Source organism: Glycine soja, chromosome 16 (genome assembly GCF_004193775.1).
Source record: "Glycine soja cultivar W05 chromosome 16, ASM419377v2, whole genome shotgun sequence".
In the NCBI taxonomy this organism is placed as follows: domain Eukaryota; kingdom Viridiplantae; phylum Streptophyta; class Magnoliopsida; order Fabales; family Fabaceae; genus Glycine; species Glycine soja.
In genome coordinates this window covers 33,006,445-33,077,701 of record NC_041017.1, presented here as the reverse complement: position 1 = coordinate 33,077,701, position 71,257 = coordinate 33,006,445, and the positions used below count along the sequence as shown (strand labels likewise).

The 71,257-nt window shown below is 31.2% G+C and overlaps 8 protein-coding genes and 1 pseudogene across 14 annotated transcripts in view; 3 read left to right on the top strand and 6 right to left on the bottom strand.

Moving 5' to 3' along the window:
* Nucleotides 1-11,283, bottom strand: part of LOC114391258 (receptor-like protein 36) — a 14,339-nt gene extending 3,056 nt beyond the window's left edge. For 2 of the 5 annotated variants that reach the window (XM_028352322.1, XM_028352321.1), the window contains exon 1: nt 1-790. This exon is cut by the window's left edge. In XM_028352322.1, the coding sequence (XP_028208123.1) occupies nt 1-467 (467 nt within the window). In that variant the 5' untranslated portion in view covers nt 468-790. Of the gene's footprint in view, nt 791-4,392; nt 4,617-7,992; nt 10,713-10,734 lie in introns of those variants that run through there. The other 3 variants (XM_028352319.1, XM_028352320.1, XM_028352323.1) reach the window with 3 other exon arrangements.
* Nucleotides 11,284-15,067: 3,784 nt separating this feature from the next.
* On the bottom strand, nt 15,068-18,315 carry LOC114389170 (abscisic acid 8'-hydroxylase 3-like). The gene is made up of 9 exons (XM_028349788.1): nt 18,051-18,315; nt 17,192-17,510; nt 16,950-17,102; nt 16,581-16,844; nt 16,411-16,497; nt 16,253-16,331; nt 16,037-16,143; nt 15,836-15,954; nt 15,068-15,347 (listed from the first exon to the last, which is right to left on the bottom strand). Exons 1-9 carry the CDS (start codon nt 18,257-18,259, stop codon nt 15,257-15,259), a joined length of 1,428 nt encoding a protein of 475 aa, XP_028205589.1. The 5' UTR covers nt 18,260-18,315; the 3' UTR covers nt 15,068-15,256.
* Nucleotides 18,316-20,527: 2,212 nt separating this feature from the next.
* Nucleotides 20,528-24,710, bottom strand: LOC114389098 (transcription factor VIP1-like). Its single transcript, XM_028349695.1, has 4 exons — nt 24,611-24,710; nt 22,423-22,556; nt 21,195-21,279; nt 20,528-20,844 (listed from the first exon to the last, which is right to left on the bottom strand). The coding sequence occupies exons 2-4, from the start codon at nt 22,510-22,512 to the stop codon at nt 20,765-20,767; spliced, it is 255 nt and encodes an 84-aa protein (XP_028205496.1). The 5' UTR covers nt 22,513-22,556; nt 24,611-24,710; the 3' UTR covers nt 20,528-20,764.
* A 905-nt stretch (nt 24,711-25,615) lies between these two features.
* LOC114389983 lies at nt 25,616-27,437 on the top strand (annotated as a pseudogene).
* Nucleotides 27,438-28,418: 981 nt separating this feature from the next.
* Nucleotides 28,419-32,890, bottom strand: LOC114389139 (transcription factor VIP1-like). Its single transcript, XM_028349747.1, has 4 exons — nt 32,070-32,890; nt 31,196-31,328; nt 29,378-29,462; nt 28,419-29,034 (listed from the first exon to the last, which is right to left on the bottom strand). Exons 1-4 carry the CDS (start codon nt 32,588-32,590, stop codon nt 28,784-28,786), a joined length of 990 nt encoding a protein of 329 aa, XP_028205548.1. The 5' UTR covers nt 32,591-32,890; the 3' UTR covers nt 28,419-28,783.
* A 7,230-nt stretch (nt 32,891-40,120) lies between these two features.
* On the top strand, nt 40,121-46,182 carry LOC114391150 (zinc finger protein 830-like). Of its 3 annotated transcripts, none has more exons than XM_028352152.1 (9): nt 40,121-40,348; nt 40,966-41,045; nt 41,570-41,662; nt 42,153-42,252; nt 43,156-43,372; nt 44,453-44,723; nt 45,485-45,560; nt 45,673-45,719; nt 45,831-46,182. In XM_028352152.1, the coding sequence occupies exons 2-9, from the start codon at nt 41,038-41,040 to the stop codon at nt 46,009-46,011; spliced, it is 993 nt and encodes a 330-aa protein (XP_028207953.1). In that variant the 5' UTR covers nt 40,121-40,348; nt 40,966-41,037; the 3' UTR covers nt 46,012-46,182. The 3 variants fall into 3 exon arrangements, with proteins under 3 accessions (XP_028207953.1, XP_028207954.1, XP_028207955.1); XM_028352153.1 differs by lacking the exon at nt 40,966-41,045 and adding an exon at nt 40,557-40,602 and having other exon boundaries at nt 40,122-40,348; nt 41,550-41,662; XM_028352154.1 differs by lacking the exon at nt 40,966-41,045 and having other exon boundaries at nt 40,122-40,348.
* A 10,251-nt stretch (nt 46,183-56,433) lies between these two features.
* On the top strand, nt 56,434-57,498 carry LOC114389207 (vacuolar iron transporter homolog 2-like). The gene has a single exon (XM_028349838.1). The coding sequence runs from the start codon at nt 56,567-56,569 to the stop codon at nt 57,266-57,268; it is 702 nt and encodes a 233-aa protein (XP_028205639.1). The 5' UTR covers nt 56,434-56,566; the 3' UTR covers nt 57,269-57,498.
* Nucleotides 57,499-65,493: 7,995 nt separating this feature from the next.
* LOC114389165 (receptor-like protein EIX2) lies at nt 65,494-67,057 on the bottom strand. Its single transcript, XM_028349784.1, has 2 exons — nt 66,162-67,057; nt 65,494-65,803 (listed from the first exon to the last, which is right to left on the bottom strand). The coding sequence occupies exon 1, from the start codon at nt 66,909-66,911 to the stop codon at nt 66,165-66,167; it is 747 nt and encodes a 248-aa protein (XP_028205585.1). The 5' UTR covers nt 66,912-67,057; the 3' UTR covers nt 65,494-65,803; nt 66,162-66,164.
* LOC114389982 (receptor-like protein EIX1) overlaps nt 66,955-71,257 on the bottom strand; it is a 5,296-nt gene continuing 993 nt past the window's right edge. The window contains exons 2-4 of the mRNA XM_028350674.1: nt 68,632-69,439; nt 67,116-68,310; nt 66,955-67,014 (exon numbers count right to left, since the gene is read on the bottom strand). Of these exons, the coding sequence (XP_028206475.1) occupies nt 66,955-67,014; nt 67,116-68,310; nt 68,632-69,439 (2,063 nt within the window). The remainder of the gene's footprint in view (nt 67,015-67,115; nt 68,311-68,631; nt 69,440-71,257) is intronic.

Sequence of the window (71,257 nt, the reverse complement as noted above, 5' to 3'; positions counted from 1 at the left end):
TTGGAAAGGTGAGAGATTTGGGAAGAAATATCCCCTTCAAATTCAGAATGAGACAAGTTGAGATGCGTGAGGCTCACGAACCCACCAAAGAGAGATGACAATTGAGATTCTGTAAAATAATTGAAAGCAAGATTAAGTGAATGAAGATGAGAAAGATGAAAAAGCGTACTGTTTGGATGGATTTTGCCGTAAAGGCGACTGCAGCTGAGGTCGAGCTCAGTGACGTGACCTGAGATGGGATGGCAGGTGACACCAGTCCAAGAACAACAATCTGTCCCATTTTCCCATGTTGCCATCTTTGAATAACCATGATGACAATCATAATAATTATAAGGATAAATAGTGAAGGAGTTTTTGAAGTGGAGCAAGACAGAGGTGTCATGGGGGTGGCATAAGGAATGAGAGGGCGAAAAATAAAGGATGAGCAAATGGGAACAGAGAAGGAAACACCACATCCATGATTCCATTTTCTACTCAAATACTCTTTACTATAAGGGAAGGAAAATATACATGAAATACTGAGCAACCAAACATTAATATTTATAGCAAAATTGAAAAGTCGATATGCAAAATTTGTGGCTAAATTAAGCTTCAAGACTTCAACATGCAGCCCATCCCTCACTCAAATTGACACATAAATTTTATGATCCTTTTACACGCTATCAAAGTCGTCCCAGCAATTGCAATTTAAATTGACTTGACTTGGAACTCATTTTTTCTGCAAACATGATTTATTTTATTTTTCTACTTCATATCTTTATTCAACCATTTTCCCACTTTAAAATACTAGAAATGAAATAACACGACGGAGCGAATTTTGTAAACCTTTGGTGAATGGATGAGGGTGGTTTTTGCAAAATAACCAAAATATTAAATAAAAATAAAAACATTAATTGATTAAATAACCAAAATAAAAATTATTTATAATTTTAAAAAATACATTAGGTGCAAAATAAATTAAAGTCATAAAATAATTTACGAATTCAATAGTTAAATAGTTAGAAAATTAATTTTCTAACTATTTCTACCGCAGAAAGCATGCTACATATCATTAAGAAAACAAAACAAGTATAAACCAATTTAGTTAAACCAAACAACTGTTTTCCGAGTCTTCCAACCTTTAAAATATGGGTTAGAAAATTAGACACTCTAATCACATCAAAAAGGAAAATTGAACACTACTTGTTTTCTGGATATGTTCATGTTAATTAATCCCTATTAAATATTTTAATCCCCAACATATGAACACGGAAGATTCCAGCCAAAAGATATAATTAACACAGAGAATACCACCTTTTTTTTGTCAGCAGAATACATTAGTTTGTGGAAAAATTAAAGGAAACTCACGCTGATACATTACCGTATTCTTTTTCCATACTAGGGTCCGTTGACTGATACATCAGCTTAAGCGATGCAGGGTTGAGGCTTAAGCGAGTTTTGGCTGAGCTTAGGTGATGAGTGGGTATAGGAATTAGTTCGTTGATCTAAGTAAGTCCAACTTTGCTTCTCGTTGGATATATCTTACATCTTAGTTTTATTCTTTCGGAATAGGTATATTCCATTAAAGATGATTTATTTGAGTCAATAGAATTATTATGAATGATAAAATTTGTTCTTTAAGTATTTAACTGCATATCCTGGATTTTATTTGGAAACAATTCAAATTTGTATTCTCAAATATATAATATATTGTTTTTTTAAAAAAAATATATTATCTTATTTTTAGGATGTTGTTAAAATTAAATATATTATTAATAAATTAGGTATTTATTTTTCCATTTAAGATTAAGATGTTATGTTTATATATAAAATAAGATGTATGAGATGACAATAATGCTCAGCCTAGATTAACGCCCAACACCCTTAGAGAGGTTGAGTCATGTCAAGGGAAGGTTTGCACATTTGTTTAACTTGTCATAAAAATTTATATAGAGGTTGTGGATGTAGGAATTAATGATGGTCTAATCAATGAATAACAAATCTATAGGATATTGTTTAGATTTTAAAAAAAGATATTATCTTATTTGTAGGATATTGTTTAGGATTAAAGATATTATTTGTAAATTAGAGATTTGATTTTATTTAAGATTAGAATGTAAGGTCTATAAATAGGGATTTTTTTAGATGAAATGAATCACCGCATCCGGTGTAAAGAAAATTTCACTACCCTAACAAAGAGAGGGGCATCGTTAGGACTTAGGAGGGAATGTTTGTAAGTTTGCCTAGGTTGTCCTTAAAATGTATGAGATTGTCAATGCAAGGATGAACGTCTAACCACATTAAACAAATATATTATCTTTTATAGTTTTGTATGATGTATTCTTCTCATTCTAAGACAATACTTTTTACCCAAGAGTCTCTATCTCAACAACCCACATTAGTTGATCCACATAGTTGGTAGTAATAATTGGGTGTGTTTGGTTTGCATTTTCATTTTCTGTTTTCATTTTCTGAAAACTGTTTTCATTTTCAAAAGATTTGAATTCTGAAAACATGTTTGGTTTGATTTCTTGTTTTCTATTTTTTTGAAATAAAAATATTGAAAATTTATGATATATTGACTTCTTGTCTTTTTGTATTTTTAGATTTGTTTAAAACTATATTCATTGTCACCGTAATTTCATTTTAACCGAAATGATGTTTCTGTTTTCAACTGAAAACACTGAAAATGAAAAGTTGTTTCATGTTTTCATTTTCACTGAAAATGTTTTCAGAAATCAAACCAAACACATTTTCATCACCGTTTTCTATTTTTAGTGAAATTGAAAACAGAAAACAACCAAACCAAACACCCCTATGTGTTTGATTTGCATTTTCATTTTCTGTTTTCATCTTTCGGTTTGACTTCTTGTTTTCTATTTTCAGAAAATAAAAACACTGAAAAATTTATTATATATTGTCTTCTTGTCTTTTTGTATTTTTATATTTGCTTAAAATTATATTCTTTGTTATTGCATTTTCATTTTACCCAAAATGAGGTTCCTATTTTAAACTAAAAACACTGAAAACGAGACTTTATTGTTTTTATTTTCTGGTTGTTCTCTGTTTTCATTTTTGCTGAAAATGTTTTCAAAAATCCAACCAAACACATTTTTATCATCATTTTTTATTTCCAGTGAAAATAAAAACAGAAAATAGTCAAACCAAACACCCCCTAAGTTTCTCACACTCTTATCGATTTTACCTAATATTTACTTAGCATAATTTAGATTAAGCTCCTACTATTTTACTATTGCTTTTCACTAAAATAATTTAAGAGACATTATAGTATATTTTAACAAGTGTAAATATTTATATGTTGTGAACCAATTGAAGATAAGTTTTAATTATAATTTTGATTTCTAATAAGTATTTAATTTTTATATTTAATTTTTAATAAATTTTTACTTTGTGTCGAGTTGTAAATAAAAAATCAATTTATTTTGGTCCTTGATACTTTTCTTAGTCTATGATAAATTCACAAATTTTTTATTCCTTGATAAGTTTTTTCATTTGTTATTAGTCGGAACTAAAACAAAATTCGTTAATTTAAGAGGGAGTAAACAAAAATGTGCTAATTTATTAGGGATTACAACAAAATATCTAGGAAAAAAACAAAATTATTATTTTATAAGGTACTTAAAATAAAACCAAAATTTATTGGGAAACAAACAAAAAATCAACTATTTATTAAAAATAAAAATATATTTAATCATTAAGGTAATTATTATAAAAGCTACTAATGCTTATTTTATTTTGAATAACAGTTTTAATTTTTCTTTTGAATGATAAAAGTCAATTATTGTACAACACACTGGTTTATTTAATGACAATGTTGATTTTTTTGAAAAATACTTTCATTATATTATATATTTTTTAATATTTGCTAAACTTTATAAAAATTACAAAATTTTACGCTTAATTAAAAATTATAGATACGATTTTTCATATTTTATGATAATAATATAAACTTTCTATAGTTGTAATAAAAATTAATAAAGCAAATTAATGACAATGTAAATTTTACATTATAAAAATAATTTTTGGGTGCTTACATTATAAGTAGATGTAATATTTACAGCACGTACCACTACCAATTTATCGTAATAGTAATTGAAAAAGAAAAAGTTTAGATTTAATTATAACTGATTTTAGTACTGCTACTTTTATTTCAAATTTTGAAAAATTTTCATCAGACAATTAAGCTCCTTGAATTAAGATACAAAATATTTTAGCATTGGCCAATACATAGTATTTTTAAAAATATACAACATCTATTATTATACAACCAATTAATGCTACAGTTATACGTATTAAATAGATCAAAACAGCAAGCTCAATGCAAATGAAGTACATCGCACTCTTCTACACATAACAAACAAAAAAAGAACACACAAAAAGCAAAAGTATATATAACACATTCATATTACATCAAAACTTTGAACCAGATCTCCCATGCAATGCAGTGTGATAAAGTTCTTGCCCTTAAGTTTTGTTTTCAAAGATGGCAGGTATGTAACAAGACATTCTCCAGTCATGCCATATATCAACTAATTCATTCTGCTACCATTTTCATTAGATCTCATCCTTGTCTTCCTTTTCACCTTTTTATTGAGTTGACCTCCAACCATTCTCACCTTTTTGGAGCAATCTCTTCCAAGTTCCACCTTAACAAATCATTACCAGAGAGATCAAGCAAGACTAATTTGGAAAGGTGAGAGATTTGGGAAGAAATATTCCCTTCAAAGTACGAATTAGACAAGTAGAGATGCGTGAGGCTCACAAACCCACCAAAGAGAGATGACAAATGAGATGGATAAAAATAATTGAAAGCAAGGTTGAGTGAGTGAAGATGAGAAAGATGGAAAAGCGTACTGTTTGGATCGATATTGCCGAGAAGGCAACTGCAGCTGAGGTCGAGCTCAGTGACGTGACCTGAGATGGGGTGGCAGCTGACTCCAGCCCAAGGGCAACAATCTCTCCCATGTCGTCTTTGAATAACCATGATTACAAAAATAATAATAAGGAAATTGAATAGTGATGAGGATGAGGATGATGAGTTTTAGCAATTAGTTGGGTGGAATGAAATATTGAATGAGTTAACTCCAATAAGTAACGAATAACACATACAAATAAAATGACAAATATTAACCGGTGCCCACTTAAATTTAGGTATTTTCTATGTAGTAGAAATATGTAATACATTTTAATTTTTTATTTAAAATTAAGTATTTTCTATTATTTTTTTAATTTAAAAAACAAATAATAATTCTTAATATTAGTAAAAATTATTAACAAATATTAAATTAAATAAAATAAAAAAATCCAAAAATAGTAAATAAAATCATGTACAAATATTAAATAAAACTAATAAACATTAATTTATCAAATAACCAAAATAAACAATTATTTATTATTTAAATAATACATTAGGTGCAAAATAAATTGAATTCATAAAATAATTTATGATTTCAATAAAAAAAATTATGACTTTAAATTCTATAAAAAAAATTTATGACTTTAAAATTGTATTTAAAAAAATAAAAATGAAGGCCATAAAATTGCTTATGACTTTAATATAAAAAATAAAAAAAGTCATAACAAATGTTATTACTTTTAAACATATAAATTTCTTATGACTTTAAAGTTATATAATAAATTTCACTGTTAATTTAATTTTATAATAAAACATACAAACATAAATTATATCAGTTCAAAATCAATTACATTTAAAATTAATTTTTTAATACCCAAGCTAGCATACACTTCAACAATCAATCCCTCTCGCAAGCTAACATTCATTTTCTAACCCTTTCATTACTGGAGGTCGTACCCAGTATTTTCATTTGAATTAATTTGGAACACTTTGCAAACACGATTTATTTGATTTTTCTACTTCATAAGTCTATATTGTCGTTTTAATTTTTCTTTTTAAAATGTATTTTGTAGTTTGTAAACCTTCAGACTTCAGTGAAGGCGGATAATCAGTTTTAGCAAGTAGTTGACTGAAATTAAATAGCACTGGATAAATTAATTTGAATAAATAAAATTAATAAACTAAACCATTTCTCAATTAAAAAAGAATGCATCTTTATTATAGTAATAGAGTTATATAGTTTCTATCTTTTAGAACTTACATATATAATTGGTATTTGTATTCCAAAATGTTTAGAAATCATAATCGCATAAATTAGCCAAAGAAATCCTGCAAATGAGGTTGTTAATGGATTACTAAAAAAGTTAGTTTGTTAATGGGGTGATTATAATTTGCTTATTTATTAGTAAAAGACAGCAAATATAATTTATGGAGAGAATGAGAGGGATAGAAAGTGTGTTATGGGTGAGTAGAGGTTTCTTTAGCAAAAAAGTTGACACGGTTTCCAATTTTCTACCCCATGCAACTTGCTATAGTGTCTTTTGTTTTGCATTGACTTGGAAGTCAATTTATGCAAGAGAAGGAACGCAGATATGTCAAAGAAATTATTAAGGTTGTTACAACATTGCCATCGAAATTGATTTGGAGGTCATTATTAGATAATGTGTTATTGCCAAATTTGAAATTTGGTACCCCATATTTAATTTTTAATAAATTTTTACTCTGTGTCGAATTTCAAATAAAAAAAATTATTTTATTTTAGTCATTGATACTTTTTTAGTCCACAATAAATTTATAAATTGTGTGCTTATTTTTTGATAATTTTTTATTTATTATTAGTCGGACAAAGAAAAATTCGTTAATTTAAAAGGAAGTAAACAAAAATTTGTTAATTTATGAGGGATTACAACAAAATATCTAGGAAAAAAACAAAATTATTATTTAATAAGATACGAAAAAAAAATATTTATTAAGGACCAAAAAAAAATAAACTATTTATTAAAGATAAAAATATATTTAATCATTAAGATAATTATTATAATAGTCACTAATGCTTATTTTATTTTGAATAACAGATTTTATTTTTCTTTTCAATGATAAAAGTGAATTATTGTACTGCGCGCACACTGATTTATTTAATGATAATGCTGATTTTTTTTGAAAAATACTATCATTATATTATATATTTTTTAATATTTACTAAAATTAAAAAAATTTGCGCTTAATTAAAAGTTATAGATACGGATTTTATGATAATAATATAAATTTTAAATAATTATAATAAAAATTAATAAAGCAAATTAATGACAATGTAAATTTTACAATATAAAAATAATTTTTGGGTGCTGACATTATAAGTAGATGTAATATTTACAGCACGTACCACTGCCAATCTATCGTAATAGTAATTGAAAAAGAAAAAGTTTAGATTTAATTATAACTGATTTTAGTACTGCTACTTTTATTTCAAATTATTCTAATTTGGGAAAAATTACTTAATAAAAAATGAATGTGATATCCTACGGATCATGAGGCCTAGGCTATACCCATAGCCTTTCCTTTAGTATGCATTGTTTGTGCTCTTATACTTACGCCCCTGGACGACCTCAGCTTCTAAAGCCATGTCACGGTGCTTAAATAGTTAGAAAATTAATTAAATAGACTACAATGGAAGCTAAAACCGTGAATTCAGCTCCTTGAATTAAGATACAAAATATTTTAGCATTGGCCAATACATAGCATTTTTAAAAATATACAACATCTATTATTATACAACTCAATACATCGCACTCTTCTACACATATTAAATAAATGCCACAGTTATACGTATTAAATAAATCAAAACTGCAACTCAATACATCGCACTCTTCTACACATAAAAAACAAAAAAGAACACACAAAAAAGCAAAAGTACAACACATTCATATTACAGCAAAACTTTGAACCAGATCTCCCATGCAATGCAGTGTGATAAAGTTCTTGCCCTTAAGTTTTGTTTTCAAAGATGGCAGGTATGTAACAAGACATTCTCCAGTCATGCCATATATCAACTAATTCATTCTGCTACCATTTTCATTAGATCTCATTCTTGTCTTCCTTTTCACCTTTTTATTGAGTTGACCTCCAACCATTCTCACAAGCCATTGAGGCTTTCCTATTAACAATACACAACATCCCATTCCCACTCCAAAGACCATTCCACATCCATATCCTATAGCCACTGGTTTCCAACCAAATCCAAATCCTGCTTCTCTCCTCAAGGTAGTTGAAGGTGGAGAATGTTGTTCAGGGTCCTTGCTGCATTTGATTGTCAGTGGGAGTCCACATAACCCAGAGTTTCCCTCATAGGAATCATTGGAAAAAGTACCAAACTGTTGTGCTCGAGGTATTTCTCCCGCAAGATGGTTATTGGAAAGATTTAGGACTTCAAGAAAGTTCAAATTGGTTAATTCTGTAGGTATACCACCAGTGAGCATATTTGAGGAGAGATCCAATGATTCTAAGTTTGTCAAATTTCCCATGGATTGGGGAATAGGACCAATAAGTCTGTTATGGGAAAGGTTCATCCCTTTGAGGGCATGAAGCTCTCCAATGGCATTTGGAATCTCTCCTTGAAATCCGTTTTCTGATAAATCAATGCTTACAAAGCCTTTTGGAATTTTGTCCATTGTCATAGTAATTGCTTTTGTTGTTATAATCACAGAATCACTGTACTTCTTTCTACCATAAGAAATAGAAATTTCCATGTACTGCAGATCGGTATCTATAACAACGTTCTTCATCGCTTCAAATTTTTGTATGTAGGCTTTTGGTATTGGGCCGCTGAAGTTGTTGGAAGAGACATCAAAGATGACTAAACTGGGGAATCCATGCTTGATCTTTAAACCGGCAATGGGACCGTACAACTTGTTGGCTCGCAAAACCAATACTTTCAATTCTGGTAGAGTTTGAAGCCAATGGGGAAACACATCCTTTATTTGATTGTTTCCAAGATCTAAAACCTCCAGATCAATGCAATTGGATATAGATTCTGGCAAAAGACCTTCTAATAATTGGTTGCCATTGAGATCCAGAGTTCTGAGCCGACAGTCCTTTGAAAAGATACTTGGCAAAGTGCCATGAAGCTTGTTCAGTTGTAGATCCAAAACTAGAAGGGATGATGAGTTTGCAAGGCATTGTGGAATGGTTCCTGTCAACTTGTTGTGAGACAAGTTGAGAATCTCAATTGCACTTGCATTGCAAATTGAGGAAGAGAAGTCACCAGTGATTGAGTTAAAACTAAGATCAAGGGAACCGAGTTGTTGGTTCCACGAGAATTGGTGCAATGATTGTGTCAATAGGTTATGAGAGAGGTCCAATTCAGATAACGATATTTCATGCAACCAATGTGGCACTCTACCTTTAAGTTTGTTATTGGACAAATAGAGTGATTTTAAAATTGGGACTTTTCCCGAAAATTTTGGAAATTCAGTTAAAACCATAGAAGATAAGTTCAACAACCTTAAATTAGAGAAATTATAATTGACATTGGATTCGAAATTTAGTGATAACTGATCATTCCATGAAAGGTGAAGTTCTTCCAAATATTGAAGCTTGGAGAAACGATGAAATTTGACAGATCCACTTAGATTGTTTGATGATAGACCTAAGTAATAAAGGTTTAGAAGGCTAAAAATTGATTCTGGAATATTGCCTTGTAACTTGTTGTGGGATAAAGACAATGTCTCCAAGGAATATGATGAGATTGCACTAATATGCCCAGAGAGTTGGTTTCCTGATAGATCTAACTGCTTCAAAGATGGCAAAGATAAACACCAAGAAGGAATTGTCCCATTCAGTAAGTTTCCACGTAACCATAACCATGTTAGGTTTGAAAACCCTGTTATATTGTTAGGCAGAGGGCCCTCCAATTTATTATATGAAAGATCCAAGTGAATGAGATGTTGAAGATTTGAAAGTGTTGAAGGCAGCTCACCCTCTATTTTGTTATCACTCAAATGCAATTCGTGAAAGCTGTTTGACTGAGGAAACGCATCTGGGATTTGACCACTGAGTTGATTATCGTATAGATACAGAAAGTTTAGCCGTGGAAGGGTCAAGAGTGAGGATGGGATTGAACCGTTGAGGTTGTTACCTTTGAGATCCAAGGAAGTAAGATGTGTGAGGTTAGAGAAAGAGGGAGGGATTGAACCGTTGAGGTTGTTAAATGAGAGATCCAGGGAAGTGAGATGTATGAGGTTGGAGAAAGAGGGAGGGATTGAACCGTTGAGGTTGTTAAATGAGAGATCCAGGGAAGTGAGATGTGTGAGGTTAAAGAAAGAGGGAGGGATTGAACCGAGATTGTTACCTGAAAGGTCCAGGGAAGTGAGATGTATGAGGTTGGAGAAAGAGGGAGGGATTGAACCGTTGAGGTTGAGGTTGTTATCTGAGAGATCCAAGGAAGTAAGATGTGTGAGGTTAAAGAAAGAGGGAGGGATTGAACCGTTGAGGTTGTTATCTGAAAGGTCCAGGGAAGTGAGATGTATGAGGTTGGAGAAAGAGGGAGGGATTGACCCTTGGAAATCAGAACCTGAAAGATCTAAGAAATCAAGAGAAGTTGTTCTGCAACTCACTTCTGGAAGCTGACCTTTAAGGGCCCGATTATATGAAAGATCCAAGTGCTGAAGATTTGGTAAACAGAGACTGCCATCTGTCAAGTTTCCTCTTAGCCCATTCTCTCGAAGACTAAGAGTAACCAAAGAGGAAGACATATTGAGTGTCCTGATTGAAATGGAAGACATATGTGTTTTATCCAAGACAAGCACCCTTAAAACTGTTGCATTTTGGAGCAATATCTTCCAAGTGTCTTCCTTCCACTCTAAAAAATCATTATCAGAGAGATCAAGTGAGACTAATTTGGAAAGGTGAGAGATTTGGGAAGGAATATCCCCTTCAAAGTACGAATTAGACAAGTTGAGATGAGTGAGGCTCACAAACCCACCAAAGAGAGATGACAAATGAGATTCATAAAAATGATTGAAAGCAAGGTTGAGTGAGTGAAGATGAGAAAGATGGAAAAGCGTACTGTTTGGATCGATATTGCCGAGAAGACCACTGCAGCTGAGGTCGAGGTCAGTGACGTGACCTGAGATGGGGTGGCAGGTGACTCCAGCCCAAGAGCAACAATCTGTCCCATTTTCCCATGTTCTCGTCTTTGAATAACCATTCTTTGAATAACCATTACCACATCGAGGATCTTCATAAACAGTGAAGGAGTTTTTGAAGTGGAGCAAGGCAGAGGTGTCATGGGGGTGGCATAAGGAATGAGAGGGTGAAAAATAAAGGATGAGCAAATGGGAACAGAGAAGGAAACACCACATCCATGATTCCATATTATTCTACTCAATACTCTTTACTATAAGGGAAGGAAAATATACATGAAATTAATACTGAGCAACCAAACATTAATATTTATAGCCAAATTAAAAAGATGATATGCAAAATGTGTGGCTAAATTAAGCTTCAAGTCTTCAACAGCCCAAACCTCACGCAAATTGACCATAAATCTTATGATCCTTTTACACGCTATCAAAGTTGTCCCAGCAATTGCAATTTAAATTGACTTGACTTGGAACTCATTTTTTCTGCAAACATGATTTATTTTATTTTTCTACTTCATATCTTTGTTTAAATTACACATAGAAATGAAATAACATTACACATGCATGTATTGTCTTGAAACCTTCACGGCAAATCCTTCTTTTTAATGCATTTTTTCAACTGTCAAGGTAAAACACTATCTTAGTGTATGGACTGAGTTGCTCTCTGAAATTTAATTTAAAAATGTTACATCTTATAATTTTAATATCCACAAGTCAAGAAGTACTAGACGGAAATTATAAGTCTTGTTCAAAGAGAATTGCATAATGGTTGATTTTTCATGTTCTTTTATGTTATAAACGATTTAAATATGTTTTTAGTTCATCATAAATCATTATTTTTTTTATTCCTAATAAATTTTTGTTAACTTTTCGGTTTGTAATAATTTTTTCTTTTGTTTTTTTCCTAAATAACTATCAAAATAATTTTATTCCATTTTCTAAAGCCCTATCTAAATAAATCCAAAGTCAAAAAATAAAATACAAAAATTATTTATTTGGGAGCAAAAATTTAACAATAATTTAAAAGGGAAAAAACCAAAATTAAAAAATTTACCTATTTAAATCTAAACGATTTAAACAAAAAAAATGTTTTAAGGAATAGATAGGGTGTGCTTGACAGAACTAGCTTGTGAACTAGCTCAATGAATTGAATTTTTTTTCATATTATTTGTTTATAAAAAATATTTTTAGTTTTGGTTATAATTATATATATATATATATATATATATATATATATATATTTGAATTTGTTCTTAATAATTTATTATCTTTTTACAGAAACAATTTGTCATCTTAAAAATAGGAAAATAATTTAAATTTGATACTATAAAAGAATGATAGAGATTTTGAAAAATTTGTTTAACCCTATTCAGGTATATGGATTTATGATTTTTCAAAACAATGGAGGTTTGTAGTTTTATTTTTATTTTGTTTAGTTTTTTATGACTTGTTTCCTTCACTCTCCAAAATAAAATATATTTTAATTTAATTAAATAAATTTATTTTATTTCAAAAATGGTTATCCTTTGTTATGCATTTTTTTTTAATTGTCAAGCTAAAACCTTTGCCTTACTTTATGCAATTTCTCCCCAAAATTTATTTTGAAATAACGCTAGAAATAATTTTTATGAAATATATAATTTGGAGAAAAATATTTAAATATAAATATTACCTTAAACTATAAAAATTTAAATTATAAAATATTTATTGAAATTATACATAAGAAATATATTTGTCAAAATTGTATCATTTATAGAATTATTTGTAAATTAGTAATTGTATATGATATAATTTCAAGGTGTTAGAAATATTTAAAAATAAATATTATATTAAATTAAAAAGAATACATAATTATAAAATATTTGTTGAAAGCATATGTATAAAATTAACATACTTTTCAAAATTATATTATTTAAACAAAATATTTTTAAATTAATATTTGTAAAAAATTTAATTTACAAATTAAAATATTTATAAGTCAGAAAACTTATATTTGTCACAATTTAGGAGTTGGACATTGTAAGTGTTATTAATGTGGCTGTTTAACATTTAGAATAAAATTAAATGTTAGAATTAATTTTTATATGAAAAATTGATTATAAGTTATGTTTGAAAAAAAAAGATTAAGATAATAATTAATTAATGTGGAATATAAGTTGTAAACAACATTTTTTTAAAGGAAGTTGTAAACAACATGAAGTTTGTTAATTGGTGTAGATGTCTTTATATTTACGAAGAAGGAAATATAAATTAAAATTAGAAAATGGTAAACATGATAGATGAAATAATTATGTGAATGATGTATAAAGTTTAAAAAGAAATGCTTATCTTTTCATCCGTTAATATCGTTTCCAATAGGATTAGATATTCATGTTTTGTGGCTAAATTAAGCTCCTTTTAGGCTTCAACAGCCCATCCATCACGCAAAACGAAATTAATTGACCTGGAAGTCTCTTTTTAGGCAAACAAGAGTGACTTGCTGCACACACGTTTCATAACATGAGAATAAAATTAAATGTTTTAGAATTAAATTTTATAAGAAAATATGATTATAAATTTTGTTTGAAAAAAAAGAGTATGATAATAATTAACGTGAAAAATAAGTCGTAAACAACATTTTTTTTGAAAGAAAGATGTAAACAACATAAACTTTGTTAATTGGTGTACATGTCTTTATATTATAGAAGAAGATAATATAATTAAAAATTAGGAAATTTTAAACATGATACATGAAATAATTATTTGAATGATGTATAAAGTTTAAAAAGAAATGTTTATCTTTTCATTCATTAATATCGTTTCCAATAATATTAGATATTCATGCTGTGTTATAAAAATATTTTATATAGTTGAATTACTCGAACTTTGAAAAACCAATTTCACAATTGCATTGGTGTTGTGGTCCTAGAGAAATGGATATTCCATTTTAATTTGTTGGATTCTTTTGTAAAAAACGGAGAAGATAGAGTACAATTCATGCGTGCATAACAAATACATTCATTATTTATTTTAAGGACTTTCTTTTCTGGGCAATAATATAATAACAAAAACTTGATGAATTATGGATATAAAAGAATCGAAATTCAATACAAGTATTTAAAGAATATTACATTTCAGAATAATTTTTTTCCGTAACTAACCCCTTCAATTTAAATTGTTCATTATAAATTTAACGAAATTATATATTTACATTATTCACTATAAATTTCAGATAACTTATATGTTTAAAATTATTTATTTATTTATTAACGTAAAATACTCACAAGTAAAAATTTTGGATTTGTCATCGTCAATATCGACAACTAAAACTCACCTTCTTCATTTTCTATCCCATCCAAAACGTTGTCATAATGCTACTTAATTCACTTGGAAGTCAGTACTCTATGCAAAGATAAGACATACAGAGGTGAATGTAATGGTTAAAAAAAGAGAAATACTTATATAATTTCATGAAACCTAAGGAGGTATTGCAATTCGCTCTTTTAATTATTATGTCAAAATAAGCATTCATTTTGTACCATAACGTTATTGAGGTGTTTCCCAACACTGCTATTGGAATTGACTTTAGGTCAATACTCTAAAAAATGAGACTTAGGTTTTATTTTGGCTTAATTCCATTTCCATTTATGGTTAATCTAGTATGATGAACACCTCTAAACAAATCTGTAAATTTTGAACTTCAATAGTGTCAAGTTAATCAAATTTTGTGTGCATGAATCTAATCTTCTTACTTTTTTATGAGCTTCAATAACAAACTACAGACATTAAAAGTTTCAATATCAATTATCTAACAATGTAGGACTTAACTTTTCAAATAGCTAAACAATATTCAACAAGACAACAGAATCCTTGATGTTGCAGTCGCAAGAAAAAGTGTATTTTATGTCTAAATGAAGATTGTCTATAAAACTTTCAGTTTCATATACCAATTTTTTAAAGAATTCTTATGCTTTTACAGTCTGTTAAGCAATGCAATGACTAATACTGATGAGTGGATAACGAAGGGGGTGAAACAGAATCAACAGAATATTAATTATTTGTAGTTGCTTTCCGTACTAGCACTGTACCTACATACTGAAAAAGGAAATGTGAACTATTCATTGAGGATTAGTTTCTTTCCTCACAAGTAATAAAGCATGATTTGGTTCATAATTTCTCTCCATGCAACAACAATAAAGATACAATGATTCTGTTCATATACAACATTTTTCTGTGCTATCTCTTCTTCTGTTGTTTGCTTATAGTTTCTGGAGGAATCGTGTTATAGAGCTTCAACTATAATAGGATACTTGTTCTTTGGCATTCTTACAAGCGTTGGTTGCACAGAATTGTCTTCCTCCAGAGGTCTCCAACTGTAGCAATTTTTTTTAGTAAATAGTTAATGTACTGATAGTGGAAAGGGTTTTATAATATTATTCAATCACATTTTATTGTATGCAATTGTTGACTTTTACAATAATTAACTTATAAGTCATACTTATTATGATTTCCGATTGGTTGACAAGTGCATAGTATTAGAGATGTAGTTTGTGATTGGTAGTGAGCATATATAAAAACTAATGTAATCATCTGGTAATTATACCACTTCATTAAGCTAACAGAAAATTTTCAGTTTCTCTCAGTTTTTCTCTCTTCCTCTCCTCTGAAATCATGTTTCCTAACAAAGATATTAAACTCATGGAATATTTAGTTTAAACAAGGAAAATGAATATGGAAGAGACAAGGCTGAAATAAACAGAAAAGAATGTCATAGATGTTGTTTTGGAAAATCTAGTGTGATTGTCCATTTTCTAGGTGCAATGTGATTATCTTCACTATTCAAAATCTGTTCTAATCTTACTTGTATCTGTTGACAAGGTGATGGATGAAAACACAAATTTCTAGCTTGGCAAGGTTCATTCCAGGACACATACGTGGTCCACTACCAAATCCAAGAAAACTGAAAGGCCTCAGGGTTTCCTGCAATTGAATGAAAGTATCAATTTTGGGGTCCTTAGAAATAGAAATGGCTATTAAAGTCTCTTTTCAGGAAGAAACTTACATCAAATCTAGAGGGATCAAACTTTTCAGGATCTGAGAAAACTTCGGGGTCATGGTGTATAGAAACAACATCTAGGTTGACAGACCAACCTTTCTTAATTTTATAACCTGCCAAATTTAACATCAACTTTGAGTCTCATTCAAAAAACAACAGTTTCAACATACACACACAAATACACATTATATAGCCATATTTAGCCATTCTGTATTGCCATACCATCAATTTCAAAATCCTGGGATGCCTTTCTTGAAAACCAAGGTAGTATTGTGGCTCTTCGAAGAGTTTCGCTGATCACCTGAAATTTAAATGACCGATAATCTTGGTGAGATGTGAAAACTTGAAGTTACTTGCAAGCTAAAATTATTGTTGCTCACTTTAGCTGTGTAAGGCATGTTATTAACTTCAGCCCAAGTAAGATCTGTTCCACTCTTTCTGTTGGCGACAATTTGTCTGTGTTCCTCCTGCAAAACATCGCATTCAGGAGGATAAATTTTAAAATCTTCAAACATCCAAAGGAGAAGACTATAGGGGATTCAATACTTACTCTCAATTGTTCCAAAACAATTGGATTTTCACCAAGAAATTTGATGAGCCATGTAAGAGCAGCTGTTGTGGTATCATGGCCTGCAACCAGCAGAGTTAATATATTATCCTTCAATTGTTTATCTGTGAGTTTATTTTCATCTTCTTCTCCATCCTCTTTGCTATGTTTCATAACTAAGGATCCTAAGAAATCCTGTTGAAATTCTTGGCCACTTCTCCTCCGCGAAATTGTAGAATCCAACATCTCATACATCCTATCCCGAGCCTGCACACATTTATAGCATTGCATCAGAGATGAGAGTTCAGTGATCTTCAAAATTTAATCAGTGCACATATTTACTGTGAGGTTAGTTATGCAAGATTTTGTTACCTTGATACCACGATGAAATGCTGTCCCTGGAAGTTTAAATGGCAAAGAGGCAAATGAGGAAGAGATAATCTTAAAATTTGACCTGAACTTTTCCTGTTCCTCTCCAGAAGGCTCTAAACTCATGATCATATGTCCAATCACTTTTAGAGTAAACTGTAATATTCAAAATTTCAATTACTTAGTATGGAATGAAATGTATAACCAAATAAGAATTTTTCTTTGATAACTTATAGGCACTCAACTGTAGAAGCCTCTTTAAGAACCAGGACTTTCCTTCCTTGCCATTGATCTAATGTTTCCATTGCCTGAGTATTGATAAAATGGAAATATTTTTTCAGTCCATCTATTGATAAAGGTTCACCAATCAGCCTTCTTAGCCTTTTGTGTGCCTCTCCAGTGGTTTGCAGCAAACTGGTGGGGCCCAGAACTTGCTGGCCAGTGTAAAACAGATTCAAACTCACAATCCCATCTTTTCCAGTTAACAAAATCTTACTTGCTTCTCTCCCAGTCATGAAGACAGTGAATCTCCCCAGCACAAAGCTCTTGAAAACCTTTCCATATCTATGAGAAAATAAAAGTTATCAAAGAAAAAGAAAATCCTAGGAATTCTTTAGCTCCTAGCATGTAATTGTAAAAAGAAAAGTATAAAGGTTTTTTACACTATCATGTCAATGGGGTGTCATGTACTTGGAATCGGTTGTCTTGTCAATAATTACTTTAAAAGGTTTAATTATGTTTTTAATCCATAAAACTAAGTGTATGTCTTTTCTAATTCTCTAAAGAAAATTATATTTTTTAGTTTTTCAAATTAAAAAATACTCCTTTAGTCACTCTATCAGAGTTTGAGAGACTAAAAGATACAAATTTTTATTTGAGAAGAGTAACTAAAAAGAATATTTTTCGAATTTCAAAGACTAAAAAATACATTTTTATTTGAGGGACTAAAAAAACAACTGTGTAAACTTGAGAGACTAAAAACATACATAAGATATAGATATACTTATTGTGATTTCTAATTAGTTGATAATAACTGTGTAAATTTTTAAACTGTGTATCAAGAGTAACTAATTTCTAAGATTTGATATTATATATTTTTTTTACCTCTTTTGCCTCTTGTTCATGAAGCTAAAGATTCCGGAGGGACTTGAAAAATCAGAGAGGAATGAGAAACTCTCTCCCACAATAGGCCAACCAAGGCTGCCAGGGATGCCTTCCATTGCTTTAGGAGAACGAGTAACACACAACAAGAAGAGAACCATTAACACTAACGAGGAAAGGATCAACGAGAGCAGCAAAATGATCAGCTCCATTCCTACTTACTATACAAGGTGCAACTATTAGTTGTATCTGTCTTGAGCACCTTGTGCCTAGGACATTAGTGATAGATTTAAGATTTGACATAAAGAAGATGTTTATATTTATATCTATATTGTAGTCAATTAAACTGCAGGCCAAAATTACTTTGTAAAGGTGACGACATGTACTGTGAACATTTTGAAGCAGTAAATCCAAAAAATTTCTTTGGTAGAATCTCAGGGCATTCTTTGTTCTTGTTGATGGTGTTATGAATTATGATGTTGATTGCTGGATTGACAGAATTAGTCCATTTAGGGATTTAGCATTTTGAAACAGCAAAATATCAAATTGCCGTCCTTGGACTACCTGCTTGAAGTGAATAGCTATCTGCTTTTTGTATTATAATATGAAAGGAAGACTTTAGACTTATCTGCTCAAAATTTCAAGATTCGTTGGTCAAAAGTATTTTACCAAATTATGGAGCAAATTATAGTAATGTCACTCCATCTTTTATCAAATTACACATAACTCTACTCCTTTTTATTTAATTTCCTATACTAATCATATTTTAAGTTTGAAAACATTACACTAGATCTTTTTATACACACCTTTAAATTTTACACTAACACTTTCTACAAGGAATATAAGGAAGGTGAAACATACCATTTTTTTTAATATGAGTAGATTACAATCCAATACCATAATATCTTTACAAATAACAATGAACCATTTTGTTTTAGTAAGCTTAATATAAGAATATTATAATAAAATCATTTATCTCTCCTCTATCTCCTCTTAATTATTAAACTCTCGAATATTATCTCCTCTTTCCTCTTTTATATCAACATTAAAGTTTTAATCACTCTCCTCTCTCCTCTCACCATAATATAAATTTATTATCAAAATTTGTATAATACAAGAATGAATGTATATTTCAATTTATTTTTTTAGTGAAATTATATTTCAATATATAATTATTTAAAAAAATTCAGATACATATTAAGGGAAAGTACGTCAAATTAATATGAAAATGTTTTTCTAATAATTTTTCTCAATTTTTTAAAAGCAATCAGGAAATTTGGTTCAAATTACTTGATTAATTTATTTTATTGATAACTTACTTTGATATAGGTAACTTGGCCTCACGTAATTTATCAACTTATTAGGCTCCCTCTGATTTATTAACTTTTTTTCAACCAAATTGATAAATTTGGCCTCCACGTAAATGTCCCAAAAATTTTATAAAATAAAAAACTATAAATTTGATTCCACGTAAATGTAGCTGAAATTTTAAAAAAAAAAATTGATCCCCATGTAAATGCATCTGATTATACATTATTCTCTAAAAATTAAATTGAAATATATATTCATTTTCATAATATACAGATTCTCATATTATACATATTCACTTAAAAAGTAAGTGAAAATATATCGATTTTGATGATAAATTTATATTGTAAACTGATGGAAGAGGAGAGAGATTAAAAAAGTAATGCGGATAAGAGAGGAGAAAATATATGATGTTTAAAATTTTTAATGCTAGTTAGGGATGTGAGAGAAGAAATAAATGATTTTAGTGCAACATCCTTATATTAATCTTATTATAATAAAACAAAATGACTCTTATTTTTTTCTAAAACTTATCATGTTAGCTGCTAATCTACTCGTACTAAAAAATGTAAATTAGTAATTATATATATATATATATATATATATATATATATTCTCGAGCAAGGCTAACAACATAGTCCTTGATGAATTCTTCTTAATACAATCTATTGAATAAATAATACAGTTAAATCTAATTTTTTATATTTTAAAATAATTATATTTATTATTTATATTTCTGATTTTTGAATATTTTAATTTTTTTATATAAGATTGATTGTGTGGTTAAAAAATTGTGAATTAAATTTCTTTTACTAATAAATTAATAATTAATATTTATTGATGAAAAAAATTTAAAGTTGAATAATTTAGTAGGATACTAAAAGCAGGCTATCTTTTCTTGTCCCATTACCAATCAAACAAGCTTACCCACTAATAGAACATAAATAAAATGTACTTAAATCATGAAGATAAGCACGAAAATTAATGTTGACATTCTCATCATGCTAGCTAGATGGTTAAAATACGAAAAGTTTCGAACTTACAATATTAGAACCCTAGCCGAGGCGTACTGAGAAGATGCTTTCCAAAATTATTGCTATTTAATTCCAAAAGCTAATTACTACAGTATTATCAACTAGTCTTTCAACATCTTTATTGTGTTACTTTCATTCTTATCTTCAAAAGAAATGTTACTTTCATTCATCCAAAAAGCTATAAAACATAAATTTCAAAGGTTGTGCTTCCAATCCAGAATTAGAGAAAATAAACATCACTAAAATGCATAATAATGTACCCTTCACAAGTCTCACCACACACAAACTCATAATTAAATTACTACTGCTATTATGAGCTACTTCTGCTAATTGATGTTCATCAAGTTGGAGCAATTTTGTCCATTGAAAGGTTGCTCAAAGGGAGGAACGTCTACCATAACGACCATTTCTTGCCCTAAGGCGCTTTAATTCTTCCCGTTGCGCCTTACTGACCTCTGCAATTACATATTGTAGCCATGTTTATATTCATGCGTTAAATTTGAAACACGCAAATGAAAAAATCTGCAACTTCACAAATTTCAAGCAATAATAATTTCCCTAGACTTAATTTTTTTTTTTGTTTTGAAAAATGTGCATTAGGGTTCCTCAATTCTTTCATAGGCATGATTTAGGAAAGAGGTAAAATTGACACACACGATGATTCATGAGATGAAGTTCATAAAACAGATTTACCTATGTATTGATTGAACCTTATTTCTTTATCCAATTTAACATGAATTGATTGATAAAAAGGGGACATCACATTCAATTTTTTAGGCATAAACAAATACGAAATGATGCACACCGTCTTTAAACTGTGCTTCTTTCCTCAGAGCCTCTACGATCTTTCTCAGCCCCTTAATCCTTTCATCTGAATCCATACATTCTCTCTGCATCATATGAGACATTGATAAGTTAGCTGATTTTCTCTTCTATTCCTTGTTATGCATGTGTACAAAATTGAATTTAACAAAAATACTAAGAGAGTACTGCTACATCGAATTTTTTGATAAACTTTGTTAAGCCTTAAGGGTGGGTGTCAGATACGTTCAAGTGGTGGGAACCACTCATCTTCCATGAGTCACATGATGAAAAAGCACCAATTTAAGTTTTGAATTTGTAATGTAATTAAACAAGCCAACCTACTTCAATGATGTAAAATAGTTTTGGAAAAACTATATAGGGTAGGATTTAGGTCTCCATTATGTTTGTGTGTAAAAATAATGAGACTATTGTACAGTGTACGCCTCATGTAAAATTTTTGGCAAAGAAAGAATGAAATTGTTAGAATACAAAATCAATTTGCTTGTTCAAAACAAAAACACTCAAGTCATGTAAATAGAGAAGATATTCAATGATAAAACTAAAGATATATGATGCAACAAGGGAGTTTGATTACAAAATCACCCATAACCCATCCCAACCCACCTTCACCATTTGCACTAAAAGTATGACCAGATTTTGACACAACTATATTAACCAAAGAAAAGTGTCCTCTCATCTACAATTGTAAACTATTTTTTTAAGGCAAAAGGAGGAGAGAGGCCGAGTCAAGCGCTTGCAGTGACCCCGACTAGGTTGGCATCCTTACAAACACCCAACAAGGAAGCCAACTTCCGAATTCATTAAATTAAAAGAAAAGAAAGGGGATCTACGATTGTAAACTGATATGCAACAAGAGTATTCAGTGCATATATTTTTCAAGATTTTGATACATGATATATATGATCTGTAGTTGATTTAGATCACCATGTGATTCTTTTATTGGCCATGACTCTTTCCAAACAAAAGGATAACAAACCAGCATAATTATTAGTCTTCTAGTCCTCAATTTTGTTTTGGACCCAAATTCTAATTTCTAAACGCTATAGATATGTTTTCATGACCAATGCTATTCTTTTCCTAATTTCTATGCATAAGTAAATCTACACCACCGTTAGTGTTGCAGGGCTCCATCAAACACTGACAAGAACAATTTACCAAATTCATGTTTATTCATCATCAATATGAAAAACGGAAAGGAAAGAACATACCCGAAGCCTGGCAATATTTGCTGTGAGGTTAGCATATTTAATCTTAAGCTTCTGCACCCTCTTCCACAGAATTATGTAACGAATCTTCATCTCCTTTAATGGGACGTACAGAAGATTGCCTATTAGCAAGAATCCTGCAAACCCACAATATTCCAAATCCAATCCCACACCAGTGCATCAAACCAATAATTTTCCCATAATCCAAACACCCCTTAGCCAATGCTGTAATATCCTAAGGGTATTACCCTTAGATTACATTTTAACATCAAATGTGAATAATAAAAAATATATTACTGTCAAGTAACATCATCATATACATATCAAAAAGGACATTTTCCAACATAAGAAACTCTATACTAAAAGAATAATTACATAACTAAGTGTCTAAAAAGTAATAAGCCAAAGACATTAATTCACAAAAACATAGCATCTGCATGACCAGAGTCTTCATTCTCCAAAATCTACTCAATCTAGAACATGAAATCTAAACTAATGGGACACGGTCTAAGCAAGTGCTAGACATGACCCCATATACTTATAAAATCCATGGAAGCAACATAAACATATAGCTAGCTAGGGGAGTTCACAAGCGAGGTTGAGTTAGATTTGGCGAAACTCATTACTTAATCCAATCAAATTTTGAATAGGTTTGGTTGGATTAATATTTTGAATTTTTTTTATAATACCCAACCCAAACCAACTCATTCACAAATGGGTTTTTTTTTATTTAAATTTAGTATTTTTCTTAAAAGCTAAAATTTTATTAAAATACACCTAAATTTAACATAAAGGTAGTAGGATGGGGATACACATCCTTTACCCAAATTTATAAGCTAATATAAAAGAATAATATAAAAACAAATGCATAAAAACTCCATCAATGTCTTTTAATCTAGAATGTCAGGGTTAAAATAAATGTGTGTAAGTGTATTATGTTGTCCTCACTAGCCACTACTACAACTATTAGTCTAATAATAATAATATTTTTATTATTTAATTTTTAATTTAAAAATATATATTATGAAATATATATATATATATATATAATAATTTAATATTAAAAAGATGTTCATGGGTCGGGTCAGTGAGTGCAAGAATTAAAATCTTGTGACAACCCAAAAGTTAAGTAGTTTGAATGGATTGATTTGGGCTCAACTAAAACACATTAAACATCCAACGTGTTTGGGTCAATTCGAGTGGCTCATACTCGTGAACATCCTTACATGTAGCTTCACTTCAACATTGGCAAAAGCATAAACATAAACTTAGACATCAAGTTTTGCATGCTTAACATCATTTCTTTCTTTGTCTTTTTTGTCCTATGACAAGTATTGAACTTAAACTTCCAAGTAGTGTCCCCCCTTGTTCTCATATCATGACCTTGCATTTATTTCACCCTCCGACTCGAGCAGCCTTTACCACATTTTTTGGGATGAGAAGTGGCAGAACCTCACCGATCATCCAAAGAAGGCATCTCAAATCTTATTGCATGCATCTTCCTTTTTAAGACATTTGAACAACAATTATAGTATCAAAAGGGTTGGTGTCCTTCTTCAATTCATTCAAAAGAAACACAATTAACATTCCATCGTGCGTGAAAATTTAGTGTCTTTAAGGAGTGAGATACAATTTAAAAGAAAGTTATACATGATTAAGGATGAAAAACAAAAAATATAGTGTTTCGGAGCTTCCAACTAGAATGTTCTCACGTTTAGCTTCAAGCTTAGAATGCTCAAGCCCTTTACTTCCTCTCTCACACTTAGCTTGAGAAGTTCTACACTTAGCCTGAAGCCCATGCTAAGATTGAGAAAATTTCACGCTTAGCCTTAAGTCCCTAGAGCTAAATCTTCAATTTGTGCTTCTTAAGCTAAGCCTCACAAATCCCAAGCTTAGTGTAGAGCTTAATTTTTGGGCAAAATGTAGGGAGTTTCAATTTTAGAAATTTCTAGGCCATTAATGACTTCCCAACCAGTTCTAAACATCATAAAAGACACATGAATGGTCCATCAAACATTAATACACCAAACAAACATCTAATAACTCATAAATCATGCAACCCAAATAAAATTCCCAAATTTACCAAGTTAGGGTTCAAACCAAACTTTCCCAAATCAAACAATATAATACATGTTCAAAAGGAAAAAAAAAAAGAAGAAGAAGAAGAAGGAAACGAATAGGAAGTACTCACTCAATAATGTCAAGAGTGTGGGTGGGTGTGGGTCTCCCTTGATATTTCTTCCTTCTACTCCTTTCTCCTTCTTCCTTCTTTCCTTATCTTTTTCAAGTGAGTTACGACTTACGAGAGGGGTAAGAGAAAGGGAAGGGTTTTAGTGCTTGCTCTAAGAAGATCATGGACCTTCTATTGGGCCTAAGAGGCTTTTCTCTCTTAACTATGACTTACTCCATTCTTTAACCCGTATTGGGCCTAAGAGGATCATGTGCCCCTAAGTGTAAAACACATAATGTAGAATAAAAAACATAAATAAATAGCATCACATTAGGTAATAATAATAATAATAATAATAATAATAATAATAATAATAATAAGTGATATTATCACCGGTGTTCTATTTTTGGAGTGTTACAAATGGTCTAAAAAAGTATCATTAGTGTGGGATTAAGATGCATGACAATAATTAATGGCCAATAGCTATGTTACTAGAGTTGACAAAATATTCACTTTCAAATTTATTGAAAACCATAAATCATTTGGAGAATTTATTGAATAGGTAGGTAAATTTTGAAAATTTTGAGTTTTGCTTATTTAAAAATTTTGAGAATTTTATAATTTTTAATAAATATTAATTAAAAATAAAAGTATTTGTATGTCGCTTTGTTTCATACTTAAAGTCTAAAAAAAAGAATATTATGCTTATGCGACATCAATTAACCCTTTACCCAAAAATAAAAAATACAAACAGAATTGTACTAGAAGAGATTGCTTTTTCGACAATAAAAGATTTTTAAAAATATATATCAATTTACTATAAAAAGATGTATACATAAGAATCAAATCAAGTTTATAACAAGATTAAGGTCACAAACACAAAATTGTAGAATTTATGGCACTCAATTTTATTAGTGTTAATTTTTTTTAAAGAAGAACCTTTTAGCTCTCTTTGGATACATATGAGCAAGATCAATAAGTTTATTGAGGTCCACCTCAAACAACGTAGGTGAGGACCCATTTATCATGTTGTTGTGCCAATTCTGCCCCCTCCTTCCACTATTCTATCGCAGGGAGAACAGTGATGGGAATAGGGATAGGAAGCAAGAGGATGGAAACAGAAGAATGGTTGAAGATGCAAATACTCAAGGACATGCAACAATACTTGGAGGTGTTTAAGCTCCCCCCTTTAAGATGATGAAAGAAGTTCAGGATAAAAGTAGTGCAGAATATCAAAGATTAAGGTGGAATGCATTGAAAAAGGATTGTAAACAAAGTGAATGCTACTAATATAAAGCATATAATTCCGGAATTGTTTTCAGAAAACCTGATCAGAGGAAGGGAACTCCTTTATTGTCGATCATGTATGAAGTTGCAGACAGCGTCTCTCCGAGATTTACCAATGTTTTTGCTGCCGCTAACACCGAGTTTCCTCAAGTGGGGAATCTTTTGTTGAGACGAATTGTTTTGCAGCTAAAGAGAGCTTATAAGCCTCAATTACTAGCAGGCTAGCAGCTGTTAAATTTATGGCACATCTCGTGAATTAGCAAGTGACTCTCGTAAGATCATTGCTCTGGAGCTACTCACGGTTTTACTCGAGAAACCTATTGATGACAGTGTAGAAGTAGCGGTTGGTTTTGTCACAGATTGTGTCTCAATACTGCGGGATCTCTCACCCAAAGGCCTTCATGGCATCTTTGAGAGTTTTCATTGAATTCTTCATTAAGGAGAGATTGACAAACGCGTTCAGTTTCTGATTGAAGGCTTATTTGCAATAAGAAAAGCGTTATAAAGAGTTGAAGAAATCAATGCTGGGTGAGGAATCTGAGGATGATGATGAGGAAGGCTTGGATGCTGATGAGTCAGACAATGACAACGAAGAGGAAGAAGAACATATGCAGATAAAAGATGAAATGGAGACAAATCTTGTCAATCTTCGAAAGACAAAATACTCAGCAATTATGTCTAGTGTTGATTTGGAGGAAGCTGGTCATAAGCTTCTGGAAATTAAGCTAGAGCCTGGCCAAGAGATGGAATTGTGCATTATGATTTTGGAATGTTGCAGACAAGAGAAAAACCTATCTCTGATATTAGAGTCTTCTCGAGCAGTGTTTGCAGATGTGGCAAAGTTATGATTTTGGAATGTTGCACGATCAACAAAGTACACCAAGAAAATCTCGAAAAGTGCTTTTTGCAGCAGTACTCAATGATTCACCGACTTGAAACAAATAAACTGCATAACGTGGCAAAGTTTTTCGCTCGTTTATTTGGCACAGATGCTCTACCTTGGCATGTTTTGTCATATATACGCTTGACTGAAGATGATACAACTTCTTCACGTATATTTCTTAAGACTATTTTCCAGGAAATATCAGAACATCTTGGAATCGGGCTGCTAAATGAGCGGTTAAATGATCCAACAATGTAAGAATCTTTTGATGAATCCATATTTCCAAAAGATAATCCAAAAAACACACGGTTCTGCATTAACTTCTTTACATTCATTGGTCTTGGTGGTCTTACTGAGAACCTACGTGAGTATTTGAAGAATATGCCGTGTCTTATCATGCAACAACAGAAAGATGAGTCAGGTAGTTCTGATTCATCAGATTCAGATGCAGAATCAGCAAGTTCGGATCAAAGTGACACTGAGAATGACAGAAGCGGAAGAAAGCAGCTGGAGGACAAAGGGTGAAGCAATTTGATGCTATTGTCGAAGGCCCTTGCATCCACAAAACTGATTGAGTATCCATGGTTTCTTAATCTTTAAATATCACTGAATTTACTTGCCTTGTTATGCAAATATGAAAGGGATTTTTTTTTTTATCAGTAATGTGAAAGGGATATGTGGGCTATGCTGGTTGAGATGTTGAGCATGCTCGATGGATTTGTTTAATTTTGTTCTTAAGATCATATTCTTTAGAAGCTTTTGGTTTTCTTTTTTGATTTCTCAGTATAAGTGAACTCCTTCATGAGTGGTTTTGTAGAGCAAAAAAATATATCATCAAGAGTGGCTTTTTTTTAAAAAAATTGTCATATCTTATTATGTCTTTTGTAAAATTCTTAATATAGCTTTCAACAATATTAGTAGCGACGACATATATTATTTACTATGAGGAAATTCCTATTGCCTCCCTGTTGATTGAATTCAAAGTTTGAAGAAACTGTTGCTGACATGGGAAATGTGGACAAAGACAAAAAGACAGGAAAAAAGGTTATGGTTCATTCATTGACAGAAGAAAGGACAAAGTTTAGGGGGGGAAAAGGTGGGTGGGATGTTTAAATATATATTTGGTTTTCTCAATATTTTTTAAGAGATCCAAGTGATGGAGTCCATTTAATCCTTAAGTTTCTTTAATAATAAAAAGAATAATATTTGAATAAATTATTTTATTTTTAATGTTATATATACATATATATAATATGTATGTGTGCCAAAACTGCCAATCAGTGTTGGTGAAGAGCATTGTTTCTTAAAAGCTAGAAAATAAAATAAAACAAAATTCTTTCATTATAATATTCTGTACGTTTGTGAGGTCGCTGAAAAGATAAAGAACTGTATCCAATTTTAGTATTGTAAGATTTATTTACTAAAATAAAACACTACTGCCCATAGCCCATAGGCCCCATTAGCCTGACATTTCGGTTCAGTGTACTTGTATTTTGAAATAGCACCAAACTAATTAAATCAATTTATGCATTTTATATAATTTTGTTTCCCTAAACAGTGGTTTTAAATGAAAATCTTAAAAATCAACGTTGACATTCTCATCATGCTAAATGATTAAAAAAGAAAGGTTTTGATCTAATAATCTTACAAAGCAAGGCATACCGAGAAGATGCTTTCTGCTTTAACTTTTAACATATATAGCATGCTATTTAAGTCCAGAAGCTAGTTAATAAACTTCATTCACCATCTATACTATTATTAACTAGTCTTTCTACACCTTTATGTTACCCTCATTCACCCAAGAGCTATGACGCTTACATTTCAAAGGCTATGCTTCTCACCTAGAACTGCAGAAAGTACACATATCCTAGAACTAAAGATAAACAACACATGACTAAAGACACTGAACTGCACAATATATCCTTCACAAGTCTCACCAGTTAGTTATACATTCATATGCACAGGATGTTACTTGTGATGAATATTGCATGTAATCAATCATTTACTGCTACAACTATTATTAGCTACTTCTGCTGATTGAAGTCCATGAACTTAGGGTGCTTCTGTCCAGAGGGGGGAGGAGGCATGCCAACCTGTGGCTGGTGTTGTGTCTGGTGCTGATGGGACACAGAATTAGACAACTGTTGCATGGCTAACTGGGAAGCCAACTGGTTGAATATCCCACCAAAAGAAGGGTTACCACCAGTCATAGCACCCCAGCAAGCACTTTGTACCCTAAGGCGCTGCAGTTCTTTCTTCAATGCCTCATTGAGATCTGCAATCACATATTGTAGCCATGTTGATTGATATTCGTGCATTACTTAAATATGAAACAAACAAATGAAAAACAACTTGACAAATTTCAAGCAATATTTTTTCCTGGACTTGAAAATATTTTGTTGTTTTGAAAAACATGCATTAGGATTCACCAATTCTTTCATGCATAACTTAGGAAAGAGGTGAAATTGACACATGTAGATTCATGAGATAATGTTCATACAACAAAGAAGTAATGATTGAACCTTATTTATTCATCCAATTCAATATGAAATGACTGATAAAGGGGTACAGAACATGTCCATTTTTTAAGGAATAAACAAATATGAAACGATGCCTACCTTCTCTAAGCTGTGCTTCTTGCTCAAAAGCCTGTAAGCGCAGTTTGAGCTCCTTATTCTGTGCAGTCAAATCTGTAGTGTCTCTCTGCATCATGAGATATTGATAAATTTGATGTTTTTTTCTTATTTCCCTTATTATGCATGCATACAAAATTGACTTTAGCTAAAATACTAAGATAGTAATACTACATAGTCAGAATCATTTGATTGAATTCAGCCAAACTATGCAAAAGCACACCAATTTGAGTTTTGAATCTGTAATATCTTACTCAAAGAGTCTTGCTCTTATGGATAGTGGCAAGAGCTACTGGTGGATACCTGGATAATTACAATTTCTATATTCTAGTCACTAATTTAGTATATTGTAAATTACTTTCCTTTAATGCTACTACATTAGTTAGGAACAGTCATTGTCTCATTATTTTTAGCAGAAGAAATTTATAAGAGACCAAGATATCCTATTACAGAAAGAGAAAAACAAAAACACATCACTTCAACAAAAACACATCACCCTGAGAAGATTCTTACACAGCTATTAACTGGAGAAAAATTTCCTCTAATCTAGAATCATAATCTGATATAAGCCTACAAGGGCTACAACAGTATTCAGTAAATATATTAGGAACACTTGATTGATCCACATGCCCTGTGATTCTACTATTATTTATTAGCATCCATACTACTTACATAGATACATCTTCACAATTATATTATATGCATCAGATACATCAGATTTTAAAAATATGTTGCATGCATCCACATTGCAGTCCTCAAACTTTTTGGAACCCAAATTCTTCTTTCTAAATGATATACACATGTTTTTATTACAATTCTTTTATTCTTTTTCTAATTGCTGTGCATATGTTAGATTACCAAATTCTTCTTTACTTTCAACTTACCATGTTATGGAATCAGTTATGTAAACATGTACAGACTACAGATAAATAAACAGGGCTAAAAGGCATCAAATTATACCCGGTATTACATGACTAGTTTTGAACCTTTGAATATCATACTCAGTTCAATTTACAAACCCAGCATTGAATTATCAGTTATTACTTCTCATATGACTGGAACCAATGCATCAAGAGACATTTCATGCTTATCTTTTCATAATCAAAATGAAGCCTATAATGTATTTGTGATATAGCAGTCACAGGTTTAATCATTGACAAGGTCATCATCTTACAGAACACTATTTTTTTGCCTAAATATAAGATAAAAATGTGTCTGGTTTGAGACGACATTCAAAGATATATATCAAGCAATGGCTATCCAGTGTTGAGGTCTACTCTCTGGTTATTTGGTCCTTTATCAGATAAGAGATTTGTGTCATAAGAGCAAATGCAACAGTAAATTTCTGCAAACCACCTCCATGTTTTATAAAATTAAAGAAACAACCTTCTTCTTTTCTTTGACATGTAACCATAAAGAATATAAAAAAATCAGATGAGGAGGGTATAATTTTCAAAGGGCCTTCTGTAATATGAACAAAATGCTAGGAATGAGATAGAGAGTAATTTAATCTAACTTTTGTCAAACCAAGGACAATTCTATAGATATAATCATATAACAAAAAATGTTGGCAAAAATTTTGCATTTAAAGAAAGGGGCCTTGATAATGTGTGGGATCCATAAACTGTTGTGACTTATGAGCCTGTGACCACACAACTCAAAATCAGCATAAAAAAAACATACATCATACTTAGTGTGTTGGGGGGCTCCATCAAAAACTGACAAGAACAAGTCACCAAATTCATGTTTACTCATCTTCAAAATTAGGACTTATAAATGCAAAACGAAAAGGAAAGGACGCACCTGAAGCATGGTAAGCTGTGCAGAAAGGTTAGTTGCTTCAGTCTGAAGAGTCTGCACCTTCTTCTCCAACTCACTTGTGTAACGAATCTTCCTCTCCTTAGATCTTGCAGCAGATTGCCTGTTAGCAAGCATCCTGCAAACACACAACATCCCAAATCCAAACCAACATCAGTGCACCAAACCAATCATCTTCTCCCAGTTTTCCCACAATCCAAAGTCCAAACACCGTTAACAAAACTTAAAAAGATAAAGAATACTGTAATTCCTAACCAGTAACCACCTTATTTTCAGCAGAAACAACCTATTTAAAATTATAAATTACAAAATAAAAAAAGCACACACAAAAACTAAATCTAATTCATTACCAGTTCCAACTAACAAAAATCCTGCAAGCACACAACATTCCAAACCAATATCAGTGTATCCAACCAAGATTTCTTTCCCAGTTTTCTCATAATAAAAACAACCCTTAGTAATAGTAATAATAATAATGTCTTTGGCTATTTGGTGGGACCCCAAAATGTGGCTACAACTTTTTGTCTTGTAAGCCAACTACGAGACTATTTCTCAGTCCGAGGTTAGTCACACTTAAACTCTTCGCCGTCTCCAATCATATAATAATAATTTAAAGCCTTTTTTTTTTTTGAAGAGGAATAACTTAAAGCTTATGGCAACATTAAAGCTTAAAGCTTCATATAATTTGCAACCATATTGTTTTCAGCAGAAACAACTTATTTAAACCTATCAATTCCAAAAATAAATAACATAACATTAAAATCAAAAGTTTATGACATGATTATGGTCGAAAACACAAAAACAATTTAAATTGCACTTAAATTTATCACTATTAATTTCTTTAGGAAAGAAAAAGAACCTCTTAGCTCTTTTGGGATCCGTAAGAGCAAGCTCAGCAAGTTTATCAGGGGCCGTAGCTTTCTTCATGCCATCCATCATCGTCGCCGAGTCCGCCTCAAACGACGTCGTCGACGACCCCTCCATCGAGTTGCTGTGCCGCTCGCCGCCGCCATTCCCGGCACCTCTCTCATCGCCGCCGACGCCGGACCCGAGCCCATCGAAGAAGTCAGAATCCACCGACAGACTCCGCAGGTGCCCGCCGGCGGAAGCCCCGGACGGCCTCGGCCGTCCGCCAGACTCCTCGGAGACGACGGACATCGGAACCACGCCGCCGGCGCCCTGCGACGGCAGAGGGAGCGGCGACGGGAGGCCGGAGATGTCGAGGTCGGAGGGGTCGAAGAGGAGAAGCTCGTCGAAGTTGGCAGGGAAGCGGAAGGAGGTGTCGGAGTGGGAACGCCGGTGGTGGGACCCACGCTCCGACATCCGGTCCCGGTCCAGGTCCACCATCGCCAGCGGCTTTCCGATGAACTTCGGGTCCATCGAAAAACTAAAAAAAAAAAAAAAAAACTTTATTTTTCCTTTTCTTTCTTTCTTTCTCTTAAAAAAAAAAGGTTTATTTGTTCTTTCTTCTTTTTTTTTTTCTCTTGTGTGGTGATGAATGATGATACCAAAGAGAAAGAGAGAGTAAGAGAAGAAGAGAGGGTTGTGATTCAGTTTTCAGGTGGTTGTGTGAGTTTGCTGAAGAATAGGTGGAAGCAAAGAAGAAAATTGACTTTAGTGAACAAAAAGTTGAGGGAAGTTGTGTATAGCCAATGGTATAAAAATGCATCATTAGTGTTGGGATTAGAGATATGTGACGACAATGTCCATTGGCTATGTATCTTACTAGACTTGACACCATATTCATTTTGGAGTTTAATGGAAAATTAGATTTGGTATTAGTGGAATCTATTGGATAGATAGGTAGATTGGTGTAATTTTTTTAATAAATTTTAATTATTAGTAATAAAAAGTACTACTATCTTTATCTCATTTTATTTGGTTTTTAAAGTTTTGTCAAGGGAACCAAGAGATATAGTTAATATTTTTAGACGTTATAAAAAGATTACTTGAAAAATGCTTGTTAAAAAGTTAAAAAGAATAATTTTTTATCTTTCTCTCTCTCAAGAATCTCAACTAGTGAAGGAGTAGTTTTCCATTTAAGTTTAATATATTAATTAAATACAAAAATGAGTTTTTTTTTAAAAGTGAACAAACTTTACGGCTGATTTTTTTATATAAATTTTGTTTTTTAAACATTTTTAAAGGATTTGAGACTTTGAGTCCATTTGGTCAATGCCATCAAGTAACTTTCTTCTTTTCTTTAAAAAAGTGCAAATGACATACTTTATGTCTTTGTAATTAGGAAAATGTTAGATTGTACGAAAAAATTAGGCATGAATGGCACAAAACCTCTATATGATAATTACACCCCTTATTTCAACCAATTTCATTTTTTATATTAAATTTTTTAACTAAATTTTATCCAATCAGAGGTTAACAAATACTTTCGTACATAATTCGCGCTAGATGCCTTCGTACCAAATAGCAGGTCTCTTGTAACTAATATTCCAAATAAAGCATTTGTTAGTATTAGTAACACCATGGCTTCTTTGTTATCTAATTGTAATGGATTAAACCAGTGGACTGTTTGATAGTAGCTCCTAACTAGGTTCTTTCATTGTATCAACATCTTATCCAGATTTTACAATTACGAGGAAATCCCATTACTTCTCTATGGTCGATTTGAAAATAATTAATTAGTGAGAAATAGCAAGTGTGTTATTGTGGATGAGTTTGGTTGCTTCCCTTATGTTTTAGGCTTTACAGTTGGGCTTTAGAAGATAAGTGAGAAGAGAAATGTTTTTAGAAAAAGATTTTTTGAGAGAAAGAGAAAAGCTCTAAAACCATTCCCTTAAACCCTTGAGAATTTGAATAGTCACTCCTAAAAATCTCATACTCTCATTTGTTTTCTCTGAGACAATCACTTGGTTCTCACATTATTTTGAAAGGGTTGAAGCTCCTTATCCTAGAGCAAGTTTTCTTCCATCTTTTGTTGGATAGCTTCCTTAATATAGTGGTAATTTCCTATCTTTTTTTTTTTTTCTTTTGTTCCATCTTTCTTCTCCCTCTTGAGTCAGTAATAGTGTGATGGGTAAATATATTCACTTAGATCGAGCATATTTTATGTATAGTTACCGTGGAGTTTTTTTTTTTTTTTACATATAGTTACAATGAACTTAAGTTTGACTATCATACCTAACAACTAGAGGTAATTCTAAGATAGCCAAAATTTATCATAAAGTAGACAATTAGGTTTAATCAACAATTGAGAAAATGGTGTTCAAATAATTGCAATAAAACAAAAATTAAAGACACATGTAGAAACAAATTAAGATAATTGATCAAATAAGAAAGTCTATGTGATAAGTAACATTTGTAGTAGTATTTTGTTAGTTTGTGTCATTTTGTATGTATTTTCTTAAAAAAAAAACTCACATTTAAGCATTAACTTTGTATTGTAGAAGTATAACTCTTCAATTGAGTGAAAAAATTAGAAATCACATAATTTTATCAAGATTTAATGATTCTATACCACCACAATAAAATTATAAAAATTATCCAAAATAATGTCATCAAGATTCGTCAAAATAACATCAAGAGATATAATTAATATTTTAGATGTTATAAAAAGATTACTCGAAAAATGCTTGTTAAAAAGAATAATTCTTTATCTTTCTCTCTCTCTCAAGAATCTCAACTAGTGAAGGAGTAGTTTTCCATTTAATTTTAATATATTAATCTAGAGGATGAAGATTTTCCTTTCCACACTTGTATAATGGCAACTGGCTCAAAGAAATCAATATCTAATCTAGAGGGGTTTTGTGAACTTTGTATGTAGCCGACGAAGACAGTGAAACGCGTTCAAGAAAATTACTTAACTAGAGTATGACTAAAAATTACTTATCATTTATGCTTGTTGTTGTTGTTTTAGGTAGGGACCGGAAACGGTATTACATACTTAATTTGTTTATTATGTAGTATTTTGCTAGTGAATATTATATAATAGATTAACATTATATTATTTATATTATTTTGCTTACCTTGTTATTCTTATTTTTAAATTGTTGTCTTTGAACTTCTATCATTATTAGTTTTATGTTTGTGTTTGAAAAAAATGCAATTGAATTGTTGAAGCATGATAATTCAAATAATTATTTCTTCATTCTTTAAGCATGGTAATTTCTATATTTTGCTCCCCGTGTCTTTTTTTCTGGTTCTGCCCCTGGGTACGTATTAATAATAAGGATTACGCTATTCCTGGAACAAAAATTCAAAGAAAGGAGAGAGATAATAGAGTGAGAGAAGAAAGAGATCAAAGTATAAAAGAATGAACAGCATGATAGAAAGAAAAAATAATTTATAAAAGTGTTTTGAAAATATGTGGTACGATGTAACATTAATAATAATTAAAGACAAAATTTTCTATATTTCTTGAACGCGTTTCACTGTCTTCGTCGACTACATACAAAGTTCACAAAAACCCTCTAGATTAGATGTTGATTTCTTTGAGCCTGTCGCCATTATACAAGTGTGGAAAGGAAAATCTTCATCTTCAAATGCGTGTTTTTCATTTTTTACGCACATGTTGCACCATACGTAAAAGTTATAAAAGAAATAATTTTGGTGACCGAAACAGTATTAATTAACTAAGGTCAATTAATGCAAAATACTCATGTTTCCCACGAGTGAATGGTTGGATTCAATTAACAAACAATCATCAATCTTAATTACATTTACCGCATAAAAATGAATACAATCCAACTATGTTTCCATATTCAAAATTATAATAAAAAAATTAAATGTAAAATTAGATTAACCATAATGGATGATGATAAAAGGATGATGAAAAAATTGATTATATGATCTTTTAAATATAAATAACTCTTTTTTTCTTTTAATTAGTTTTTCATGATATATATGTCTTTATTCATATTTTTACATTAATTATATCACTTTAATATTTTAACTAATAATATAATGATGCTAACTTATTTAATTATGTGATATATATATATATATATATATATATATATATATATATATATATATATATATATATATATATATATATATGACTCAAAATTAATAACATGAATTATTACTGGAAAACAAAATTTCACTGTCCTTTCCTTGGTGTTTTCCCTCACAGCTTGTATATATACGTGAAACTAAAATCCAACATGAGACAGCTTAAGGGATAACATGGCTAGGGTTCATAGTCTAAAGTATATTCTATTTTTTAGTAGTTCAATTGCAGTTAATCTCTTTTTAGTCAGCATGTTCATACGCAACAGATGCATGGAAGCAAAATTGGACGCAAGAAGCTGAAGCTGTATCGTTGATATCGTGCTCCAGCCATGGAAAAAGGCTTTTTTGGATGGTTAATTTACTTCTTCATGGAAAGCATGTTTGCGAATGCAACATGTGCTATGGAGGAAGTGACTGTTCACAGCTCCTACCAGATTGCGGTCACATAGTTAAGTTTTGTCATGATTCTACATGTTGTGGAAAATTGCAAACAAATGCAGCTGATGGGGCCAACAATTGCAATCACCATGCAGACATAATGATACGAACGTGCAAACAAGTGCAGAAGCAGGAGGCACAACAGCAAAACAAGAGGTGCGGGTAGTAGGGAAGTCCAAAAGAAAAGTCACAAAACGTTAGGAATGTTGGTGAGGCCAGCAGTGATTAGCTTCTAGAAGATCCTTGGCTTGATCGTGGTTTGCTAGCAGGGGACAGCTTGATCAATTCTGTTATTGCAATATTCTCCTAGAATCAATTCTGTCATTATTAGAGTATTATATATATATATAGTGATGTAAATAACAAGCAAGGATCAGAAATGAAAATAGCAAAATTACCTTCCTTCTCTAGTTGTCTTCTTCCCTTTCCTTATTCTTCTTGCTGGAGGCCTGGTTCCTCGAAAACCAGCTTGCGTGTTCCTAACACATAATGAATCCGAAAATCTTACAGTCGCGGTTAAAATTAAAGTCACAACTGTTTTTAAAACTATGATAGCCATTCATGGGTTTGAAAGGGTTTCGCAAGTGAGATGTGAAGAATCATAGTTGTAATATTTAATAAGTTTTACTATTGCATGTGTTGCATATTTTATTTTCAGTACCTCAGAACATTTTTGCATGTGTTGCATATTTTATTTTCAGTACCTAAGAACATTTTTGCATGTGTATGATTCTGCAGTGGAGATCCCACTTTTTTGGAGCCCTTTTGGGTGAAGAATGCAGCTAGCAGGGTGGCATCGCATGAGCTATGAATACGGTGATGGCTCTCTCATCTCAGAAGAGTCGAAGGCACTCATTCGAAATGTTTATGCTATAACAGAAGGAAAATACATAATATTTGGAGCAGGTGCCACCCATCTTCTTAATGCTGTAGTGCATGCCCTTTCTTCAAATGCTTCATCTTCACTCGAAGAAGTGGTAACTTCATTCCCATATTACCCGGTAAAGTTGAATATCACAGTTCCTTACATTACATCTAAGGAACTGTGATATTCAACTTTATCGGGTAATATGGGATTGAAGCTACCACTTCTTCAGGTGAAGATATCTCACGCATGAAAGATGAATTACAATACACTTTCCAACTCATTTTTTTACTATTAAATTAATTAAATTTATTGGAACTTAAGAAAATATAAATGTGACTCACTAAAAATTTGAATTTATCTAATTCACCCTCAAACTAACTAATTCATGATGTAAGAATTATTCTCTTATATCATATATATTATTTTAATTATATTACGAGTCTAATATAGTAAAATTTCCAACATGTCTCTTTAAGCTGAAAATTGACATCTCAATGCAAGTATAAAGTTCTCTAGACTAAATATCTGTTGACTGATAAGGGGTGATCTAAACCTAACAATGGCTACAAAGATAAGTTTTCAAATCATTTTAGAATTTAGGTTTGAATTTATAGTAATCTGATTAACCCCAGGACTAATTCAAAAATAAGGACTGATATTCATTTACATACACTATTTTATGAGAAAAAGAATTATGTATTAATAAAGTAAAAAAAAATATAAAGTAAAAAGTTTTACACAATTATTTAATTAAAATTCATTTCTATGATAAATTTGTAAATTTTTAAAATAATTTAAATAATAATTTATGACTTTTAAAATAATTTAAATAATAATTTATGATTGAATAAGAATGAAAAATTATTTTACATTATTTTATAAATAAAAATGTGAAATCTCTAACAACACATTAATTAAGAAGTGACACTTATATTGTTTTGTAAGTCTTAAAAAAACTTAAACTAATAAAAATATATATCTAAAAAATGTATTAGACATCAATGCTTCTTCATTAATTATCTAAAATCAATTTTGTGCTTCATATGACTTGCTAGGTTTATAAAGAGAAAACTGAATTTTTCAATTCTGAGCATTACTAATTCAATGGGGACACGTCAATGTGTGGAAGAATGATACTTCAAACTCGACCTTTAAGGTCAATTTGTCCGGACGGACATACAAAGAAGGCAGTTCTTCAAGGTCAATTTGTGAAGACTATTCATGACCTTGCCTACTAATGGCCACATTTCACACCTATCCTAACTCCTGCAGATGAAGATTTAATTTAATGATGATATTTACACTCTCTAAGCTAACTGGTGACGCTGGAAGCCGATTGGGGTAAGTTACAGTTTAAATATTGTACTAATGAAAGTCATATACACACTTGTACATAAAACTGTTTAAATTGGATTATGTTATTTGACTTTATATTATATATTAAGTTTGCTTCCAAATTAGTTAGTCCAAAGCCGTATATTTTTAAATTATAAATAGTATTATATAAGTGTGAAATCAAGTGACACATCAAATAAAAATAAGAAAATTGGGCATCACATAAGTGATAAAAAATTTATACATCTAAATTTTGAAGTTTTAAGTCAAAGTATAATATAAAATTTACTTATGTGATTTGTTTAATAATTTATTAGTAAAAATCTGATATTTATCCATATACACAACACTCCTTCAATAATAAGGACATGCAATCACTACAAAAACACTAAATCATCATCACACAACAAGATCAACAAAAACAAATCACAAAAGAATCTATGAACTAACAACATCAAGTACGAACCAATAATAAGGGCTCCATTTGTCGTCAAACCTTACTCATCATGTGTGACACTTTCTTAACTCCTTTATTTGTCACTTGATTGTGTGTGACACTCCTTCCATGAAACTGTGTTCAAATGCACACACAAACATAGCACAATGAACCAATAAACCAATAACGTTTTATAAAAAATAATTTGCAACAGAGATGAGAGGGAGGGAAGGAAGAAGAGGTCAACGAAGGATATATAGGTAGACTCGGGAGAGGACAACAAAACAGTGAATGTGGAAAAAGAAAAGAGAAACACATCTTATGTTAAAAATTAAAAAGAACATTCTAATGAGATATATCAAATTATGAACTTAAATATTAGTTGATATAAAAATATGATAAGCATAGGATATGATAATAAATTAATAATGTTTTATAGATATTAAAATTAAATTTTAAAATATTTTAAGAAATAAAAGCATATTTTTATAAAAAAAAATATAATTCCATCGTATCCAAACTTTGAATTTCAACATTTATTGTCCTCCTATAATAATAATAATAATAATAATAATAATAATAATAATAATAATAATAATAATAATAATAATAATAATAATAATAATAATAATAATAATAATAATAATCCATATAGTATAATTTAAACAGTTCCATAATTCGAACATCAAATCTGATTAATGCCACATTTTTTTTACAGATGTTAAAACCACATTTACTTATGTTATAAAGTAGTTTCTATTTTTACTTTTTTTTTTTAAAAAAACACGAGTTTCAAAATTCCCCCAAAATTACCAAGAGCAGACCAAAATTTATTTCCAAAACAATTTTCCTAACCCAAAACGACACAAGTCACAACCCTCAACGCAACCAAGACCAATTTTTACATGAATGAGAACTCGTAGTATAAATTCGATGGGTGGCATTAGCCCCAATTTCTTCATCTCTGCATATGAATAATCGTATCGATTTCAATCTTTGCAGTATCGAACATCTCTGCACACTTCATTCCCAAAACCCACTCGTTTCTCTGTTGTTTCTGCACTGTTTTGAGGAGGTTGAAGGGGAAAAGGTTTAAACAAATCTGAGTTAGAAAATTCGCTTTTTTTCGGTTTTCGTAATTTGATTTTTCATCTGTGGTTCATGCCTATCCCTATTGTACAGTGATTGGATTAGGGTTTCGTTGGATTTTTGTTCCTACCTTGTTTGCAAAATGCTAAGTCGTATTTTTCTTTTATGCTATTTGATGTTTAAGTCTGATATGATTGCGTTATATGCAGTGGGTATCAAAGTTGGCATAGCAGAAGTGCAATCAGCTCTAGTTTCATATCCTTAATATATAGTGGTTTCTGTGCTTGGTGTGAATCACTGGGCTTGACTGCATAATACCCATAACCATGTGTGAGCATAGCATCAACTGTGTTTTTGTGTGTGTGGAAACATCTATGTGCAGTTTCTTTGTAGTATTGCCAAGTGATTTAAAATTTGTAGGGTTGAGATTGAGACTAGAGATTGGGTCTCTTTCAAGTCTCGTGTTTTGATGGATACCACCCTGAACTTATGTGCAATTTGTTGCTTGTTTTATGGTTAGGATGTGATTTATAAATTCCATGGTTGTGTTTTAATTGCATTCTGAACCTAATCATATTTGTGGTTTGAGGGAGTTACTTTTGGGATGCTTAATTGCAGTGTTATCAATGTAATGGGATGCTGCCCTTTCCTTCTCAATTAGTTTTAGTCTTGTTGTTTCTGGTGACATAAATGCTTAGGTTAGTATTTACTATTTAATATTCAGATTTTTTTCCCCATTACACTAATTACATGAGTTGCTGCACTGGTTTTGATTTTGAAGATAAATTTGAATTTTTTGGGAAAGCATCCAGTGCAACTGGAATCTGCAAGGAATTTTGTTTTAAAGAATTATTTTTGCTGGAATCAGTAAAACTATAATAAACCAGTTCAGAACTGATAAACTAGTTTAAAACTGTCTCTGATCTAGCTCTGAATTGGTTTTAAGCAGTTAGAACCAATTCTGAGCCGGTTTTCACTTGTTAAACTAGTTTTAAAATGGTTACTGGTTGGTTCAGAATTGGTTTTGAACCTTTCATCAAAAAAAAAAAAAAAACAGTGTGGCACAAAATTACTTGCAATTGCAAACCTCTTTTTTTTTTTTTTTCTGAGGTAATGGAAGATTATTTATTCAACTAGGTTTTGGTTGTTGAGGTTTCTTCACAATGTTTGTTTCTTTTGTCAATTGGTTTCCTATACACCACACTTCTCTTCCAAGCAACAGGAACATGGATGCACAAGCCAAGAAAAAAGCATTGTTTCGTGCTAAATTGAATGCCCAGAAGAAGGAAAAGCGCATAGAATCTCCCCTTGTAAGGTTGGTACTTAGCGCACATCATGTACTTTTTCATTTCACAAACATCATTATACTTGGCCTTTCACTAATTTGTCTGTGGAATTTTTAATTTGGTATATGTTATACTCCATCAGTTATTAATTCACTCTTCGTAGCTTTATTTGTTATTCTTCACATAAGAATGATACTTTAGTTCTTAAATGCCTTCTGCTTTTGAATTGAGTTATGCCCTTTTATTAACTTGTTTAATTTTCTGTTAATGTACGTGGCATCTATATTTGAATTTGCAACAATGTGTACAAATATCCACATTTACTCCTATTATGTTTTGCATCTAATTATAGCTACTCATATAATTGTTAAGACATGCCTCTTTCCGGCTCATCATAAAATTGAACTTTATCAAGATGATTTATTTGTGTTTAACATAAAATTATTCCCTTCTTATTTGGATAAAATTGTATCTGTTATTATTTTGACTGTTTCTGCCTTTATGTGCATATACATACAGGTATAATGAATTTGATCAACCTGTTTGCCGGGTTTGTGATGTTGTTCTAAAGTCTGAGTCTTTATGGGATGCACACCAAGTTTCTCGTAAGCATCGTGAGGTGATGATATTTACAATCTTGTACTTGTTATGCATATGTGCATAGTAGTCAATAGCATGCTATATTGGAGTAGCGGAGCAGAGCAGCCCTGAGCTTCTATTGGATTCATATATCAGAGCAGTTTTCAACAGTGGCCAAAAGAAGCTTTTTGCTTGCTATAGTGGTGTAACCATCATATAGGCTTTAAATTTAAAAAACCCATTTTACCCCTAAAATAATATTGTTTAGGCCTCTGGGGCTTTTTTGGGTGTAATTGTGATGCTTTAGAAACTTGATAAGATTTGAAACTCTTCTTCCTTGATCATTCACACAAAAAGTTACCTCTGATTTGACCTCTGTTATGGGATTTTTTTTCTTGAAAAGTTACTTCTGTTTTGATCTTTATTCCAATCTTTCTACAAACTTCCCAGTATATGTTCCACCAATATTTATCTAAAGTGTTATGTTCTTTTTCTACATAATCTTTCACTTTTTTAACTCCATTACTATGTTGTTATTGATCTGAGATTGTGGGTAAATTGTCTTATGATTTATCATAAATTCCTTTCATTTTGTCTTTTATTGTTTTCAAGTATTCATTATTTAATTTGTATTATAATTATTTAAAATAGCAGTCAACCTGTTCCTGATATCTTTCTATAGTGTTCTTTGAGCTGGCTGCTATGTGTGCTGCTATCTGGGGATTGATAACTATGTCTATGTGTTTAAATATTTAAACATCTCTCAATGGTATTTTTTTTAGTCAAAATTTTCTTAGCTCATGTTTAAATATTTAGATGGTGTTATTTTTATAATTCTTGGAGTCTTGTTAAGGTTTGTTTCCCTTTGTATTTCACAACCTCCCTTACCCCCAACCATACTCCAAAATGAGCTTACCTTAATAGCTATGATTATTTTGGGCAGGCAATAAGTAGTCTGAAAGCGAATGCAGCTGGATTAACTCAGCATAACAATGCAAAGCCTGTTGCTGATGCCAGCTTTTCCAAGGCTAAACCAGAACATTCTTTGGACTCACAATTCAAACCGCCAGAAGCTTCACAACTAGTTTCTAAACCTCAATCATCATCGGTGCTTCCACCAGGATTTTTTGATGACAGCGGTTCAGGAAAAACAAAATCTGGTAAGAATTTGGTTTAGAAAATGAAGTTATTTATACTCTTGTACATTTAGATATATGGAGAGGCAATTACATACCACAGGCATTGATAGTAATATTTGTTCGTATATACATATTTTGTATGTCAATATATAATGTGCAGCTTGTCCATTTAATACTTATACAACTATTATGCATATAATTTTTAGAGTAAGATATCTTTCTTGTTTTTGCGCATTCCCACATCTTTTGTAACTTGTTTGAATGATAGAAAATTTCTTTACTGGTGTCTCTTTTTTGGAGCCTCATTCACAGTCTTCATTTGTCTTATTCAGACACACGGATTTGGTCCCTTGTATCTGGGGTGTTTTCATGCAAATCCTTTTTCAATATGGAACTCGATATATAAAACTTACTTTTTATGGTGTTTTCATGCAAATCCTTTTTCAATTTTGAACTCGATATATAAAACTTACTTTTTATCTTGAAAATCTCTTATGTATGTTCAAAGCTCTCTCTAAGATCTAAACTTTTACTTGGAGTGAGGTGCTTAATGGAATTAAACCTAATGACATGTTACATGTTTGTAGGCCACAGAAGACTGATGCTTGTTTTAAATTGGTCCTTCATTTGGTTTTACATTGTTTTACTTCTGTTTCTTTATGGAATTCGTTGTTTTACTTCCTTATCCTTCACTTTCCTTGTTATTTTCTTCTTTTCATCTTTAATTTCTTCATTTATAAAAAATTGTCAAGTGTAAGACATAACATCCATGTCCTTGGACTTTGAGATGATTTTAGGTGTGTTACAAAATGGTTATAGGCTACAGTTGGTTGAATCCTTCTTGGAAATGGATTAAACAACTTTGGGTGTTTTCTAATGTATTCTGCAAAAAAAAATTATTTTGATAAATAGTAAAAACCATGGAACTTTCAGAATTTATTATAGCTGTGGATAAACAAGGTTGTTTAGGTCTAGGAAGTGGTAACATTATCCTCGTCTTTCATTATTTGTACTGGGTATATCCAGTTTGATGATAATATTGATTGTTTGCAACACCTAATATCAACTTATCTTTTGTTTCATTGACATTTTTGCTTCCAGAACATTTAGTGGACTCTGATTTAGGTAGAAAAGCTGGGGTTTCTGCTAAAAGTCAGGTGTCAAACTTGGAGAAGGATAAAGGTCAATTTGATGACAATAATGTTGCAAAGTCAAATGTTAGCCAAGCCACAACGGATAGTAGGCAGACATCAGTCAAGACTACTGATACAGAGATCCAGCAAGTAAAAGGGATTCTGCCTGAAGGATTTTTTGACAATAAGGAAGCCGATTTGCGTGCTCGTGGCATAAAGCTTGTTAAGCCAGATGTCAAGTAGGTTCCCACTTTATGTTGTTGGTTACTACTGCATTTAACTGTCATGAATTTGGTTTTTGCATGGAAGTAAAGACAACTGAAATATTCTGATTATCATGGCACACAGAAGCTAATTAAATTTTCACTGTTCTCTTTTTATTAAATATGGGCAATATTTATGTGCCACGAGTGATTATCTTATTTTGTAAACCAGAGTGATTTTTGAAAAACTCTTGAAGAGATTGAAAACAAGTCTAATTCATAATATCTGATGATTTTATCAGCATAGTTTGATCCATGTATAATCACATTGAATCATGTTATTTCCCCAATCCTTTAATGACTGTCACTATTTTCTTGTTAGTCTTTTCATTCAAATGAGTAAAGGTATAATGGGTGAGGGTTTTGGCTTCTTTAAAGTGAGGGATGCACTTTTGAGGGTATAATGCAACCTTTGATCGAGGTGTGCGACTCCCAATAGTGCACTTTATGGATGAGGATTTTGTCTTCTGCCAAATATCACATTCAACCTTTGATCAATGGTGCAGAATACTCCCGCCAATAGTGTACTTTATGGATGCACCCCTCACTCTAGAGGAGTCAAGCCTAATGGGTAAATCCATTTTATTGCTTGGTGTTGAGAATATTAGTGCAATACCCTTGTATATAGCTGGTTCTGTTCCGTGAAAGCTTCTTTTCTTTTCATTTTTGTGGAAGATTTATATATTAAATAGATTGGAACATAGAATGATATTGTATTCTTTAAAATCCTCTCTTAGAGACGAGTACAAGGAATTTGAGAAGTTGATTCAAGAAGACTTGCAGGAGGTGGATGACCGGTTGGAAGAAGAAGAGGTGATGATCATTATTTTCTTTCTTCTATATATTTAAGTATTACTTTCTAACCCTTGAGATGTACATGCACTGTAAACGTGATTCATGATCAAGTGTTTGTCATTATGAGCAGATTGATGCGGCCGAAATGATAGAAGAGGAGGAAGTTGTAGAGCAAAAGTACGTTTTGCTATCTTTAATACTACTTTGTGTTCTGTTTTCATGTGTTTTATTTTCCATTGTGTGTACTAAAATGCCCCACTCCCTCGATATCTTTTTATCCTTCTATAGGATGCTTAGCGAGAAAGTGGAAATGTTGAAGAAGAGGAGATTGGAGCTAAAAGCTGCTAATGCTGCAAAGCGTAGTAAATCATCTGAGATTGTAGCCAAGGAGTCTAGACAAGAAGAGTCATCCAGTGATGATGAAAGTGAAGAGAATTTTGCCGTGGACTGGAGAGCACAACACTTGTGACCGTAAATACTTTGCTAGTTTTTTACTTCTATTTCTTTAATTCCATGAGTGGAATATAATATCTACACAAATATATAAGATGTTGTATGTACAATTTTATTCTTCATCCTCTTGTCTGTGTTTATCCTTATTTCTTTTCTCTTTATCCGAATTTGCTTAGAGCTTTGGACAGACAAGGTGTTTCTCTTTGGTCCTTGATTTGGTGGTTGCCAAGACTCCTTACCGAACCTAAACTTTATTCGTAAGTCAGGGGTGTCATTTGATGTTTTTTTAAGGCTAAAGTATCATCATCAATGACCATAAAGTAGGTGTATGGAAAGAATATAACAAAAAGGTGTAGAAAAAATCATGATTCTCTAAATAATCATCCTCCCCCCCAAGATACGCGCAGACTATAACTAACAAATTGTTCTCACAAGTCATTCTCATTCAGCATGATCATGGATTATGATATGATCCTAATTAGGAGTTATAGTTTTCATATCGTCTTTGAGCGGGTCATTTTGTAACTGTTGGACCAGGGATGAGAGTCAAGGGGCGTGAATAGATTCTTGTAAATTTTTTCAAACTTTTGAAAATTTTCAAATTTATTTCACACTTTAAGAGAAGAAGAGAATTAAAATAACAATAAATAGAAAAAAAATGGAATAGACAGGAAAATAAAAGAAGTCACTTTTAGAGTGACAAGTCAAGTGAAGAATCACCAGAGGTTTTAATCTAAGAACCGAAAAGAAGAGCTAATGTTAAGGTCCATTAAAAATTAAGTAGATGTTTGGATTAAAATTTGTTAACTTTAGTTTGGATTAAACTTAATTTTACAAATTGGATTCACAAAAATAACTTAATTCTTATTTTTATGAAACTAAATTTTTAGGAAAATTTTTAATATACGATGTACTTTTGAAAATAATCAAACATGTCTTGAATTAAATTTACTCTCCAAATTGAGTTTACATCACCTTAAATTGAAAACCAAATATAACCTTAATTCAGTTACAAATTAAGACCAATAAAGGATGATTATTGTATTTTTTTTTTGTCGTCCATTTTCCTATTCTTAATAGGCAATTGCTTTGGACATCCAGTATTAGGTGAAAGGTCTAAAATGTCTTTCACCTTTTCTTAAATAATGATCGATAATTCGTATGACTCATACGGCGGATTGATGATCCGTATGAGTTTTATTTATAAAAAAAAAAAAAAAAATTTATACTGATTATTGATTCGTATGAGATTTTTTTTAACTCATACAAATTGTCGATTCGTATGAATCATATGGATTGATAATTCATATGACTCATACAGATCAACAATTTGTATGAGTTATTTTTTTTTAATTTTTTAAAAAATTAAAAAAATCATACGGAATCTGTATGACTTATACGGATCATCAATTCGTATGAATTTTTTATTAATTTTTTTAAAAAAATTAAAATTTAAAATTCATATTTATAAAATTTCTAAAATTATTAAAAAAATTACACTACAAAAAAAAATTAAAAAATATATTTACAATTTTTTTAAAAAAAAAACCTACGAATCAACAATTCGTATGAACCATACGGATTGACAATCCGTTTTATTTTTAAATTATGCACCTCTTTTTCTCTAATGATGAAAAATTACTCAATTTTACCATATATTCATAAATAGGAGGTTAACGGAAATCTGGTATTTATAACAAAAAATAAGGATAATTTTGACATTTTAAAAATCTGTCGGGTGTTTAAGCAAAAACGCTGGATGCCCCAAACAAGACACTCCCTTACTTCTTATTGCAAAAGCCCAAAAAGAAATAATCAAGGCTCTTGCTATGTACACCTCATATTCTCTAAGTATACCTCTTTTTACCTCTCAATTGTTCATTATACTCTTTTTCTTAAAGAAGTATAACTCTTTTTATTTTAAGAAATGTATTTCTAAAATTACATATACCTATCTTGAAAATGTATCTTTGAAACTATGATTCATAGTTCTTGAGATATACTTTTGAAATATATATATATATATATATATATATTTCAATTTTGACCAATCAATTTTTTATTTAGGAATTAAAAATTAAATTTCAAAACAATTAAAACTAAAAACTTAGTTAACCAATTTTTTGGGGTGTTGTTCGACCTGTGCTTTCTTGTATAATATGCGTGCGAATTACAATAATTAATGATAAACTTCAACGGAGTGGATTAAAATGGAAAGAAAAGAAATAAATAATGGAAGAAAGGACAAATGTTAAATAATAGTCCCTTTATTTTATTTTATTTTTTTTCAATTTGGTTGCTTAAAATTAAAATTCGTTTTAATCCTTTATATATATATATATATATATATATATATATATAATTCATTTTGACCCTGCATGTAGATTTAACATTATCAAAACCATCACAAAATACAATTGTTTTTTTTTTCTTCTTTAAATATCTCCATACTATAACTAACACATATTGAGGTTTAAAAGCAATCACAAGGACACAAAACACAGAACAAAAAAGATCAAAGTCAAAACACTTAGATTCACAACCGACGTTGAATGGGAATGGAAAAATAGGTTAATTTGAGAAACAAACAGGATGACGCTAGTGGCTGAACACTCAATCTAGCCTGTGACGCTGGTCGATCGATGAGATGGTGGCAGGACCCTCCATTTCCTCTTCAGCAACAGTTGATAACGAAGAGGAAGCGATTAGGGCAATGCAATGAGTGAGTGTTTTTGCGTGTGTTGTGTGTTGAATCAAATTGTTTTATTTTTTGGGTTGGAAATAATGGACAAAGCAAAAGGGTACGTTGCAGCAGTGGATATGGAGCATGACATAGGGTTCGAAGTTCCCGAGTAATGTTACTCGTCCACCCTATTTTGGGGTGGATACAATCATGGAGATGAGAAATAGAGAAAAAAAAAGTAAAAAAAGAAAATAATAGATATAAAATGTGTTGTGATAAAAAAGATAGATAGAAATCGAGAAAAAAATGTGATGGAAATGAGTTGTAAGAAAATAAATGAGAAGAATATTGTTACTCTTGTTCCTTTTCTAGCTCTTATTCCTTCGTGCTTATATTTTATAAATTTTAAATATTATATTGAAATTTTTTAACCATCTGCGTTAATTATAGTATGGAATATTTTAGAAACAGATTATGTTTTATGACTATTTTTAGCCACCAATGTCTTGAAATTATTAATGGTGACAGAAGGATCAAATTAATTCCTCCTCTGTGCTTGCATTTTTAAAATTTTTTTAAAATATTATAGTGACATTTTTTTTAATTGTCACTGTGTTAATTATTGTATAGAGCCATTTCATTTTTTTTCCTTTGCATTTTAGGCCTTTTTAACTAATACCTTAAAATTATTAAGAATGCTAAATTTATATTAACAAAAGCACTAAATTAAATCATTTTAAAAATAAAAAGGACTATAATTAAATTTTTTAAAGATGAGGAATCAAACTGGAAAAAAAAGAGATCAAGAATTAAAAGTGGTATTTAGCGAAGAAGGAAAGATAGAAAGAAAATGACACATATAATGTTATAGGAAAAAGGAACAGATGAAAAGAAAATATAATAAAAATTAGATGAAAGATAAAATGTGTATATAGATATAGCGAACTGAATTAGTAACTGTGGATTAGGATTTTTTTTAATATTTTCTAATTGTAATTACAAGCTAATACAAAGAAGCTCAAAATCAAGGGGAAGGATACAGGAAGTGCAGCGTGTGTGTGTGTGTATATATATATAAAGATTAAAGTCTTTTTACTAGTCAAATTGTTTGATTTGTCTCCCCCAAAAGATAATAATATAAACGTATTTCTTTTGTAAGTATAAATGCACATTAATTGTTATATTGCGTGTTCATGGACACATTAATATATGGAGCAAAAACTCATTTTTATTAAAAAGTATTTATTGAATAAATAATGCAAATGTCATCTCACAAAAAAAAGCACACAAATTATTTGATGCATGCTTTACAAAGTAATTTAAAATATATTTAATGCTTTCATATCACGTGCCCATAGACACAATTGAAAATCCTATTTACATACAAGTAAAAGAATAATATATTTTAAGGTAAAATATTTTTTTATCAAAATATCTCAAAACTCATTTGAATCCCCGAAAAAATTTAACATATTTTTATTGTCTAGATTTTTTATAAGAAAATACCTGTTTTTAGTCTATGAAAATAGACTGAAACGCTTCACTTTTAATTAATAAATATAAATACTAAAAACGTATTAAATTTATATAAAGACTAAAATTGAGTTTTTAGATATTTTGAGAAAGCGAAAACATATATTTTAGCATATAGTTTACTATGAGTCTTCTATTGTCCATCCATGAAAACACACAACTCCTTCATAATTCTTCTTTTATGTTGTAATAATATTAATATTTATTTAATTTTATTATTGGTAATATATTTGACTTTGATTTATACTAATAACGTCTAGTAATTTTACTGTGAAATTATTGAAATAAAAAAACAAACTTATCAGAGGGATCACGGTCTATTTCTATAAATTTAATCAAATTAACACACACAAACATATTTTAATAATATGATAAGTCTAAGTAAATTATAAAACCTATTTTTATCACCCCTGTAAGAAAATTAGTAAGTAATTCCTCTAAATGCTGGGATTATACCAATATTAGACCCTTCACAAATAGTCCAGACAGAGGCTTATAAATCTCGATTGAGATTTAAGTTTACCCAATGATTGCCTTTATCATTAAAAGAATCACACATGCTTCTAATCTTCATAAATATCCTTATCATTCAAGACCATATTAAAACATGCCCGTATGTGAATAAGATAGAAGGGAACTCTTGTCAAATTGCTATACATGCAAAACAAGGAGCTCTAGAGTATATCTGCTTCATCCATTGGTTAATTGTTAGTGCAAAATGACAGTGAAATCATAGCAACTAATTAATTATTTTCAGTATATTTTGCATGTTGATCATTATTCAGGTTTAGATCTTTCTCTAGGTAAAGATATTTTAATTGATTAGTGCTATATAAATATTTACTGAATAATCATCAAGATTATTAGACTTACGGATACATTAAAAAAAAAATACTATTATGATATTTTTATTATTTATGTTTCCTTTTAATGCATGATAATCTTCCATATATATTAGGTTAACGTTATTTTAGTAAGTGTATGTTCTATATAAATTAAGATCACGCCTGTTACTATAGGGCATTTTTGCTTGCTCAAACCTGACATTGTATAAGAGCTCATCAACGATCTAACTCAAACTTATTACTATATGCATCTATATGCATGCTACTATAGTATTTTAGTATGTGATATTGGACAGGAATTCGAGTTTACCACGCTACATGTTTATGGATGTCATTATACTATTAGAACCACTTTTATTACTGGGGACTTACTTTATATTGATGTGCTTTAATAATGAGACAAAAGTATGTGGATCTCATTGAATTCTCTCCCTCATGACATCATCCATGAAGCAAGTTGGTGGAATGCAAAAACATTGAAAATTCTTATTGAAGGAGATATTGCACGTTGGTGGTGTTCGTGTGGGATGCACACTCCCTCCCATTATTTAAATTATCTATTTTCCATTCTTGCTTTTCTCACAGCACTTAATGCTTTCCTCTTCAGCGATCCACTAAGCTTCTCTTGAGTCTTTCACTTTTTTTCAATCTTCATCGATCGATCTCCTATATGTATAAACTATCAAGTTAAATTAGGTTATGTTGCATATGGGCAATTAAAATAACCAGGAATTCAAATTCTCAAAGTATGACTAGAAATTGGACTTGCACGATTATTAAAAACAATATTTTTTAATATAAACAGAAAGAAATATTTAATTTTATAATTTTTTTAGATTACCGTCCAATTAAACATTTTTATATTAATAAAATAAAAGTTTGACTGCACCTATGCCAATAATTTCTACAATGTAAGTTCTTTTAAATAATATATGAATTTGGATAATTAATTATAAAATTATTGTCTCATCATCGTTGTCATTTTTAATTTTAGATGTACTGTACCTATCACCATCACTTCTATTATTGTTTTACATATTATCATTATCACCATCAATTTTGTTATTTTCTTTATTATCATCATTATTTTAAGTTACCAACATCCTATTGTGCCAACATGAAATTATCTTGTTATTAATACTATTATGGTTGGTGGATCAATTTTATTTTGATCTCCACCCAATTTGATCCACAGCCACTCCTAATTAAACTTTTAATTTAAAATAACTATTAATTGTATTTTTATATGTAAACTTTGATAATTGCTAAATTGAAGTCTTATTTAAATAAACTTCTTCACAATTATATATAGAAGAAGAAAATAAAAAGTAAAAAATCGTATATTAGAAAACTTTTATATATAAAATTTAAAGTGCATAAGTTGATTTTAATTTGTTTTACTTTTTTGTTTTCTTCTCTTGTAAGTAAGTGTCTTCATAAAACGTAAATAAATTTTTAATTAGAAAATTATAGTTGATTTTAGTCTCAAAATTTAGATGTTATGATTCTAAATATCATTCTTTGTGGAACCCAGACATATAATCTATGTATAATTTTGTAAGAATAAAAATTATAATTGTTAGTTGTTATTCCTGTTACATCATCCAAATGCACTCTTACTTTTTCTTCTTCTTCTTTTTATATTAAATCTCTATTTTCTGTCACTTATACTCTTAAATTAATTAGTTCTTTTCATTTCAAAAATTATTTTTTTATCGACAAATATTATTAGTTTGTTTTAAAATTTTAATTTTATTAGCAGAATGAATCGAAACCTAACTTTTTTTCTTTCTTAATCATGATATCTCTTCATTTTAGAAAATTATACCCCTTTCTACCTAGCTAATTCTTAGTTCTCTCTCTGCGCGCGCGTGTGCCATGAATTAAGAAATATTCTATAATGCATAAGAAAATTATTAGGTAAATCTAAAATTTAAGTACAGATATGATATTGGTACAACAGTTGAAATAAATGGCTAATAATTATTTTCAGTGCTTCAATTCTCTGTTTCTAATAGAATATCTTCAAAATTCAAATTTAATTTGCTATATATATTGCTGGCAAGGGCTAGCTTTCGCCTTGGTGTTACTTTTATCTTCGTAGTGTTTTGATATCCTAATTTGGCTACCTTTCTCCTTCTGTTATTTTGGTTTCCTTTTAGGTGTTTTACTAATCAAGGATGTTGCTCAAATATTCCAGTGGAAGCCTTCGCTTCCTTCCTTTCTTTGCTCTTCTTAGTTTTACAGTTTTATGGTTACACTTTATATATGCAAAGGTTCCTTCTTAGTGTTTCAAATATACTCACTCTAACACTATCAAAGTGGGATCAAGGATGTGCGGCAAGGGAGGGATCCATAGTCCAAGAAATTAAGAAACTTTATTTATTTGGAAGAAAAACTATACACCCTGGTCTCAATCGAGATGATTGAAATCAGTCACATGCATTGATTTGAACTAAAGTTACATATCATAGAGCTGTGATACAGAAAACATGACCTAGGCATATAGTTAATAAACAGCATCAATGAAAATAAGATATTATTTCTTTTATTCCCCCTTTAGTTTTGTTAGAGTTTCATAGGGCTTTATGGCAGCCTAGCATTTTAGGAGTAGTGTTGGCAATATACTTGTATTTTGTATTCCTTTCTCTTCCATTACATGGTTATATAATTGAGAAGAAAAGAGGATATCTTCAACCGAAATACATTATGGATAGTTTTTTATTTTTTGGGTGACTACGATCTTTTCTTATTCTTTTGTTATGGCTTCCTTGTGTTCATCAAATATACAAAGGGGATATAGAAAATAAAGGAGAAGGGGACACTCTGCTTAAAGTGTATATATGTGTGTGTGTTCTCCTCCATGTTACATGTATTAGTATAGCTTTGAGTTTTGTATTTTTTTTTCCTTTTAATTTGAATACGGTAAGTTTAGTTTAGGCTAGGGTTATATTTATGGGCTCTACGTGAAGGATTGGAGAACACTGTCACCATGTCCAATCTTGCTATTTATGTCACTTTCACTCATGTTCTCGCCACTATTTTGGAGAAAGTTCAACTTTATTTTCCTTTTTACAGACTCATTTTTTTTTCAATAATTCAAATTTAAAGAAGAGTTACATGCTAATTGCATAAAACCCAGTGTCTTGACGAGGAGAATCTTAAAAGCTAGCTAGTAATGGTTGATATATATTAATTACGTACCGTACCAGAGAAAAAATACCGTACTTTTATCTGTTAAAAATATGAATACTATTTATTGTAAACATAATAGATATTAATTATAGTTATATTGTTTATATTTAATTTTCTTGTCATTTTCAATTTCAACGAAACATTAATAAGTAAATTCACTGTTCTAAAACTGCATAACTTCTATAAATTCAAGATCCCACTCACGCAATTAATGCAGGGTTAGTATAGTTTTTACTTGGATTTGATATGAAAATTTACGTGTCGAATTATATACCGCTGTTTGATATCCGGAATTCTACGCAATAACGCAAATAATAAGGACAAATGCAGTTGTTGTGGATCCAAAACGTCGTAACGGTGGCTCCCAAAAATAACAATGTAGTGACTGAATTTGCAGTTTGATATTAATTCCGAAAGAAAAAATAGAAATTGCGCAATTGCAGAATTAGTAGAAGTCAAAAGCATTGTCTGAAAAAGTTTATTGATACGTATGTGTAGTGGTTTGGTGTCACAGTATTGTCTTCTCTTTCTACATTGTATGTAGTCACTATAAAATATTAAATGATCAGTAGTAGGCTAGGGTGGAATATCTTATCTCATATATAATTACTTTATTTCTTTATTAGTGGTTGTTTCACTTCAGGTAATGCAGTTATATTTGAACACATGTAATATCGTAATTTCCAAACTCTAAATCGTTTAGTTTCTTAAAATTTATGAAATCATGCATGCTTGGTATGAGAAACATTTGTTAATGAATTGTATGAATTCTGGTAGAAATGGTGAAACCGGCCACATGGATGATATAGAGCTCCACAAAATTCACACTTCTCCCAAATTTATATGCTTATGGTTTAGAGTTATCAACCGACTCACGTATCCCATGAGGAACAAACGCATACATCATTACCTTTAACTTAAAACTCAGAGTCACATGAATTTCCAATTTTTCAAAATGCAACATGAAATCCTCTGTGCTTTGCAACTGAAGGAACAGGAAATATGCCTCAAAATAATATACTTTTGCCCCTTATTTTTGGCATGGAAAGGAAACCGTTGCATATGGGAACTAACAACATCTTTGTCCTAGTATGAGTCACGCCATATTTATGATTCATGTCATGAGCCATGAGGTATAACTGCCTGAAATATATACCCATTTTGGATCACTTCTTTAGGGATCGATAAAGTAGATGATGTATGGTAATCTTTATTCTTATTATACTTAGACACATCCAAAATCTTCAATTTCCTTGGTTCCCTTTTAACCTTACTTTGTTTTTTCATCAAATAAATCATTCCCTTATCTTTAATTCATTTGCGTCTTGGATTCAATGATATACTATTGGCTGGTGAAGCTGCTTTTTTATCTTATCAACAGTCTCCTCACATACGTGTTAGGGTACTTTATAAAAGAGGAGATCTTTTTTTTTTTTTTTAATGAACAAAAAGCAGTACGTGACATTACATTAATAATAAATAATTTTTTTCTGCCACTTGATTATAATTTGTCTGCTGAATTTGCTGTTGTTAAGATTGTTAATTTTGTTTAAGTGGGTATCACTGGTCTCAAACAACTTTGTAAACAGTTATTAATCTGTTTTCTTTTTCCAACTTTCAGATGCTTTTGGTTCAGAAAAATGACGTCACATCTCCAGTTCTGCAAGATTTCCTTTCAAATTATGAGACTTCAAGGATTGCTTTATTCTGTTTTGGTTAGTTAATTGTTTCCTTAGATAAATTACATACCCCAATATAGTGAGAAAAGGTGTAGATTGCTCATGTAAAGTGCAACCAAAACAACTCATGTTCACAGATTATGCGATCTTCTTAATTTATAAGCAGAAAGCCTCAATTATTTGCGAAACCATAAAGCTTACAAGCCCAGTCACAGTAAATATAATATCTCAAAGTATAATTAGTCCCACCCACCCTTTTACTATATTTACAATTTGAGTAAACTTTCCTCTTCAATTATTCCCCCCTTTATAATGTTAATGCAATCTTTAATAAGTGAGACAAAATTTATTATACTTTAAAACCCAATACATATTGTTTTCTATAGCATTTGGTTAATATAATATCTTTTGTCTTTTAACTAGTGGGGTTGCCCCACTTTTGCCTCCAACATAGACGATTTCATCCATAAATACCCTTGTTGGTAGCGTGTGTCCTCCACACTTTCTCCACATACCCTCTTCTTCTTCTTCTTCTTCTTCTTCTTCTTCTTCTTCCCCATCATCATCTTCATCATCCTCTATTAATTGGTTATCTTTTTTTTTTTTTCTAGATTAACTAGCTCAATCTTTCTCATCATGTCATCAAATCAAGCATCCCTTAACCTTAACCAAGCCAAATTTGTCCTTCCAACCAATGACGACCTTGAGCAACAACAACAACAAGCAACAACAACTCTAGAGATTGAATCTGATGAGGACACCTTTGACTACTCAAAAAGATCTCAATGGCTCCGCGCCGCTGTTCTGGGAGCCAATGATGGGTTGGTCTCAACAGCATCAATCATGATGGGTGTTGGAGCAGTGAAGCATGACATCAAGGCCATGATCCTATCAGGGTTTGCAGGGTTGGTGGCAGGGGCATGTAGCATGGCCATAGGTGAGTTTGTGTCTGTTTACTCACAACTAGACATTGAGGTTGCTCAAAGGAAGAGGGAGAAGGAAAGGGGCCAAAGAAGAGTGAGAGATCCAGAGGAAGACACCAATGAAGAGAAAGAGAGTTTGCCAAACCCTTTGCAAGCAGCAGCAGCCTCAGCTTTGGCCTTTTCTGTTGGTGCAATGGTGCCATTGCTTGCAGCATCATTTATAAGGGAATATAAGGTGAGGCTTGGAGTGATTGTTGCTGCTGTGACTTTTGCTTTGGTGGTGTTTGGTTGGTTAGGGGCTGTGTTGGGTAAGGCTCCAGTGTTGAGGTCTGCTTTGAGGGTCTTGTTTGGGGGTTGGATGGCCATGGCAATCACTTTTGGGTTAACCAAGTTGATTGGATCAAGTGCACTTTAGTATAGTTTCCTATTTATCTAATTAAGGCTTGCTTTAATTTTTCATGTATGCATGGGTTGAAGAAAGTTGTTTAGGTAATTAGCACAAAAGGAGGGTAAGGTGTTTCATAGCCTTTTGTAATCTGTACACATGCAATTCTCTTTGTGTACGATGATTGTATGGTGATATTGATAAAGCTTTGGAGTTTTTCATTTGATATAATGGGTGAGATATCATATTTGAATCGGTGAGCCATATGATGTATTAATTTTGTGCTAGCAAAACTAACATTTCAACAATTAATAATGTATTGATTAAAAAAATATATGATGTTTTAGTTGAAAGAGGGAAGGAAAAAGCATGGATAATCTTGTTAATAACCTCTCATTAAATAATGTAGCATGATATGCATTTTATTTGATTTATTTAATTTTTTTTATGCGATTTCAATGGAGGCTATTTAATGTTGGAAAAAGCATTTGAATGTCATTATTTGATTTAAATATATTGCACAACAAGGATATAAGAAATTTGAAAGTTTTATTCAAGAGGAAATTGCACTCGGGATATAAAATTGTTTTGACCTTGTAGAGAGGAAAAGAGTGATGGCCAAATTCTAGCAACAAAATAGAATTCATATAGGAAAAGGATTATTATGAGATTACCACACAAAGATCCTCAACATAGGAAAAGTTTTCACTATGTAACCAACGTATAGAACACTCTAGTCCCGATCGACAGCATGGAGCCATCAGTAGAATACATGTCTATCTACATCTCAATAGTTGTCATTGAACCATGATATGTGAGTTCATATATATACTCTTCCTTAATTTTTTTAATCGGAATATATATATATATATATATATATATATATATATATATATGTTTTGATGATATGTAAGTTATGATTTAGTTGGGTTAAACATAATTTAATGAGATTTACTTTTAGATCACTCAACTTGTTGTTAGATCGGACACTTCATCCCGTGGTAAACTGAGTCAATCTACAACTTGAGTTTTATTTCTTTTGTTATTTTTACAGTCTTTGATATTTTTATTTATTTATTTAGTGAACAGATTAGTAGTCAACCCACCATGTTAATCGGTTGAGTCAGGTTGGCATCCCTACTTTGAATATCTTGATTTTCTTATATCATAAAGTTGGATGTTGTGCTGTTCAAATATAAATAAATAAATAAAGTTGGATGCTGCTATTTGGTTTGTTTTGGTTAGTAGTACTTAGTTTTTGTTTGTTTTTATTTTATTTATTATTATTTGTGTATGTGTATATGTGTGTTGAGAGGGTTTGTTAATGATAGGCGTTAAGTTTAGACAAGGGATCATGTAGATTTAGATTTTAATGACTATGTTAATTAATTTTGTAGCAATCATCTCATGCTATTTGATTGTATATAAAGTGGTTCTCCACAATTAAGGAGGAGAAAATTCAGAATCATGCATAATTTTCTTTTTCCTTTTCTTCTCATCTTTAAAGAAAAAAAAGAAAAAAAGAAAAGAACGTGTGTCAAGTTTTTTTTTTTTTTTTAAATAGGAACGCGTGTCAAGTTATAAAAAAAGAAAGAAAGAGCTAAAGATATTATTGCAAAGCATCCACAATTATTTATGTGGTGATGGACCGATTTTCTTCTTATTTTTCAGATTCCTTTCCTATTTTTAAAAGAAGAGAACATAAGCTCCCTACTCCTAAATTTTATGTATCAAACAAACGAGAAAAAGAGAACAGAATCTCAATGAATTTCTTTTTTGTACTTTTATTTGAGAACACATGACATTACTTGTACGTGATTCTTTTATTATTTTTCAGCTGAGCAAAACAAGTTTTTCCCTTGGAAGTTATAAAAGACAAATATAGCTTTATTCTGAGTCCAATATTTTCATTTGTACGAAATTTGAAACCACCAACTTCTATACTCAACCATTTAGCATGCATGGGACAGTAACTGAATTTTGTACTCAAACTAACATTCATGTCCTCCACCACGACGATGATTTAGACATCATGAAAAGAAAAAAGATAGACAATTATTGAGTGGAAGGAAAGTAAAAACCCTTAATGCAACCTATGTTCACTCTCTCTGACTTGCATAGGTATATATAGGAATAAAAGTTGATCATGGTGACCTTATTATTCCTTGAAATACTGTAACTTCAAACCAGGTTCGACCTTGAGTCCTGCGTGAAGGTGTGATGACACAGAATCTAAAAGGGGTCTAATTTTTTTTTTAAAAAAAATTATAATCATGTAATAATTTTTTTATATTAAATATGTAGGTTATGTTTATAATTAAATTAAAACTAGTTTTATTTTATGTCTGATTTTGTTCGAATTAATTAAGATGTGATATGTGATTAAAAAGTATTTTTATGTTAACTGTTAGTTACCTTTTTTATGTATTATCCTCATAAGTTTATACTGAATAAATTTTTAGTTCTCCATGCCATATCAACATTTAATTGATCTATGGTAATAGATCTAAAATATTTCTTTTTTTTTAATAAAATAAGAAATAAACAAAAACTTAAATTATAAATGAAAAAAAAACTAAATATTAGTATACTAATATGTTGGGGAGATTTGAGGGGAGAAAATACCGGAGTGTGAATGATAAGTTTATACTGATGTGGACAAGCTATCACATAAGTGAATCTGATACCACATTCTAACCCAAAATTTTAAGGCTCAATTTTATGGGTCTTTTTCACATTTATATGATGTCCAACCTTTTCACTTCTACTCAATGTGGAACTTAATCTCACACTTGTATTCCAACATAATAAAGAACAAAAATATGAAATGACATTTTGTTGATGATAAATAATAACGATTGAATTGAAATATTTTCTCCAAGAGATAACATATAAAATTTAATTAATTCATAAATATATAAGTAAATTGAAGTTATAAAGAATGTGATTGGTTCCCACTAAAACTCCACTGAAATGAAATGAAGATGGATTTAAGAAATATATGTCCACCTTTTTAAATGTGAACTTATTCTGTTATGCAATGATGAAGATAGAGTCAAACTTATCACACTGAATGTCTCATTGTCATGCCTGTCTTATATGTAAATATTTATGTTATGTAAACGTTTTTTAGGAATAAATTGAATGATAGATGATAACATAAAAGTAAATTGAATAAAAGATGTGGCATGATTTTGAAATTTATTAAAGCTATCTCATTCATCTAATGTAAGAATTAAAACATGTAATTTTAATGAAACTATGTGTCTACTTTTTTATATCATATACATTTATATTTTTGAATACTTAAATATAACATGGTCCAAATTAATTTTTCACCATGGACCTATTTCAAACTAAAAATGACAAAGTGGACCCAAATCCTAATTAGAAAAATATTTATGCGCAAAGTGTTAAAGGAAAATTGTAAGATTTTTAATCAGAAAACTAAAGTATTAAATTATAGCGCAATGTGTTAAACGTGTTTGAAACATGAATGTGAGGTCATGAGTATTATATAATTCATGAATAATGTCTGCATGCAAAAGTTATTTTAGGGGTTGAACCTGAATCACGAAGGTGAGACCTTAACGGATTATTCGAAGTCTAAGCCTTGGAGTAAAAGCACTCGATTTAAATGCTCCTTTAAACCTATATTGATCTCATATGGTTGGAGTATTCTTACAAAGCAAAGTGACTTTGATTGGTCACCTTATAATTTTACTTAGTAAGAATGATCTGACATACCCATTGTGTGGTGTGTCTTGTTATGTTACTCTTAAGCTCCTCAGTGTAGTTTTTATTGACATGATACTACATTGCATATAGGCTTGAGTTTTAGTATAATTGTTACATAATGTCTGTGAATTGTTTATTATGAAATTGATGAATATTGTTACATCTTGACTCCAGTGTGTGATTCATGTGTAATATGATTGGTTATTGAAAAATGAATTTTAAATGATAAAATGGTGAAGTAACGTGGATTGTATTAAGTTAAACTATGTTATAAATACTTTTATAATTTATTTTGATTATGGCTTTATTTATATCTATTTTATTTAAAAATCTGATAATTCACTTCCTGTGTGTTGTTTGTGTTTGGATCCTGTGATGATCTTGAACATTGTGTTCGTGGGAGCAGATGATTAGGTGATGACTTTAAAAAACCTCGTACTAAAGAACGCTAGGACACAATGTTTTGATAAGATGTGACATTGAAACATGAGCTTTTATTTCGATTGCATGATGTTATTTTACTTTACTTTAATTTGTTTCACTATTTAACAAGTTTTTTTTTTTGTAAACTTTGACGGCCTTGTTTTGAGTCAGATATATTTTTAATTAGTTTTATTTGGTAATAATGAGACGAATATGACCAAAATAGTGAAACGAATATTTGGTAACATGAATTTGTTTATCTAATTTTTATAAAATTGATTTAATTAAATTCCTCATTTTTATATGTTTTTTCTTATTTATATGTATGTTTGGGTAAAGGATTTCACACACACCTACACCTTTGGTTGAGAAGAGAAGATGAAGAATTCATTGTGGAAGTAGATGAAACAAGAAAATTAACTTCTATATATAAGACTGCAGTTTTGTAGATGAAGTTCTTGTACTAAATCAAGATATTGTAACTGTCTGAGATTCCCCATCTGAAAAGGAATTGCTCCTCAAAGATGATTTCCCCCGAGTTCTAGATATCGTAGTTGCGAAAGATTTCCAAGTTTAGAAGGAATCCTCCCACCAAATACAGAATATGAGAGATTGAGATATCTTAAGTTGGTGAAGGAGCCCATGGCTTCCGGTATGTAACATCGTAAAAAATCATTATTGCTGAGATCAGATGTTCAATGTTTTGCAAGTGAATCAATGAAGTGAGATTTATTGCACCTGTCAAATAATGTCTATCTGGACAATGAAGATTGAGTACTTGTACGTGACCAGTTTCATCGTTGCATTGAATGCCTCTCCATTTGCAACAATCTCTATTATTGTCATTGTTCCTCCAGGTAGACAGCATGCCAGAGTCATCTTAGAGGCCATGTTTGAAGTTGAGGAGTGCTTGTCTCTCCCTCTCTCTGCACTTTGCCTCAAGACTTTTAAGTGACCCATTTAATCCGAGAGTAAATCCTGAGGAATTAAATAAAAGCAGGAACAGAGCATAAAATGTTGTCAGAAAATAACTACTCATTATAATTTTGCTGATAAGAATAATCTTAACTAAGGACAAGACAAGATAATGCCAATGCAAGAGAGAATTATGATCTGTTGGTTTTCTGGAGGAAATTATAAAAAAACAGAGGAGAGAAGAGAGACAATAAGTATACAGAAGAAATAGAATTATTCTATTCTTATTCAAATTGTTCTCAGCAGCGATACAATAAATAGCAAAAGATAAACTAATTAGATAACAAGATATTAGCAAAACAGAATATTAAAACTAACTTACTCCTTAAAGATAAGAGGAACCACTTATTGACTAGGCTAATCCATTAAAACTGACTTACTCCTAAAATATAGGAAATCAACTTATTTACTAAATCCTATTTTAAAAACTGAAAAATAAAATATTATGCAGTTACAAAAGTATATCTCCAACACTCCTCCTTGCTTTTGGAACTGCAAACTCCAATTCTTTGAGTTCAAGTTTGTTGATAGGTAGTGACTTTGTAAACATGTCAGCCAGTTGATCTTTAGACTTACAATAAATTAAGTTCACTTCACCACTTTGTTGCATCTTTATCAAATAATAGAACTTGATGTTGAAATGTTTAGTCTTCCTATGACACACGGGATTGTTTGCAATAGCAATAGCTACTTGATTGTCAACAAAAATTTCAATTTTGTTCTTTTGAGCAAATAGAATGTTTGGCCTTGTTGTAGTGAGATACATTAGACATCCAATCAAGCTTCCATAATATCCTTCATCAATGTTATCAACACCTTCTTCTTTTCTGAACTTCTCCTTTTGATTCATTAGTGTGCTAGCAGATTTGCATTCCTCCATTTGAAACTTCTTCAAATTTTCTTTTGCATATTTCCTTTTTTTCATGTTTAGCATTCTTTCAAGATGGCAATGATCAAGTCTCTTGTGCTTGAATTCCATGGGTGTGACTTGAGTGAAATAGGTTGTATGCTCCTCCTCTGCTAGATCAAATGAAAAGCTTTTGCCTTTCATTTTAACCCTTAGAACTTCCCGGCCAAAAATGTCATAGATAAAGCAATGTTGATGTTCAAAGGACACTTTAAATCCCTTTTTAATCAACTAACCTACGCTTAACAAGTTTTGGTCAATGTTAGGTACATAAAGAACATCTGATATTAATTTGATACCTGAACACGTTGAAATTGCAATAGTTCCTTTTCCTTTTACTGGAATATAGCCACCATTCCCAATTCTGACCTTTGAGACATTAGTTGGCTTCAAATCTTTGAATAAGGTCTTATCATATGTCATGTGGTTCGTACAACCACTATCAATCATCCAACTTTCCCTTGATTCACTACTCAAGAAGCATGTGGCCACAAACAGTTGGTCATCTTCTTCTTGATTAGCAATCTGAGCTCCCTCATCATGGTGATTTTTGTTGGCGCAGATCACCGCTTCATGTCCTATCTGGTTGCACTTGTTACATTTTGCATCTGGTCTCCTCCAACATCTGAAAGGTGCATGACCTTTTTTGTCACAATGCTGACAAGGTGGATAATTTTTCTTTTTATCCTTACCTTGGTTGTTTGCACTGTTTTCCCTGCTTGCTGGTTGATTCTTCTTGAAAAAATCCTTTTTACTTTCATCAACTTCATGATGTTTGGCGGGCAAAGCACCTTCGACAACACGATCTTGCCTCATCAACCTTCGCTGCTCTTGAGCTTGCAGGGCATGTAGCACTTCTGCCAATGTGATTTTCGACAGATCCTTTGTGTTCTCCAATGAAGCTATAGATGCTTCATACCTCTCCGACACTGTTACCAAAATTTTCTCTACAATTCTAGAATCAGCAAAATCACTTCCCAACAACTTTATCTACATTCTGAGCTTTTCTTTCACTTGTGAAGTTTGGAAAGCTAGATGGACAAGATTTATATTCACAATTGTACTTTCTTCTCAGAACGTGGATTTTATAAAATGAAAAAATGATGATAATAAAGAAGAAGAATTCATGAATATGAAAAACAATTGTTCCTTTAGCATTCAAGCTTTGACAACTTTAGACATACTTTTTAGCATAGCTTTTTTATTATTAAATATGCCACTGCAGCGTTCATTGACACAATCATCTGCGTTCGCTTCTTCATCATCGGATTCTCCCTCTTCAACAGCTTCCACGGCACCTTGTGGCGCCATCGGTGCATCTGAAGGTTCTGGTCCCTCTGAAATCCATGGTTGCAAATCTCACACACATAACAATCTGATTCTAGCTAGGTCTTGAGTGAGAGAGACACCACTTTTGCATTCTGAGTTTAATTCACACCACACCTCGACCCGTCCACAACATATAAAATCATTGAAACAAATACTAAATTGGAAAATTTGATTATTAAAATGATTACAACTCCTCTGGGATTCCAAAAAAATGTAAAGGGAAGATTGGAAAGCTAGCTCGTAGGTATGGTTATTAAGTGGCAAGATCAAGAATTTGTAATTCTTGACACCAATCCCCAATCAAGAATTTATAATGAAAGTTGCTATCTCCAAGTCATACAGTAGAATGGCTTCTGAAAATTCTCATGTAAAATAAAATCTGTTACTAAACTTCCATGTGTTCCACTTCCCAAATCATATGCAAGTCCAGTTAGATAGATTGGTATCAATATAATTTGTTGCCACTTTGTTCCAAAATCATAGACTATTAGACTATAATGTAAAGATTCAGTTTTTCAACTCATTCTCCATCAATTGAATTGTTTCTGCCATGGCAACCTCTCAACTAAAGCACTAAGGACATGTTTGGGTAAGCTTATACAGAAAGACTTCAAGGAAAAGAAAATTAAACGAAAAAATGAAATGAGCTTCTCCATAAGCTAATTGGAAAAGGCTATTATAATAGATTGTGGAATAAAAGACTCTTACATCAATAAGTTTCACCGCAAACATTAAAGATCCTAAGACACACACCAAGAAAAAAATATTATTGATGAAAAAGAGAAAAACAAAACAAGAACAGCTTGAGGGGACCAAACCAAAACTCAAGCTGGAAGAAACTATAAGAACCTATATTAGGTAATCCTATTCTGTTCCTATTCATTTCTGCTGCAACAAAAAAAGAGGAAGTATCCCACCAGCAAAGTTCAGAGATAGCAGAAGCATGAGAGGCAAGTAAGTCTTCACAAGAGTTGCCCTCTCTGTAAAGGTGACCAACTGAAAAAAAACTTTTTTTTTTGTTAAATCTATACAATTCAACCACGTGTTTTTCAGACACTATGGAACTAAGTTGTGGTTATAGAAAGCTTGAGTCAGATTTTATAATGTAAGCTTCAATACTAAATATCGTAAACTTCCAGCAATCCGCGATGCCTCTGTCCCAGATTAGACTGTTGTAGCTAATCCCCCATAAACTGAAAATTTTGTGATCAATTCAGATTACAGACATTAATGGTGATGAAGAAAAATTAAGAGTCAAAATTTTAGTGATAAACTAAATGAAACTGAAAATCTAGTCGGTCACTAGAGTACAAAAAGGTATATAAGTAAACATAATTTAAGAGGTTTAAACATCAGAAAAGCCATTTGAAAACATCTATAATTTCTTTACGTTGAGAAAAATAATCGTTTCTTGGAGAAGTAACTACCATTAGTAAATTCACAAACTAAAGAAACATGAAATTCAGACAATGTTTAAATGATATAATGAAGTAGAACAATACTTCTTGGAGCTAGCATTATTTAAGTGAAGAAGTTATTAGAATTACGTACCCACTAGCCCTTGAGCCACCTATGGCACTTTGCTATGTTCACTTCAACCATTACTAATATATATTCTGTCAGTTTGTTTAAGAACATCAGGTAAGCATTTCTCCACGATTGCCAAAGTAGTATTGTACCTATTAAGCCCCAAAAGCCTGTGAAGAATCCTAACCCCAAGCTCATGTATAATGCTTCACAGAAAACTGAATTGTCATCATGACCTTGAATTGCTGGTCCTTGAGGCTTTGTTGCTGTGCCATTTCCAGGGCAGCTTTTGTTAAGTGGTTCACCACAAAGATCGGTATTTCCTTCAAAAGTAGAGGCACTAAAGGTCTGAAGCTGTCTTCCCCAGGGGATTCTTCCAACAAGATAGTTGTTAGATAAGTCTAACACAGCAAGACGATCAATTTTGGAAAGAGTAGAAGGAACTTCACCAGACAAATGATTTCTTGATAAGTCAAGAAACTCTAGTGAAGTTAAATTCCCAATCTCAGGAAGAATTTCTCCACTTAATCTGTTTCTTGATAAATTCAAAGAAACTAATTCAAGTAAATATCTTACCTCCTTTGGTATTTCACCTGTTAAATCATTACTTGAGAGATCAATGCTCTTCAAAAGAAACTCAGGATTCAAATACAAATATTCCTGACCCTTCCACATCAATAACACATTAGAGTCATAAACATCTGAGGATATAACTCCATATGTCCACCTTTGTCCCGTAACAATTTTTCTTCTGATTACTGTCCTTTCCCTCATTGCAGTAAAATTGCTCAGACATGTTGGAATTCCTTCTGACAAGTTATTCCTTGAAAGATCCAAGAGACGAATTTGCCTCAAATAGCAGAGATGTACAGGAACACTTCCAAAGAAGCGATTTACTCGCAAACTCAAGATTTTAAGTTGTTGTAGACTTTCTCCAATCCATGAGGGTATTGGACCAGACAACAAATTTTCACTCACATCAAATGTAACTAAACTGGTGCAGTTCTTCAATGTGAGTGGTAGTTCTCCAATTAAACTGTTGTTTCGTAAGACCAGAGATTTCAAATTAACAAGAGTATCCATGGACTCTGGAATCTTCCCTGACAATCTATTATTGCTTAAATCAAGAACTTTTAATGAATTGTGATGTTCCCAACAGTCGGGCAGCTTTCCCATTATTTGATTGCTTGATAAATCCAAAATGAGCATGTTTGCAGTTGCACCTTTTCCGCAGAAGAAAGCATTTAAATCTGAAATCTTGTTCTCGGAAAGGTCCAATATTGAAACTTGTGACAAAAAAGTAGGAATTTCACCTTCAAGTTGATTTGAATTGAGAAATACTGATATTTCATAATTCATGGTAAGCTTGATTGGTAAATTCGGAATTGTACCTTTGAGATTGTTGTAAGACATATTCATGGCATATATAGATTGTAACTTGTTCCAAAACCAATCTGGTACAAAGTCATCAATCCCAGCATCAGAAATATCCAGAAACTGTAAGTGACTTTGAGTCTGGATCCAACTTGGGAAACTAGGACCCAACTTGCAAGAAGCTAATCCCAAAACATATAACTGGAAAGATGGAACCCAAGTATTACCAAACTTGAGAGACAATAAGTTGCCGGTTAAGTCTAACTCCTCCAATTTGGTCAAATTTGTGAGATGTGATTCAATGATGTCACCTTCCAAGTAATTCTCCTCCAAGTGAAGAGACTCCAACTCATATAACAATCCAATGCTTTTAGGTATTTCTCCGGTTAACCGATTGAAGGAAAGATCTAAATTTGAAAGATTAGGTAGCATGCCAGTCTTGTTGCACCATGAAAATTTTTTAATTAAGCTAGAAATTTCCCCACTCAAGTTGTTTTTCTTAAGGTATAATCGCTGCAATGTGCATATATTCCCAAGGGAAGCTGGAATTTCGCCTTGCAGTCTGTTAGAGCTAATGACAAGATCTTCAAGATAGTTCATTATTTTCCCAAATCCATCGGGAATGGAACCTTCTAACAAGTTAGCAACAAGGTGAAGTCTTCGAAGATTGGTGAAGTTGAAAAGCCAGTGAAATATAACTGATGATTTCAATAGATTAAAGGAGAGATGAAGGGTGTCAAGAGAAGATGAAGAATTCACTGTGGAAGTAGATGAAACAATAAAACTTCTATCTGTAAGACTGCAGTTTTGTAGATAAAGTTTTTGAAGTTTTGAGCTAAAGTTGAAACTACCTTGGAATACTAATGATGCCATGTTATTATAAGAAAGGTCAAGGATCACAAGAGAAGGAAAGTATGGATGGAAAGGAGATGAAAAAACAATGTTATTATGACTAAGATAAAGCTCCTCAAGATTAAGGCTATAATTTAACAACAGTTGAAATGTTGAGGATGTCAGCATATTAGAAGAAAGATCAAGGATTACAAGAGAAGTGGAAAAGTTGAAATGAGAATGGAACAAAGATTGAATATCATTATCCAAAAGACTACAACCAACTAACCTCAACTCTCTTAGGTTTGGAAAAAATTTGCTTATCGTTAGTAGCAAGTGCTGAGAGGAGCCAAGATTATTTATAGAATCCAAACCAAGATGTGTCAAGGAATAGAGACTAGACAACCACGCTGTATCCATAGATTTGACATCCAAATCCTGACCAAGCATAAGAGTATGCAAGATAGGAAGATTCCCAATTTTAAAAGGGATTGCTCCAGAAAGATAAGTTCCTTCAAGATCAAGATATTGCAGTTGTGAGAGATTTCGAAACTGATAGGGGATTTGCCCTTCAATTTCGGAATTATAACTTAGATCAAGATATCGTAAAGTTGTAAGATTCCCGAGTTGCGAAGGGATTGCTCCATCAAGAAAATTTGCTTTAAGATCAAGATACTCCAACTTTGAGAGATTTCCCAGTTCATAAGGAATCCTCCCACTCAAACCTATATATGATAGGTTGAGATATCTTAAGTTTTTGAAGGAGCCAATGTGCTCTGGGATTTGCATTTCACTGGAATCATAATTAGAACTGAGATCCAAATGTTCCATATTTTGCAAGTCAATCAATGAAGTGAGATTGATTGCACCTGTCAAATAATGTTTTTCTGAACCACGAAGATCAAGCATGTCTATGTGACCAGTTTTATTGTTGCATTCAATGCCTTTCCATTTGCAACAATCTTTATTATTGTCATCATCCCTCCATGAAGACAGCATGCCAGAGGCATCTATGAGGCCTTGTTTGAAGTTGAGAAGTGTTTGTCTTTCCCTCTCTACACATTTTGCTTCAGCACTTTTACTTGACCCGTTGAATCCTGAGGTATGCAATAAAAGCAACAGGAACAGTGGATTAGGTATTTTGAGAAAATAATTAACCACTAATCATAATTTTGCTAATACTATACTAAGGTTATATCTTTCTATAAAAAAATAAGTTTTACTATTTGTTAGTTCCTAAAAATTTTACTAGTTCCGGAACTAAACATATATTCTAACAAGTTTAAGAACTAAAAAATAATAATAAACTCAAAAAGAATATTATATGAGAAGTTAAATTATTCTTACATGAAATAAGAGTAATGTTATGTTATATCTAGTAAAGATAAAAAAGGTAAATGTAATTAATATTTTAAAAATATTAAACTTATTCAATACTTACCATATAAAGAGAGTATAAGGACTAGGCAGAGGATATTCATGAAATAATCTTAAGAATTGAAGAGAGTAAAATATGAGCAAAATAAACAGAGAGAATTGTGATCGAGATTTTTTCTTTCACTTGTGAAGTTTAAAATTCAATGGCTTGATTTATATTGATAAATGTGTGGCTGAGTGATGGGATCTCGGTTCTCATTCACTTTTTGAAAGAGTCTCAAAACTCAAAAGTGGTATGATAAAAGATAACTGTTCCTTTAGCATACAAGCTTTCAACGTACTTTACCATGCTTAGAACTTTAACATAGCTTCTTTTTCCGCATTTAGTAATTAAAGGCAAATCATTCAACAATAATTTAAATGGTAGTACGTTCTTTAATTTTATTTGCTTTTTATATATAATTAACAATTTATAATGTTTATAAAATATGATAGTTATAGTAATTAATATGATTTATTTATTTTATAAACAATATATTAAATTTCCAAAATATTAGAGTGCGTTTGGCATGTTAAATAATTTAACTTCTAACTAATTTGAGTAACTTATATATTAGTTTGACATGCGTTTGGACTAAACTTATCTTTGACAAAATACTCCATATATCAATATTCTTTCTTCTATATACAATCCCACAAGTGTAGTTGCAGTATATGCTTTTCTCACTGTGAAATGTGAATAAAAAAAATAAAGTGATTTTCTCAATTCTTTTTTCAAGGAAATTTCTTACAGGTTTGACTAGACTTGGATTTTTTTTTTCTTTGTGGTATATATAATATATGTGTACAGTACTTCATAGTTAGAGGCTCATAATTAACTTTCTGTGCTCACACGATCTGCTAGATAAATCATATTGCCTATATATCTAGTAGGATGCTTCTGTTTTATTTCCCACAATTTGTTTCCTTCATAGTTCATATCCCTCTTTTACTTTTTCTTCATTTATATTTTAACGCTGAGTTCTCACGATTTTACAAAAAACAAGAAGGTTAATAAAAGGTATGCGTTCATTATTTTTCTTCTCTCGGTTCTCATTTACCACTATGAAGAAATATTTTTATCCAAAGTAATAAAAGAACCGAGGCGTTATCTCATTCAATCATTTTGCATGTGCTTGGTCAAAAGAATCTACTGAATGTGTATTATCGCTGCTACTTTTCCTCTAGTGTTATAATTTTCTCCCTGAAGCAAATTGCTAAATCAGTACTAACAAGTGCTGCTGTGAAGTTTTGTGCAGAAAGGCATTTTCTCACTCTGCACTATTATAAGAAATTAAATTTCTGTTTCTTTATTACAGAATGACCATGAAAAGAGAGCACTCACTTTTTTTTCTTGGCATCAAGAGAAAATTTCTGGCATATTCAAAACAGTAATCTTATAAAAGACACCACATATTAAAGAAAAAGCAACACCTTTATTGTTGTTCCAAACGCATCATGGTATGAGTCACATCCATTTCATGGGTATGGTTGAACTT

What these genes read in the sequence shown, in the direction of transcription:
- LOC114389165 (XM_028349784.1), bottom strand. Translation starts at nt 66,911, where the DNA reads ATGAGGGAAAGGACAGTAATCAGAAGAAAAATTGTTACGGGACAAAGG.
- LOC114389139 (XM_028349747.1), bottom strand. Translation starts at nt 32,590, where the DNA reads ATGGACCCGAAGTTCATCGGAAAGCCGCTGGCGATGGTGGACCTGGAC. An exon ending in GATCCCAAAAGAGCTAAGAG is followed by an intron (nt 31,329 to 32,069) that starts GTTCTTTTTCTT and finishes GTGTGTTTGCAG; the next exon opens with GATGCTTGCTAACAGGCAAT. An exon ending in AGAAGCACAGCTTAGAGAAG is followed by an intron (nt 29,035 to 29,377) that starts GTAGGCATCGTT and finishes ATGTGATTGCAG; the next exon opens with ATCTCAATGAGGCATTGAAG.
- LOC114389098 (XM_028349695.1), bottom strand. Translation starts at nt 22,512, where the DNA reads ATGAAGATTCGTTACATAATTCTGTGGAAGAGGGTGCAGAAGCTTAAG. An exon ending in CAAATATTGCCAGGCTTCGG is followed by an intron (nt 21,280 to 22,422) that starts GTATGTTCTTTC and finishes CATATGATGCAG; the next exon opens with AGAGAATGTATGGATTCAGA. An exon ending in AGAAGCACAGTTTAAAGACG is followed by an intron (nt 20,845 to 21,194) that starts GTGTGCATCATT and finishes ATGTAATTGCAG; the next exon opens with AGGTCAGTAAGGCGCAACGG.
- LOC114391150 (XM_028352152.1), top strand. An exon ending in TTCAGGAAAAACAAAATCTG is followed by an intron (nt 43,373 to 44,452) that starts GTAAGAATTTGG and finishes TTTTGCTTCCAG; the next exon opens with AACATTTAGTGGACTCTGAT. An exon ending in CTTGTTAAGCCAGATGTCAA is followed by an intron (nt 44,724 to 45,484) that starts GTAGGTTCCCAC and finishes ATCCTCTCTTAG; the next exon opens with AGACGAGTACAAGGAATTTG.
- LOC114389170 (XM_028349788.1), bottom strand. Translation starts at nt 18,259, where the DNA reads ATGGAGCTGATCATTTTGCTGCTCTCGTTGATCCTTTCCTCGTTAGTG. An exon ending in ATGAACAAGAGGCAAAAGAG is followed by an intron (nt 17,511 to 18,050) that starts GTAAAAAAAATA and finishes ATTTTCTCATAG; the next exon opens with ATATGGAAAGGTTTTCAAGA. An exon ending in TTCTTAAAGAGGCTTCTACA is followed by an intron (nt 17,103 to 17,191) that starts GTTGAGTGCCTA and finishes TGAATATTACAG; the next exon opens with TTTACTCTAAAAGTGATTGG.
- LOC114389207 (XM_028349838.1), top strand. Translation starts at nt 56,567, where the DNA reads ATGTCATCAAATCAAGCATCCCTTAACCTTAACCAAGCCAAATTTGTC.